A 72,089-nucleotide genomic window follows, 5' to 3' on the forward strand; every position below is an offset into this window, starting at 1 on the left:
TCCGCACCACTCGCTCACCCAGCAGCGGCTATGGTGGCAACAACGTCTGTTGGGGATGCCGCTGCATCCACTGCTTACTCTCCACTGGCCCAAAGCACACGCAAGGGCACGGAGATGGAGAGATGGATGAGGAGATCTCCACAGCGGAAGTTAGGGCGGCAATGCACAAACTCCGCACCTCCTCTGCCCCTGGGGCAGACAGACTTACAAATAAAACTCTAAAAAACCTTGACGATAGCTGAATTACGGCAATCACTAAGCTTTTCAATCACTGCTGAAAAAAAGGAGAACTCCCGACTGCTTCGAGACATGCCAAAGTGCCCTTTATTCCTAAGCCAGGTAAAAGCCTGGACATTCAAAATTTAAGACCTATCTCCCTCACTTCTTGTTTAGGGAAGCTTTTTGAGCATGTTATCCTTAACAAGGTTTAAACACACATGGAGAAACACCATCCCTTCCCAGACACTATGATAGGTTTCAGACCACACCTATCAACACAAGATATCATGCTCAGAATATCGGAAGAGGTGGTTAATCCATTACATAATAAACACACCCGTGCAATCCTCGCTTTGGATTTAACGAAAGCATTTGATAATATCGAGCATGAGGCGATTACGGCAGCATTGTCAGCCCTACAGGTCGGTGAGCGAACCAATAGCTACATCAAGGCTTTCCTGTCCAACAGGACAGCTGAGATACATTTCGGACAGCTCAAGCCCGACCCTTTCACCCTAGGCAGCAAGGGGACACCGCAGGGCTCAGTGCTCTCCCCCTTGCTATTCAACATCACACTCATACCCACGACCAAGCTGCTAGCGGCAGTACCTAATTTGTCCCACTACCTGTACGTTGACGATATTACGTTGTGGACAATGAAGGGCAGCGACGGAGAAATAGAGTACACGTTGCAAACCGTAGCTGACATAGTCTCGGAACAGGCTAGGGCTATAGGCTTGTCTTGCTCTCCTAAAAAGTCCGAGCTCCTGGTAATGCGTTACGCGCCTGGAAGACAAGCCAAGGATACACCAGTCCCAACAGAAATCCGTATAAATAACGCACTAGTACTCGAAGTCCAAACGATCAGAATACTAGGGATGTACTTACAAACAATTGCAAGAACACCGCCACGCTCAGTAAACTGACAGCTTGTGTGCATCAGACGAACCGTCTAATTCACCGCATAGCGAACAAACATGCGGGGATGAAAGAAATAGACCCTACGAGGCTAGTTCAAGCCTTTGTTCTGAGTCGCTTTGTCTACTCCCTTCCATACCTCAGTTTACACAAGGCGGAGGAGAAAGTAAACTGTTTGTTTAGGCAATCGTACAAAGCAGCTTTGCACTTACCGAGGTGTACTGCGACTGATAAACTCTTGAAAATGGGCCACACAACACCCTCGAAGAAATAATAGAGGCCTATAGAATCGCTCAATATGAAAGATTATCGAATACCCCGACAGGACAGTACATCTTAAAGGATGTAAGTATATCTTACGAAAGAACACACACAAGGGAGAACCCGGTCCCTCGAGATATATTTAAGCACCTCACTATTAACTCTATTCCTAAAAATATGCACCCTATTCATCACAAGGAAAGAAGAAACGCTAGAGCCAAAGCACTCGAAAAACTGTTTAAACACCACGAGGAGAGAGTCTACGTGGATGCAGCCGAATACAAAGTGCAGGATGCCTTTGCAGTTGCAGCCATCGACAAAAAACTCAAGCACATCACCGCAGCCACTGTTTATGGCAGGTGGCCAGGAGAAGCGGAAGAAGCTGCAATTTCTGTTGCAATTATTAGTACCAAAGCAAAATTTATCTCCAGCGACTCCAAAACGGCTGTGCGTAATTTTGTGAAAAACAAAATTCACGAAGCAGCATCTGAAATTCTATTACGAAATCATTTCGAACCTCGCCAGATGCAGATTATCTGGATTCCTGCGCACTGGTCCCATCCAGGGAACGAAGCGGCCCACAGTTTTGCCTGCGACCTCGTCAACCAGGCGGTGGACCAATCGTGCCTGCGAGGGTCTAAGGAGCGTATGGTTACTTTTCAAGAAATTACATCTCACTTCAGAACTGAAAGACTGGTTTACCCTGCGCCTCATTATTCCCTTACGAAAATCCAGCAAACGACATGGAGGCAACTCCAATCTCATACCTTTCTAACCCCTATAAATTGGCCCTAATGTACCCAGGTCTGTACACCCCAAAGTGCAGAATATGTGAGGCCAAAAAAGCCGACCTAGCCCACATCTTATATGAATGCCCTGAGCTCCAACCTAAAGCCGAATGGCATCTCTCTAAACAAATAGAGTGGGAGACTGCGGTGACCAGCTCCAAGCCTGAGACCCAAATTCAAACCGTGGACTGGGCTTTAGAAGTCGCCACGAAGCAAGGTCTTCTGGCCACTTCACGGTGTCAAGAAGAAGCCCATCATTAATCAAAGTCAATGATTATTGACTAAATAAAGTTGTTCATTTTCCTCCTCAACACTCGGGCTAGTTATCTCTCCTAAAGAACGTTTCGCGTGAAAGTTGGTAACGCACTTTTAAGGATTCATGTGCAAGAAAACGGCGTGCCGCAAGGTGGAGTTCTAAGCTGTACTCATTTTATAATTAAAATGAACTCTCTTGGTAAAGCATTGCCACCTACCATTTCCTACTCTATGTATGTAGACGACGTACAGATATCTTTTAAATCTTGTAATATGTCAGTCTGTTAACGTCAGGTCCAGCTTCGTGTTAAAAAACTTGCCAGCTGGGCAGACAAGAATGGTTTTAAACTCAATCCGGGAAAAAGTTCTTGTGTTGTGTTCTCCAAAAAGCGCGGGATCCATCCGGACCTAGATATTACTCTGAATGGCGTTTCAATTCGTGTTAAAAATGAGCACAAGTTTTTAGGCATAATATTCGATAACAAGCTAACATTTGTCCCACACTTGAAACATCTTAAGCAACAATGCCTAAACACTATGAATATTCTCAAAGTTCTCTCCCACCAGTCGTATGGTGCAGACAGGCAACTCCTTCTGCGGGTTTATAATGCCCTAGTGGGATCCCGCTTGGACTACGGCAGTGTTGTATAGGGGTGTGCAACAAAAACGGCACTAAAAATGCTGGACCCGGTGCTGCATTTAGGGCTACGCCCCGCATGCGGTGCTTTTCGCACTAGCCCTGTCCAATGTCTCTATGTAGAATGCAATAAATGGTCCTAGATCACCAGAGGGTGTACATGGATGTTTTATATGCCTCAAAAATCATGTCTATGACAAATCATCCTTTTACTCCGACCCTTAACGATGCATCATCACAGCAACTCTTTTTAAATCGTCCGTCAATCTTCAGGCCGTTTCCTCTAAGAATGTGAGAAGAAGCTTCTCAGCTATAAGTCTCGTTCTCAGGCATTCACAAGACTCCCATCATTGATTCAATTCCACCATGGCATCTTCGCCCTTTGTCATGTGACCTGTCTTTTACGCAGTTTAGCAAGAACAGGTTACCAAGGATTGCGATTCTGCAGCATTTCTTGTTTGTGCAGCATAAGTACCGCTGTGAAGAGTTTTACAGTGATGCATCCAAGACTGCAACTGTTGTGGCTTGTGCTGCGCATGGGCCAAACTTTCATGTCAGTAAAACAATGAACCTTTGTAGCAGTATATTCACAGCGGAAGCATACGGTATTTTAATGGTAATAAATCACATAGTCCAACATCAAGTACTAAAATCTATCGTGTACACGGACTCTCTCAGCGTTGTACAAGCACTTGCATCAGGAAATCATTCTAAAAACTTTGTTATCAATCATGTTTTTAAAGCTATCATGTCTGCATATGCACCAAACCTTCAAATAACTTTCTGTTGGGTTCCAGGGCACTCTGGAATTGCCGGGAGCGAAACCGCCGATCGAATGGCCACTGCAGCTACACTCTTGAATACAATGGACATAGCAACAGTGCCATACAGAGACATGAAGCCACACATCAGACACCAACTTCGCAACACATGGCAAACACACTGGAGTGAACAAACAGATAAAAAGTTACATGTTATAAAACCACGCTTGGGACCATGCACCACTGACTCACGCAACAGACACACAGAAGTCGCCTTCGGTAGGCTGCGAATGAGGCACACCCATGCAACGCCCTCGTATCTGCTGACGGGATCTTCTAGACCCCTGTGCAGCAGGTTCGGAGAGGCCCTATCCGTAGTGCACATACTAATCACATGAAAGGAGCTTCACACAACACGACACAAACACTTCAGAGAACTCTACAGAAAACATATTCTCCTACATCCATCGGTGTTTCTAGGTGACGATGCCATGTTTGCCGTGAAACGTGTGTTTGAGTACTTGTCAGACGTTAAGTTTTTAAACCTCATTTCCTATCACGCATAATCAAATCTGGCCCTATACACCAGCGATCACCATTGCCGTTAATTGATTTTATTGTTATTCTGGCTTTAGTAGCCACTATTTTCTCTTAGATACTTTTGTTCATCGCTCTTTGCCCCAGCTGGCCTTGCGCCAAAAAACTCCAACTATCATCATCATCAAAAAGCAATGTTAGTGATCTTGTAGGACAACAAATTCAAAGGAATGTAAACGCGGTCCAAGAGCGCCTGCAACTGCCCGTGCCAATGCGTATAGAGCGCTGTATTCCTTTCTGTTTCACGACAGCATCCTCCAAGATGCAGCTTTGTAGTGCGGATTTCGAAATTCAAGCCGATGGGTCTGCCTTGGCTCTCCTCCCTGACCAGTGCCCTGCCTTTAAAATGCGTTTGAAGTCAACCCCAAGAAACACATTTCTTGTGGCTGGTAGGAGAGAGGGGAGTACATCAAAAAACTCAGCCAGCCTGAGGAAACATGGGGGCGTTACTGCAGGGGAACCGGGTGCACTCCCTGCCAATGATCACATTGACCATGAAAAGCTGCCATCTCTCGCCAGTTTGCCGTCGACAATTTTGACGAGTTCTTGCTTCTTTATGAGAATGGCTCAAAGCCCACGCTCGGAGTCCCACCGAAATTCAAAAACACCATTTTGTTCCGAAGAACTGGACGAAGTTCTTTACATTGATTGGATTTGTGATTTTGCTTGCCTGAAGATGGTGATGTAGTTATTTTGGTCCTAAAGTAAATTGAGTGACCGACATATGTGCTTCGCAGAGATGTGGCTTACGACATTAACCATTGCCAGCTTAAGTGAATTCTAGAGAGCGGGCATCGTGGTATAAAGGAAATAACGGAGAGGGCTCAGCTTATCGTTTCACTGCGCATGCTTGGAAACGCTGCCGTATGCTTCTGGAGTTTTTTCGCGGGCGTTCGCTCTGCCGCTCTAGTGGCGTAAGACTGCCTGAAGTTTTTGTGGTTATGCCCGTGTGCACGACACGCACGACACCTAGGTGTATTTCAGCTTTTCAGTAGTGTCTAATGTGGTAGCACCGGCGGCACAGAGGTGCACGACAAGGAACTCCAAATAGGATGGGGTTACCATATATAGTGGCCTGGTGGAGGGCCTGTTCAAGGGATTTTGTAGTCGAACCGAACACGAGAAAATCCCTCATGATTCCGGTCATGTTTGCGAGTTCAGAATTTTTGGATCCTTCGTGAACCACCCTCTGGACCCGACACACGCGTTGGAACTGGCAGATCTGGAGCATATCAGGAACTTGTGGTAGCACCTACTGAACTTTACCCGCCATTTTCTGGTGGTTGGTGCTTCTCACTAGGCCCAGCCTCCTTTTCACCATGATTTCCCAGTGCGGTGCGAACTGTCGCATTGTTTCTTCGACATAAATGCCACCGTCCAAGGGCAATTAAATTGATAGGGTCTGAGGCATTCGATCTTCTGGAGGACTTCAATGTCGTCAAACTCTGAGGGAAAATTTCTTTCACTCTATACGGCAGCATGGATGGGTGACCATGGAGAAAAGGTGAATTTTAAGACATCTTTCCTGTGGGCAGCGGCGGAGGATGGTTTAGTATACAGCTCGACTTGCGGGCCGGGCCGGTGGTGGGAAAAGCGGTTCGACGTAACCGCGTTGCATGCATGTTCGGGCTCTCGCTTGACATGACTTGCCGACGAGTCATGGGGGCCCCCCACCACCGCAGCTGAAACACCATAACAAATGTGTCCACGTTTTTATGCAACTTGATACTTATTGCAGGCGTAGTAATTTTAAACAATTTTGGCAATGCATAAAAACTGGATCAAACACTTTCGAAACAGTGCAGATTATTTCATTTTTCCATCAGGTTTGATCAGAAGAAAGCTTTGTTGAAGAAGTGAGACTGAAATAACGAAAAGTTTACTCTTCATCATCAAGACTTTCTGGGAGAGGATTGTTCACATGCTCCTTATTTGTGACAAAGTAAAAAACGAAAAATAAACTGGTCAGTATCAGTTGAACTTTTTTCACAATCTCCAACATTATGCGTAATTTTCAAGGCAAGTCAAATTAAGCCGAAAAAAAATCCTAATAAAGTGCGTAAAGTAAATGGAAAGGGAGATTTCTATTGGAAGCACGGTGGAGGAATATGAGAGGTGTGTGAACAGCGGAGCCTCGCCGTACTGAGCGAGCGCCGACAATTTGCGTGCATTTCGCCCATCTCCCGAGAGGTGGCGCTGTGTGTTCAGGGGTCATCCTTCGCTCAGGTTTATGTGGTGAACACGTATACATGTGTGGCGTTTGCACGGTTTCTTGCGGTATGAATCGATTTGTGAACCTGTGATGGGGAAAAAGTGCTTCGTTCCACGTTGCACGACCGGCTACAAGTCATGTCAGGAGAAGTACTCGTTGTTTTCTGCCCCGAAAGACGACGATCGTCTCACGCTCTGGCGACATGCCATACCGAGAAAAGATCTCCCGCTACAAGCAACACACAGTGTTTGCGAGAGACATTTCGAGCTTCATATCGTGACAAAGACAAGGACTGCTCAGTACAACGGCAATGTACTGATGAGCGTGCCACGACGAGCATCGCTGGCGTGTGACGCTGTTCCTACGATGTGTCCAGACTGCCCGCCCTACCTCTCGAAGAGATCAACGACTCGGAAGCGGCCGCTGAAACGAACATTTTGGCGCCAGCGAAACGAAAAGCCGCCCCGTATAGTGTCAGCAACAACTTCGACCCGCTGAACTGTCACATGAGTTGCGATGAGACGTCTGCAGTTCAGGCAGGCATCGACACGGAATCTCTGAAAACGCATTCAGGACCAGAGGAAGCTCGTTGTTTGCCGTTCGAAAGCTTTTGTGGCGAAATACTACAGTCATTTCTGCCTTCTGATTCATGGGGGCACCATAAACGTGAGCTTGACGGTGTGAAGAGCTTTGTGTTTTCTCAAATGAAACGTGCGAAGAAACTTGATTGTTTCTCGTCAGAAAAACCTTCGAGAAGACGTGCAATTACGACGTTTCTCAATCCAAGGATCGTCGAAATTGATGAAGAAATGAAGGCGCATGTTATTCTGATGGGCCAGTCTATTCCCTTGACAATGCTGCACTACAGCAGTTCTCTGACCACTAAGGAAGCAGTCCGAGCTCTTCTCAAGCACCTGGATGAAGTCAAAATGTTTGTTCAAACACAACATGTTTGAAGTGTCGAGAGAACCTCGTGGAGGAAATTAGAGTGCACCAGCAAGTTGAAAGTGCCCTTGTAGACTGCAAATGCAAAGGCGGCTTATTGCACCCTAGACGGGCCACATTTAGGTTGTTGCGGGCAGCAGAGTCAGCATTTCAGGAGCACGCAACGAACAGAAATGCATACGAGCTTGAATTGGAAAGCGTACTGGAAACATACACATTCCTGTTTCCTTGTTCGGAGCACAAAGAGGATGTTATGCCTCCTGCACAATTACTTATCAATGCGCATGAGGCAGCTCTGCAAACAAAAGAAAAATAAAATGAAAAGCAGAACTCAGGAGCGCAGGAAGCTTGCAAAGCTTGTCTAACCGAGCATCGATGGAAGCGGCTGTTGTCATTGGGTTATTATATCATGCCTGTGTCTAATTTTGTTCAGATCTTTTCGTTTTGTTACTATTTCATGTCAGTGTGTGACTTTGTTCAAAGAAATTGTCAAGTGCAAGTTTTGTTGCTTGAGATTGTGAAGTGCCCCTTTCAATTTTGGCCATTTTCTTTGTTGTATGGCAGTTTGAGTTACCTAAAAATTATTAGCAGCTTTAATCATGGTGTGTAGGAAAAGACGCGCGGCTAGTTTATGGTGCGACAAACAGATTCACGCTTGCGCTTTACCATTATGCTACACAGTTCGATGAAACAGATCTGCTTTCGTTTATTTTGGGAGAGGGGGGGTTGGAAGGGCGAGCGACTAGTTTTGCTCGCTCGCAAAGAGTGCCTGTAGGCTGCCTATACGAACCTAGTGCAATTAGCCATTTATATCTGGCTCATTCCATAACTACGACGCAGCCATCGTAAACACACGTTCATCAAAAAGCGCCGCCCAAGAAGTGACAAACCGTAAAATTGCTCCTCGACAAGAAAACTCGTTCTACGAATTTCGTGCCTACATTGCTTTAGTGAGTGGTGGAATGCAGACGCGACCAATTGAAACTGTCATTAACTAGCAAATAGACGCCTGATTTGCTTTCCGCCGAAGTCAATCAGTGAAGAAGCAGGCTGTTTTCTATACGTGGAGAGAAGTAAACACTTGCGAGAGGTGCCGTAAACTAGTGTCGAGGTGTCGTTAATTAAGCTACAGGCTTTTTCATTAGCCACACAGGGTTCCCGCTATCAAATTTCAAAGTAATTAGACGAGGTAGACATCACTAGAATCGCGCCGGCCGACTGCTATAATAGTTGCGTAGGCTCCCGAAGTGATGATGATGATGGTTTTTTGTTTAATAGCGCAAGGCCGACGAGGGCAAAGAGCGCCAGAGAAGTTATTTAATGAAAAGAAGTGATTACCACAAAACGTAAGTATAAAACGTGTAAACTGGACATAGTAAGATCAATAAAGATGATGGTGATGGCTGGTGTATAGGGCCAGATTTCATGATGCGTGATAGGAAATGAGGTTTAAAAACTTGACGTCTGACAAATATTTAAAAACGCGTTTCACAGAAACCATGGCATCGTCACCTAGAAACAGGGATGGGTGTAGGGGAATATGTTGTCTGTACAGTTGTCTGAAGTGTTTGTGTCGTGTTGTGTCAAGTGCCTTGCATTGTATGAGTATGTGGAGTACGGATAGGCCCTCCCCACACCTGCTACACAGGGGTCTTGGAGATACCGTGAGCAGGCGCGAGTGCGTCACATGTGTATGGCCTATCCGTAATCTAGCTAAGGTAACTTCAATGTGCCTGTTGTGTGAGTCAGTTGTGTATTGTCCCAAGTGTGGTTTTATTACGTGTAGTTTGTTGTCTGTCTGTTCGCTCCAGTCTGCTTGCCAAGTTTTACGGAGTTGTTGTCTAATGTGTGGCTTGAGGTCTGTGTACGGTAGTGTTGCCATGTCTACTGTGTTTCAGAGTGCAGCATTGGCGGCCATTTCATCCGCCACTTCATTACCGCCAATGCCAGAATGGCCTGGCACCCAACACACAGTCACCCCAAGGTTTGAGGAATAAGCTACCATAATTGTTTTGAAGACAAGATGAATGACATGGTTTTTTGATGACTTTCCGGATGATAATGCACGGACGACGCTCAACGAATCTGTACAAATGACGGATGTAGGAATACGATGTTCAACTATGTGACTTACAACCAGAAATATGCCATATCCTTCTGCCGCAAAAATACTTGTATTAATATTCATTGTTCTACATGCTTCAAAATTGGGCCCATGCGCAGCACAAGACACCGCAGTGGACGTTTTAGATGCATCGCTGAAAAACTCTGCAGCCTTGTATTTATCCTGTATATACATGAAATGCTGCAAAATCCCACTTTTTGGTGTCCTGTTCTTATTGTATTTTAAGAAAGACAAGTCACATGCAACAGGACGAAGATGCCATGGTGCTACAAGATCGGTGATAGATGACTTGAATGTGTCTACAAAGGAGACCTCATGAATAGTGACCTCGTTCCTTACTCTGAGTGAGAAGGGAACAGGAATGGATGGGCGATTTAAAAAGAGCTTTGATGTGGATGTATCATTAAAACCGGTTTAAAACGATGGTTGTCCATTGATGAAATTTTAGAGGAATATAACAAGTCAACATAGGTTCGCTGGTGTGATAAGCACCATTTGTCACTCTCTGCATAAAGACTCTGTACAGGGCTCGTACGGAATGCGCCACAAGAGAGGCGAAGCCCCAAGTGAAGCACTGGGTCGAGCATTTTAAGTGCTGTTTTAGTGGCTGACCCATACACAACACTCCCATAGTCCAATCTAGACCCCACTAGGCTTCTGAAAATACGTAACAGGAGTTGCTTATCCGTTCCATACGACTGGTGGGACAAGATTTTAAGAATGTTGAGAGCCTTTAGACATTTATGTTTCAATTGTTTAATGTGAGGGATGAACGAAAGCCTTTCATCCAACACCACACCTAAAAACTTGTGTTCCTTCCTCACAGGAATCGATACGCCATTAAGGATAATGTCTGGGTCCAGATGGATCCCACGCCTCCTGGAGAAGACAACACAGGTGCTTTTTTCTGGGTTAACTTTAAAACCGTTCTTGTCTGCTCAGCTGGGAAGTTTTTTGACACCGAGCTGGACTTGACGCTCACAGATGGACATATTACATGATTTAAAAGATACCTGGATGTCGTCTACATACATTGAATAAGAAATTGTAGGTGGCAGTGCCTTCCCAAGGGAGTTCATCTTAACTATGAACAGAGCGCAGCTTAGAACTCCACCTTGCGGAACGCCGTTTTCTTGCACATGAACTCTTGAGAGTGTGCTACCTACTCTCACGCGAAACGTTCTTTCGGACAAATAACTAGCAAGGGTGTTGAGCATATGGCCCGAAAAACCGAAAAAAACCGAAAGAGCATATGGCCCGAAAAACCGAAAAAAACCGAAAGAAAAACCAACGTGTAGGTGTTTTATGGTTGTGTGGTGTAGTTTAGATGTTTCTGTGAATGTACTCCAGTTTGCTTTCGATTCATTAAACCTGTTATGGGAAGGTGGACTGCATGGGCCTTCACCTATGTATGTTAGGGATGTGGGGAAGTTGTCACTACCATATGGGTCCGTGCCCACTCCCCACTCAAGACATGGAAAGAGAATTGCAGAACCAATAGCCAAGTCAAGATGTGAGTACGTATTATGTCCTAAGTTATGGTATGTAGGCTGTTTTTGGTTGAAAAGGCATGCTCCTGAAGATGTAAGAAATTTCTCTATCAGGCGACCTCGGGCATCCGTTCTGGAGGAGCCCCAAAGAGAGTTGTGTGCATTAAGGTCGCCTGTTAGGATGTACGGTTCGGGCAGCTGGTCGACCAGCGCCTCGAAGTCAGAGCTCAAAAGTGTGACATCAGGAGGAATGTAAATGGAGCATACCGTTATCAACCCATTAAAAATTATTGTGCGTATTGCTACAGCCTCAAGAACGGTGTTGAGAGCGACAGGGTGGCATGCTAGGGATTTCCGGGCTATTATGGCTACACCGCCCGAAGAGTGTGTGCAGCCATCCCTGTCCTTTCTGAAGACCATGTACCTATTTAAGAAATTTGTGTGCTTGGAATTCAAATGCGTCTCCTTAAGACACATCACACTTGGCTGATTAGCATGCAGTATTTCGTATACATCGTGAAGATTTTTAAGAAGGCCTCTACAGTTTCATTGAATTATGTTTTCTCTTCCCATTATTTAGTGTGAGAGCTACTGCAGTGTGTGTGTTTGTTTATGTGTCGTCTTTCGGGGCTGTGACTCTCGCCTTTTTTGGCTTGTCGGGAGGCTTTGGCGTTGGGATGCGTTCCTTGCGCTGCGTTGCAGGCAGGAACGGCCCGGCATCCATCTCGCCGTCGGATGTCCGAGGGGTGCCCGACGGACCGGGCCCCCTGGACTTGGCCCCCCCTCGGGAGCCCTTCGTTTGAGCCGCCACCGCCGAGGGCGTCCGGGGCGCCAGAGGTGGCACAGGCGGTGGCACAGGCGGTGCGGTGGCGGTGGAAACCGGTGCGGGGCCCGTGGTGTCCATCACCTCTGTACCCTCCAACGCACTGGAGGGCGGGGAGACAGAGGCGGGAGCGGCACCGGTCCCGACGGAAGAGGTTGCCACCACAACCGCTGCTGCCTCAGCAAGCGGCGTGGTGGCGGGTTGGGCTGCCAGAGGCAACCCAGGGGGGGGCGGGCGAGGGACCAGGTCAGACTCGCTGAACTGGGTCCCTGTGGAAACGAGACGCCGCTCCGCCCCCCGGGCGAGCCGCGTCGGCGTACTTCCCCAGGGGGAAATAGGCGAACCTCTTTCGCGCCTCTGGGAAGGTGATGTTTTCAGTAACTTTGATGTTGATGATTTTCTTTTCTAGTTGAAATTTTTCGCACTTTCGGGAGTATGCCGCATGCGGCCCCCCGCAGTTTACACAAGTGAGAGTTTCGGCTGAGCAGTTCTCGCTCGGATGATCGTGCGCCGCGCACTTTGCACACGTCGTTCGGCCACGGCAAGAGTTCGTACCATGCCCGAACCGCTGGCACTCAAAACAGCGCCGCGGGTTCGGGATGTACGGACGGATGGAGCAACGGATAAAACCTGCATTTATGTATTGTGGAAGAATTGCGCGGTCAAAAGTCAAGATAATGTGTTTGGTGGGAATCTCCTTGTCGTCTCTGCGGATGGTGATGCGTCTCACGGCAGTGACGCCCTGATCCTACAAGCCGGCAAGGAGATCCGCATCCGTTTCGTTCAAGAGATCCGTCTCGGATATCACACCTTGCGAGCTGTTGAGGCTCCGATGGGGTGTGACCCTGATGTCTAGATCAGCCAGTCTAGTCTGAGCTAGAAGCTTCGTGGACTGCTGCTTGTCATTTACCTCGATTAGTAGTTCACCAGACCTTTGTTTTTTGCACTTATATGATTTCCCTATTATGGCTTCAAGATATTTTGCGATCAAGAAGACTGACTGAGATGCAAGAGGGTGGGTTGGATGGAGGGACTCCATGACAAGAAATCGAGAGTAATGATCTGGTTCAGGAAATGTCAAAGATGGCAATGAAGGAAAAGATACTTCGGTGCGGCCCCTTTTCAGGGACCGATCACGTTGGGGGGGGGGGGGGTTTGAAAATGCCATATAGCATATTATAAAAGCAGGGAGACGGGGGTACTTTCTTCTTTGACCTTACCCTGGTAGCCAAAGAGGTCCCGGAGCTCCCTGCCTGGTGAACAGACAGGGAGCCCATCCACCGGAGCTTGACCTGGGCTCCGACGGCCACCGTTCGTGGTTTCTAACCCTCCACCTATAAACACATCGCCACGGTTGGATCCAGCTTATGTTTGGGGGCTCGGGGTCCGCGGTATCGCCAGTACCGTCACCAAGATTGCTCAAGGTGCCTCGTGCGGGGAGGCTCCCGAAGTCACCAAAGCCACTCAAGACAAGTACACAAACACTGGCGCACAGAAAAACGTTACTAAAATTCATAAACGCCGTTAAATAGTGCACGGAAGATTATTTTATTAGCTTACATTGCTTAACAGAGCGAGTATTCACCGCGTTGGGCCCTATGTGTTGTGCTGAACCGATGGCCCTCATGCGCGAGCGCCATGCATCGGAAACTGCTCGAAGCGCAAGCTAAACCGGTATGCTTGGGCGGGCGCTGTTGAGCCATCTTTCATATTTCTCCACCTGGATTGGAAGTCTCCAAGGTAACTCCATAGCGAAAAAGCTATAGGCTTTAAAAATAGAGCACGAGCACGTAGCAATAATTTTTTGTGGACCGATCGGATCCCTCATCAAACACTTTGGGAATTGGGTCCTTCTGAAACCGATATCAGCTGTAAAGCTGCTATTATGCCTAATATGACTTCGTGGCAAAATTAAACGTATTGTTTTGGGTCAATAGTTCCCAGGGCGCAGTGACTGTATCCAGAGCAGCAGCAGTCGAAATCGCGCCGGTGTCATGAATAGTGAACACCGTCGCCCACCAGGTACTGGGATAAAAGATAGTGAGTTGAAGCATAATTTACGGTTGCACGCAGCCGTTTACTCAGTGAACATAACCCGACACAGATTTAGTGCCGCAATGGGTTATTCTTTACCCTTTAGTATTCCTACTTTATGAGCATACTGTGGGCAGTAAACAACTGCGGTTGAGGTGATGCGACGCTGCGTAGGGTACTGTGTACATCTGCAAAGCTTATTCATAGTGGTGGGCTGTTGTGGAAATGTGGAATCTCGGGTTTGGAATGCAACAACCATTGTGGAAACCAACCTTAGTAGTTGTGCAGGTCTACCTATCCCTCAATTTCCCGTTACAAGTTCGTGTAGTAAGGCCCTAGTATTTAGTTTTTTGTTGGTTATATTCAATGTGGTTCGAATTTTTAACCTGCCTGGTAACCTAGGCGCAAATGTGTTGTGCTACTGAACAGAAAGATGCGGTTTGATCCTGACAGCGGCAGCCACATTGAAAAAAAGAGGAAAAAAAACAACAATGCCCGAGTGTCGAGGCTCCTATTCGCATTCAATGTTTCATCACGCTATCACTTTATAGCCTTTTTTCTAGCGAGAATTACATGACCAGATTTAGCTTTATGCGTTAAATCAACAAAATTTTGTTTTTGTGCCCGTTCACAGCCAAAATCATGTTGTCGCAAAGCACATCATAAAATTAGAAAAAAGTAGGTGATACATGTACATACCCGCTCACATCATCCACATGAGTTTTGTATTGATCATAAAAACAGTCCATGTGCATTCCAAACTCCTGTGCTTATAATATCTACCATGAAAAAAACACATTTCGCTTCGTTTTTTGTACTTGCTACCTCATTTTCTGGCAGCGTAAAAGGCAGCTGCACAAAGATCCCGAAAAGAAGATTTGTGCGCACGTTCACTCGTATTTTCAGGTGTGTTCTAGGGTTCGAGTTGTCATGTTGTATGAAGTAAAATGTGTGAATAAAAGCATGCTTTGGCTTTTTTGTGTGTGGCACTGTTTGATGAGAGTTGCATGTGTACTGCGTACTGCTTCGGATGGCTGGTTCCTTTTTTTCTTTTGATCAATGAAATGACTCATCAACTTCTCCACTCGCTGGGGGTGCCCAGAGAATCAGTAATATATTTCAGGCGGCCACCTCATATATAGTATATAGAGAATCATTTATTATTCAGCAAGGGATTTAGTGGTCACAAAAGCCCGGGTTATATCTTGTTACACTTTGAAAGTCACTGGTGTGCACTTTAGCCGGCTCATATAAACATTACCTTTGATTTCTGTATAAAACAGTATAAAAGTTTTTATAACAACACAGGTTCTTCTGTACCCATGCTTAGACTTAAGAACTGGTTGGCAAGGGAGGTATTAGTGCAGCAGTCCGTACAAGGAGCCTGCTCAATATACTCTTGATGGACAACTATGCAGAAGTTCTCCTGGTTTGGAAAAAAGGGAAGAACGCTTGCTCCTAGCCGGGAGTTGCATCTCGCATGGTGCTTAACTAGATAACTTTATGTTACAGTCATGAAATGTTTCACCACACAATGTATAGTGCCCTGATTTCTACTGTCCCCCACATCCTGTACAAATAGCAGGCTTGTCGACAACCGGCAGCTTCTTAGTTTTTGATTCCTGAAAAAGGTAATAAATTTGTTTCAGCCTTTGGAGCACGCAATTTTTATTCAATTTTGAAGCGCTCCTGTCTGGAACAAATTTGGCACTTTCTGGCACCGCTAAAGAATGCAAACTGCGCAAGTAGTGTAACTTTGCATTGTATTCCTAACCACCATTTAATATATCTGTGTTTCTAAAGTTTTTTTCATTTTCTTTGGTTTCATTGTTGCCCGGAAATTCACTTGGTGTAAATTATTTTATCATGTAAATTTTTAGGGTTCTTGTAGACACTGCACAGTCATTTCTGTATATACACCCTTTTTTCTAGTGTTGATAACCATTTCCTTAGATGTGAGTTTATTTAAAGTAGGTTATATTTGTACGGAACTCGCGACCGCCACTGTGACACTTATGTGTTCACAAGCTGCTTTTGTTTTATTGTTCCTCAATCTTTTCACAATGTGTGCACTATTTAAAGTTACGTAAATTCGCCTTGCTCTTGTAACCACCATTCGATCATTCCTGTGTTTCCAAACTTTTTTTGCCTTGTTCATCATCATCATCACCAGCCTATCTACGCCACTGCAGGGCAAGGGCGTCTCCCATTGTTCTGTGCTAACTGCGACCAATGTGCTAACTGCGACCCCGCAAACTTCCCGATCTTGCATGCCCATCTAACTTTCTGCCGCCGTCTGCCACGCTTGACTGCTCTATAGATTTCGCTTAGGGCGCCTAACGGCCTTGTTATTGTAACCCAAGTGTATATGTTCATGTTTCCTATTTTTTGCCAATCTGTCTCCTGCGTGGGACTTATTTATGTCATGCAAATTTGTACTATTAATATAGTTCTAGAATATGTGTCCGTCAAGCCAAGGCAGATAGGCCTCAAAACTAAAGTGTTCTGTTAGGGTGAGGTATTTCAAGTTGCATAACTGTCTTATTCTTCTAACCCGGGTGTACATGTTCATCTTTCCTTTTTTGCCAATCTTTCGGCCACGTGGGACTTATTTTTCATGCAACTTTGTACTATTCATATAATTATACAATCTGTGTTCATCAAGCCAAGGCAGATAAGCATCAAAACTGAAAAGTTCTGTTCAGAAAGCATATTAAATAATTTTGAAAGTCAATATAAACTGTTTAACCCAAACTCTGTGTTTTCTGTGTACATGAAATATTTCTTTCTATCCAGCTGCACTTATTTACTGCTTGCATTGCATTGCTGTCATTTTAACTAGGTTACGCTGAATTGTTTCGCTGAAAGTTTATTTGCAGAAGGCCTCTGTGCGGTGCTGTGTGGTCTAAACGTAGAATTAAATGACACTGGGGTGGTTGCATTAGTGTCACCGGCACTTATGCTTATCAGCACTGGTTTGCTGTTACTTACTGCCACTTCTTTTCGATGCGACATTTCTTGTTTGTGGCTGTGCTTTGTATGCTTCTGCAAGAGTCTGGGACCAGCTTGGCTGTTCCGATATACTTCAGCCAGTATGCAGCACTTCAAAAATGGGAACACATTACTCTACCAATCAGACGTCAAGTAACAGCAAACTTAGCTGAATAGCTATTAAGGCATGTATTTAAAGTATAATTGCCCAATGACAGTAGGCAATGTTACAAAAGGGGCTGGCCAAGCTACGAAATAATTAATGTTTAAAGCGCAGACAGATGATACACAAGAACAGGACAACACGATGGCTTATCGCTCGTGTTGTCCTCTTTTTGTGTATCTTCTGTCTGCGCTTAAGGCATCAATCAGACCCAACTAGCACATCTTTCCGTTCTCCCAAATAACCTGTAAAAATGCACCTATGATGCATACGGGTTCGCAAATAATGTTGACTAGGCGTGCCTATACGTCTTGCATGCGTACAAGAACAGTATTCATAAGCTGTGCAACTAAGGTAACACCCTGTAAAAAGCATAGAAACGTACTTAGACAGGTGAATTCTATTATCCTGTAGGTGAGCTGGACGGGTTTTTGTAGATGTACCAACATTGAATATTCGTAATTTTGACAAAAGAACTACGTCTCCAGGACATCTGCAATGTCGATTGTCGACATTTCCCGGATATCTGCAGCCCGCGACGTGGTTTGCTGGGAATATGTGATTTCGTCCTTTCTTTCCCATATTTCCTACAGATTTGTCATAAAAATGTTTTCGATATCAACACCCCTAAATCAATCAAAAGCGTTGGTCAGAGTTAGTATCTCTACATCAAAATATTGAAAAAATAACAAATTTTTTTTAATCCAAAGCTCTAGTTTCTCAGAAATGAAGCGTTCTCTTCAAGAAAGAGCCTGGGTTCAAGGCCTTGTTGGCATCTTGGGAGGACATGCAGCGACAAATTTTTTGTCAAAGCGAGCAGGGTGATAACAGTATTTGAAGGCACAAAAATTACACTAATAATGCAAAACAAACACCGGAAGAACATGCCCAGAAAACATGCTTTATGTTTCTTTAGCTGCAATACGTGGGCAAAAAGGACGCTCTTGATAGCAACTTGGATCGCTCCCGGGACCTCTAACGTCACACCCTATATTCCGAAGACATTGAAGAAATTCTGCCATGCAGCTCAGGTGCCTACTTCGGTCCGGATCTTCTCCTACTTCCTTCTTTAGTCGCAAAGCGCACTTGCCTTTTCGAGTATTTTCTGAAATAAAGAGAAAAAGACTACAACTATTGGATGTTCTTGTTTCTGATGTTTTGGAACCTAGATACATGAATTGTCCTAAAGAAAAACAAGTCTCTGTTCGTGGTGACTATAGATAGAAGTTGGTTTTTTACGTGACTAAATGGACTTACACGTCTAGAAGTATTTTTCAGCCTCTTCTAAATGAAAATACACCGACTTCTGGAAATCAATCATTGTTATGAAGAGAAAGCTTGCTAAAATTACAATACAATATAAAGGAGGTTAATTGGAAATTTTGCTTGCAACTGAGCGCAAGCAACTGTTATTCAGTAGTTCTGTGAGTTGGCTCATTACACCAAATTTTTTCTCTTTAACATGTGCAGATCACACCGCAATAAAACATATTTTAGTGGTTTATTTACTACACATCCGTGGTTAGGCGCAGCTGCGTGGCTGTGTACCAGTGGGGAATTCAAGATAAACTGCGCACAGGCTTCACAGCACACGAGCGGATTTATCGGGGTAAGCACTTAGGGTACACTATTAGCAGGAACAGCGAAATGTCTGCATGAGGCATGAGTAAGAGATTGATATATATAATTATTTTTCGACATATGAACATTTTGACACACGCAAAAATTGGTCCACCGCGTAATAAATGGGATGCGGCTTTTTCGATCAGGGAACAATCTGGGGTAGGTAATACAATGGTTCTAATACATAAAGGGAGTGAACTTGTGCAATTCTTGCAGTGAAAACAAATGACAATGGGCGAATTACAAGGGTAGAGGGTGGATACCAAGAGACGGGTCCAGAAGAAGGTTAGACCAAAGCCGGGATGTTGGGAAGAAACAAGGAAATTGAGGGGAAGCGTATACGAATGCACTCGGAGCATAGGAGGCAGATGGGTGGGGCCTTTGTCTTCCAGTTATCTAAATAGTCTGTTGATGAAGAATGAATATGATGGAGACGAGTCATTGGGAATGAAACAGTGCGCTGTATCTTAAGGTAGGTAGACGTATTGTGTTCGAGCCTGTCGGTGCATGCGCACAGAGAAAATTAGAGAAGGAAAGTTGTTAGACATAAGACGCTTGACTCCTTGTTCTATGAATGTTCGGACTTATTTTAAAGTGTTTAAAATATGCCTATCATATAAAAGGCGTGTAATTGTGGCACGCGTATGGGTGCAGCATTGGAACACTAATTGTTTTGCAACTGAGAATTCTGTATTCTCTGTAAACTCTGTAAATATTTGCAAAAATAAACCTGCGTGCATTATAATAGAAGTAACTTATTTAAACTCGTTTAGTTGTTTTGCCCAAAACAAACTCTCTATAAGTGGGCTGTACATAATTTAGGAAGTGTAAATAAATGCTTTATTTTTCAGTTATATATTGTTACAGGGAAGGTATTGTATTCACCAAAGGTATTTACAGGGGGAAAAGCGAGAGTAGAATGTCTGGATTCACGCAGCAACCTATTCGAGACCGATCGTCGTCGACTTCCTCTTCTAGCTGCTCAGCTCTCATCAGTCCCTCTCTCCAGCACAGACACCGAGGCATACCCGTCGGCTCAGTACATAGCCCAACATCCTCGTCCCATATTCCCCCGGCCGGGAAAGCACCGACTCGGTGCTGACTAAGGTGTTGCGTCAAAGCTGGGAGAATTGTAGGGCTTCAGCCGCAGCACATGCACGATGTCGGTCTTCGGCGTGGAAGACGATATGGACGGTGCAACAGGACTGATCTCATACGTCACATCGGTGACCTGCAGCAGGACCTTGTAAGGGCCGTGATAAGGCGAAAGAAGCTTTTCAGGGAGGCCCACACGGCGAGGAGACCATACCAATACGAGCATTCCAGGAGGATAATGGACGATGTGGTGCTTAAGGTTATAACATGTTTTCTGCGAAACCTGCGAGGCCAAAAGGCGGGCGCGGGCGCCTTCACGGGCTAGAGTTGCTCTAGAAATAGCTCCAAAGGCATATTCAGTCGGTGGAGTGATCGATGAGGGTTTCAAGGTGTCAAGCGGCAAAGTGGGCTCACGTCCCTAGAGGAGATAAAAGGGTGAAAAACCAGCCGTATCGTGGCGCGAGGAGTTGTACGCAAACGTCACGTACGGCAACGTTAAGTCCCAATCTTTGTGATCCGCAGAGACATACATAGACAGAATATCCGTAAGGGTGCGGTTAAAACGTTCCGTAAGTTCATTGGTTTGGGGATGGTAAGAAGCAGGGTGTCGAACCGGAATTTTTAAATGCATAGCATTTTAGTAACTCACAATGTCACGCGGCGTTGGCGTGCGCTGTCGTAATCCGCATGCGCGCCTTGTCGTAGTCCGCATGCGCGCCCTGTCGTAGTCCGCAGGCGCGCCTTGTCGTAGTCCGCAGCCAGGAAGAAATAACAGTTTCCGGCGCCCGGTTTCGAACCCATGACGCCGCGGGCGGAACGCAAGGTGCCCGGCGCACAACCGACCGAGCCACGAAACCGACACAGATTTCAATGCACCGAACGCGCCTTATATCCTTCACTCATTTCTCGTTTGTTTCGAAAGCGCCACAAGTTGTCCCGCGCTTCCAAAAGATGGCGACACGGGTCCCGCGATCAAGAGATACGACTTGCCGGCGCACCCCCTTGGAAATGCTGTGCATTTGATCGTGCCCCTCGCGAGGGGGATGTCTTTTTCGGGTTCGGTTTGGGTTCGGGTTCAAGCCTTTCGCGTTCGGTTAGGGTTCGGTTCCGGAGCACCATTCCGTTCCGGTTCGAACTGGTTCGAACCGGTTTAAACGGGTTCGAACAGGTTCGGAGGAAAAAAAAGAAGGCGTGTTTTTTTCTGTTAATTTTTTTGTGTGTATGTTCGGTTTTCCTTTCCTTGTCAGGTGTCCTTGTCAAAAACGAAGCCGTAATGTAGGTTTTTTTTTTTGTGCAAATGTCTTGTTTTGGCCAAAAATAAGCAACCCTGCAACACTTTTTTCAACTTTGTTCGAAATCTTTAATGCCTGCAGAAAGTAGTAAACCAACACATCCAGTACTTAGATCAGGAAGTCGGAAGGTCCCTCAGGCAAAAAGTACTGCTCTGTCCCCATCAGATAACTTACGAACTTGCTTGAAATATTGTCCTCTCTTCCCCAGTCTTGGCGTTCTTCTACCGCATGGAATGACGTCATTGCAGCGATGTAGAGGCTATTTGCCGGCTTTTCTTAAGTTGTGACATTCAAATGAAATCCACAAAAGCGAAGAAGAAACGGAAGGCGTATCTGCTGGGACGAGCAAATCACGATCTGCTTCTCTGTGCTGGCAGTAGCTATAATTTCGCATTGCTTCCAGATGCGAAGATAAAAGTGAAAGCGTTGATCTAAAGTGTTGAAGAGTTCCTTTAACTGTCAAATGTACTGCAAAATGTTTTCTATAGTAGGTCCATGATTACAACATTAAATGAAGCGAAATGAAAAATTCGCTCGAACACATAAGACTGCGTATTTTACGAATTTGAAAGCCCTGCTCTTCATGGCCGCAAGTTTATTTTCATGGATTTAGTTTGTTTGATTTTTATAATTTAATTTAATGTATTCTTGGGTCATAACACCGCAGTTTTATACCCCGCAGTTGTATTCTTTAGGAAAAAAATGGCGGACGATTACTACACTTGCTAATGCGAAATTTGAGTGCAGCGCGAACTGTAGTCTTCTTGGCGACGGCGCATAGATGCTGTGTCTCAGGAAGTGATCGCGTGATCAGCTAATGCACGACGGCGCGTGGTATACTCTGTCGTTTTCTCGTAAGGCGTCGCCACTCTGAAGCACATCTCCCACGGTGACGGAATTACGCCCTCCCCCTTACACTTTCGTCATACTTGCAACCTCCGTTTTCCTGCTGGCTCTATCTTCGGTGGCGTCTTCGTTCTCTCGGTTACAATGAGTCCGACACTGAGGGACTACGCGAAACCACAGGAGCGGGTGCTTAAGGGCTGCGCTCTAACGCATGGCTCTACGTAGCTGCTGTGCAGCCATGTGATTCACTCCCTTCGCCGACAAGTGACGGGCCGCACATCGTCGCCAAATAATGCGTTCTCGCTTCAGTCTTCTGGGAGGTAAACAGGTAGCCTCCTGATCAGTAGCAGCACACGGGTGCCTCCGACGCCTTCGTCCATCTCCAGAATCTTCTGATAATAGGCAGCCTCCCCGCAGACTGCCTATTGCCGCGTCCTACTAAGCAGACGATTCATCCGTCCACAATCGTTTTAATGCGTACCATTCTTTGCCCACAGCCAGGACCATTTAACACCCTTCATTTTCACAAAAATGCAGATATAGCGGAAGTTTCACCTGTAATCGCTGTAATAGCGTAAATGGAGATAACTGGTTGCACGAAATTGCTGGAAAACTAAAAAATAAAAAAAGTGATGACTGAAACTGGCAAACCGAGTGACACCCTGCATTTCCACAATAATGAGGATTTCGAATAATTTCCACCTGTAATCGTTATAATAGGCTAAATGAAGATAATTAGTCGAACAAAATTTAGAAATGTAAAAAATAAGAAAAATTGATAATAATAACCGTGTAACACCCTCCATTTCCACAATAAGGCAGATTTCGCGAGCTACAAAGGTAATCGTTATAATGGCGCAAATGGAAATAATTGGTCGAACGAAATTTTGAAAAACTAAAAATTAGGAAAAATATTAAGCAAATAAGGAAAATTGCAAACCGTATAACTGCCTGCATTTCCACAATAATGGAGATTTCGCGAATATTCCATTTGTAATTATAGCAGCGTCAGTTGAGATAATTGGTAGGACAGGATTTATAAATATAAAAAAATTGAACTGTTGAAACTCACACTGAGGACAAGAAGCATAAGAATGCATTAGCAGACAATTCTTTGAATTTCCGCGGACATTTTTTAGTACCCTGGAGTGTCACCATGGTAGAGTATTTTGCGTCTGCGCGCCCTCCCCCCTCAACCCTGGCTTCTTGTGGCGGGCCGCCCCTCGTCCCGAAATCACGCATCCTCACAGGAATCGTATGCCTGGCAGGCAGCCAGGCAGGCAGGTAGTTTACTGGCAAGCTGGCAGTCTTTTTGGCGGGCAGGAGAGCCTGAGCGCCCAACATCTTTTTGGTTCCATCTAATATCTACGCACGCACGCGCGCATGCACCCCTTTTTTCGCACAATGAGGACAATAATTTTGCATTTAAATAAATTGGATGATTGAGAACGTTTTTCATGTACCCCTTGTTTAAACGGCGCTTTAGCTTTAACACGAAATCATTAGCACTGCTAGAAGTCGAAAACAGTCAGGCGTCGGCGTCAACCTCCGACTGCCAAGCGTGGCTGGTGGCATTGAAAGCGATTTCCTTCTGCTCATCTTTCATTAGCTAACGTACCAGTTAGAAAGAAAGAACGGCTTTAATGACTCATGGGACGGCGTGTAGAGGACGGCATTGGATAGGGAACCACCGAAGATAGGAACTTGCTAAATGGAACTTCAGCGACAGGTGAGAGCGGTTGGGCTTTAGGAAGGATAATAGCTGAGTGAAGTCACAACCAGCAGTAATTATTCCCTCGTACAGAGAGGGAAAATGAACTTTAAATTAACCGGGGAAAAGTTTCAGAGAGGCGTCCTCATTCCAGGGGTCCAGTCGACAGTCGTTTCCATCAAGAGAAACTGATCTTCCAGGCTGGAGCTGGCCAAGGCTCTCTACCAAATCTCTATGGAAACGTGGAGGTTGGGTGGGTCTAGGGTGGACTTGTCGCAGCCGCCTACTGTGTGTATGAGGTTCCCAGGCTCCCCATAGCAGCGACGAAATGGAGAGAATTGTGTCCGGTCAAAGAGGTGAAGACTGGTGATGTGTGGGAAGGTGTTAATTCGCAGGGCACGGAATAATCTTTCCTGGTTATTTGCTAGTGATTTTTGCGGGAAGGAATACGTTCTACGGGAGAGCCTATAGTGCTAATTAATTTCCTGTTTTGTATACAGGATGCATACGCTCGAGCTCGGCTTCATCAGCGCTGGCTAAGCGGGTCAAATGTTCATCCACGAGGTTGGTGATCTTGTTTGCCGGCGATGCCAGTATGACCTGGTGCCCATACAATATTGGCTGGTCTCGTTGGTGGTCTCTGCTTGTTCATTTGAAGTGTTGTAACATGCAATAGACTGTTGGCAAAGTTGCGCCACGCCTCATAACAGTCCGTTATGAGACTTTTCGTGGCCCTTTGGCTAAGCGCGCGTGCTATCGCCGCTTCCTCAGCTTGGAAGGGGCTGTGTTCGGGGGTTTTTATGCTACCCCTGTTGAAGGCTGCAGAATGGTAGCACGAAGAGAAGGTATCGGAGAATGCTATCGGGTGTCTTTCGCATCAAACCAGTTGATCGCTTATCTTTTTTTTTTCTTTGTGTTGAGGTGTTTCCAAGTCTTACCTCATATATATACACATTTTAAGAACCTTTTGGTGAGTATAAGACGTGCATTAGGCAATTAGTTTTTAACTTCAGTGCCAGATGTAAATCTTACGCGAGAAATAACATAAGAGCGTAATACGTACATAAAAAAGGCCTTTTATAGCATTCAGGTGGTCGGCACATAAATTTCCGGCTATTTTGTGCGTAACTAAATTTTCTAATTGGTCGAGAAAGAGAACGATGCCAAATTTACAAATGAAAAGGGCACCAAAGCTATCATGTTTGGTCCGACCCTCTAAACCGCTTTAACCTACCCGCTAAACCCTCTAACCCATATTAATCAACACCGCAGCCCCACTAATTCACATTAGTTCATTCACTCATATCCCTAAACCACCCCAGTCTACCCGCTAATCCGCGTTAATCGACCTAAATCCATGCATCGAAATGCTAACGCATTTACTTAAAACGTGAAAAAGAAGGCCCCAATTTTTTCAATTGTCATGTTCTCTTAGGAGGTAACCAAAGGACACAGCGGCACTGTACAAGAAAAAGTGATGGTGACGTAGAGAACTGTGAGTGTTTGTGTCTCAGTGCTGTTTTTATATAAGTGCCCACTCAAACTAAAACAAGTGGAAGATATGAATTTATTGTTTATGGTGTCCCTCAAGGCCTTCACAAGCGGACACGGATGCATTCGAATTAACAACATGAAAACTTCACACGATTTTAAACACACTGAAGATAGAAATCATAAAGAATACCCCTCGATATGTTGCCACGGAATATGCGTTTTACCTTAATGTATTATAAATGTAAAAAGATAATGTGGGGAATTGGGCAATACCTAAAGCAAAGTAATCGTATACACGGACTTTACATTAATTTTAGGGTAATAATAAGATGAGAATCTTATGGGCCTTGGGAACTGCATACTATGCAAAATATTTCGTGGTGTCGTCTGGCGAATGGTAAAAATATCTTCGGATGCAAGGTAGGGTACCGGAATGGAAAGCTAGAAATCACAGTTTTGAGGCCCCGGAACCGGTTCGGAACGGTTCCTTCAATTCGTTCCGGTTGGGAATCAGCTCCAAAATGGCGGAAAAAAATACGGTTCCGGTTCAGTTGCGGTTCCTGGCAAAAATTCGGGTTCGGTTCTGGTTTTCGGTTTGGTTCCGGTTCCGGTTCGACACCCTGGTAAGAAGTAGTGAGCTTGTGTGTCGTGGAACTCAGACGAAGGAGATCAGCGACCACTTTGGACAAAAAGCATCGTCCCCGGTCGGTGAGAAATTGACGTGGAGCACCGTGGTGTAAAATGACGTCCTGAAGGAGGAAGTCAGTGACATCAGTTCCACAACTTGTAGGTAGCGCCCTGGTAATAGCAAAACGGGTAGCATAGTTCGTTGCTACGGCAATCCACTTGCTCCCGGAGGTTGAGAAAGGGAAGGGACCAAGGAGATCCATCCCTACTTGGTAGAATGGTTCAATCGGCACGTCGAGTGACTGTAAGGGACCAGCCGGTGCCGTTGTTAACCTTTTACGTCGTTGGCAGGCGTCACAAGCACTGACGTAGCGTCGAACCGACCTATATGGTCCAGGCCAGAAAAAGCACCGCCTGACGCGGTCATAGGGGCGTGTCAGACCTAGGTGCCCTGCAGTAGGTGCGTCCTGCAGTTGATGGAGCACGGACCGTCGGAGGTGTTGCAGAACAACCAGGAGCAAAGCAGGGCCGTCAGGGCGAAAGTTGCGGCGGTAAAGCACCCCATCTTGTACTAGGTACGCCTGCAGCGGAGGATCATGTGCCGATGAGCGCAGAGTGTCTATGATCGCTCGTAAGGTGCTGTCACGACGCTGTTCATCCTCAATATGAATCAAATAAGAAATAGCCAGGACACAGGCGTTAGAGTCGTTGGCTGAGGAACCAGATGGATGGACGGGATGGCAGGACAAGCAGTCCGCATCTTGGTGTGCACGACCAGATTTGTAGGAGACAGTGAAGCAGTACTTTTCTAAGGTCAAAGCCCAACGCCCTAAGCGGCCCGTGGGGTCCTTTAAGGGCGTGGTGATCGGTGACAACTGTGAACGGCCTCCCGTAGAGGTAGGGACGAAATTTTTTTACGGCCCATACAAGAGCGAGACATTCGCCTCCGTGATGGTGTAGTTCCGCTCTGATGACGAGAGAAGACGGCTGGCGTAAGCAATGACTCCATCGCCGTTTCCCTGTCGTTGAGAAAAAACAGCTCCAATGCCGTGTCCACTCGCATCTGCACGTCCTTCAGTGGGTGCCGCCGGGTCGAAATGTCCCAGAATTGGAGAAGCAGCGAGAAGGTCTGTCAGCGTTTTGAAAGCTGCCGTTTGTTCTGATCCCCAAGAAAAGGTAGCATTCTTGCGAAGGACATCAGTGAGTGGCTGGGCGATAGTCGAGAAATTTCTAATGAAGCGGCGAAAGTACGAACACAGGCCGATGAAGCTTCAGTTGTCTTTGGGAGAGCGAGGCTGAGGGATCTCTTTGACAGCCCGAACCTTGCCAGGGTCGGGGCGGACTCCCGTGGTGTCAACTAGATGGCCGAGTACTGTGATCTCGCGATGCCCGAAGCGGCACTTCTTGCAATCAAGCTGTAGTCCTGCTCGTCGGAAAACGTCAAGGATCACCGCAAGGCGTTCGAGATGTCTTTCAATCGTGGGCAAAAAAACAATAACGTCGTGAAGGTAACAGAGACAATTAGACCATTTAAAGCCATGTAGCAGGGAGTCCATCATCCGCTCGAACGTGGCTGGCGCGTTACATAAGCCGAAGGACATTACTTTGAATTGATAACGACCATCCGGCGTTACGAAAGCTGTTTTTTAACGATCGAGCTCATCAACGGCAATCTGCCAATATCCAGTTCGGAGATCAGTGGAAGAAAAGTACTTGGCCCGGTGGAGGCAATCCAACGCGTCCTAAATGCGAGGGAGGGGGTACACGTCTTTCGTAGTAACTTTGTTCAGATGACGATCGTCTACGCAAAAGCGCCATGTACCATTTCTTGACCAGGATAACGGGGGATGCCCATGGAATAGTGGAAGGCTCAATATTGTCCTTTCGAAGCATCTTGTCCACTTCCGCTTGAATGGCTTGGCGTTCCGTCATTGACACGCGGTAAGGCCGTCTGCGTACGAGATATGCATCCCCTGTGGGAATGCGATGGTGAACAGTAGTGGCTTGTCCCAGAGGGCGATCTGCAAGGCCAAAAATGTCTCTAAACGATGACGATTAATCACGATGTTGCCTTGCGTGTACAGTTGGCAAATCAGAGGCTATCATGGGTTCGAGATCGAGCGGCAGAGGTGCAATGGGCTTGGGCTCGCGCTGACAGTCTTGGCCGGTGACGTCGGCTAATGCATTCACCTCGCACTGTGAAATGGGAAATAGTGTAGCTAGCAACATTCCTTTTGGGGTAACCTGCGGTGTATAGCCAAAATTGGTGAGCGGCAGTCAGACGCGACCATCCAAAACCGTTACGAACGCGTGCGGCGTCATCACATTACGCTCGAAGAGTACGTCAGCAAGAGGTGAAGCGAGTTAATCACCATCAGGGGCAACCGGAGACAGTTGCAAGGACACGAGCGTAGTGGCTAGAGGCGGTAAACGAACGTCGGCTGAAAAACAGAAGTGCTGCCTCCGGACATCGTCGTGGCCGTGATAAGAAGGCAGCTCCAAGTGGAGGACACCAGCCGAACAATCGATGAGTGCTGAATGGTTCGCGAGAAAAATGAGGCCAAGAATAACACCGTGAAAGCATTGGTCTAGCACAGTAAACAACACGACGGTTTGTCGGCCAGCAATAGTAACACGCGCTGCACACATCCCGGTGACAGTGGGCGTACCTCCATCAGCGACTCGTACAACACTTGAAGTGGGGGACGTGAGCACCCTGCGAAGGCGATGGCGAAGCTCCGAGTTCATATTAGACATATGTGCCCCCTTGTCAATCAAGGCGGCAACGGCAGCATCGTCAACTTGAATCTCCAGTAAACTTTTTCCTTGTACAAAGCGTCAACAGAGGATTTCGGTGGTCGTCGGACATGCAGCATCACCTCTCATAGCTGCATCATTTACTTTTCCGGAAGGGAGTTGTTATACGGCGTCGGCGAGAGGGGACGCCGGGGCTGTGGCGAACGGGACTGACGGCGCTGGGGTGGCGGCGATCGGCTGTATCGGCGGAACGGAGTGTTGACGTCTACTGGTTGCGGCGGAGGCGGTGGAGTGAAGCGACGAGGCATCTCAGGGTACCTGTAGCTGGAAAAGACTTGCCGGACTGGGAATGGTGAACGCCTCTGGCAGTACCGTGCAACATGCCCGACTCGGTGGCAGTAGATGCAAATGGGCTTGTCGTTGGGTGTCCCCCATTCCGAAAGGTAGCAGCTACGATAGGTGGACGGTTGGTGTTCATTGCGGCGCCGTAGCTCGAGGACAGGTGAGGCGCGTGAACGCCTGGGCCTCTCGCAGCGCAAACAGGCTGAAAGGCAATCTTGGCTACTCCTTCCCGAACGATCGTTTGGATCAGGGGGATGGACGGCACGCACGTTTCCGACTGGGGAAGCGTCGTGGGGGCCATAGCCTCGAGCTCTCGTCTTATAGGCCTGGTCAGACTTCCCGTCGTAGCTGGGCTCGTTTCAGTCTCCGGGGGTCGATGTTTGGAAAGACAACGATCCTCGCACGACGACGTTGGAACGGTGTTCGGAAGTCGGGTAAACTTTGTAGTCAGGCGACATCTTTTCGCCTGCTCAAAGCGACGGCATTTCTTAATGACTGATTGCACGGTTGTGCAGTCCTTGCACATGAGTAAATTGAAAGCGTCGTCCGCTATTCCCTTGAAGTTATGCCCGACCTGGTCCGCTTCCGCCATTTGGTCGTCAGCTTTCTGGCACAAGGATAGCACGTCCAGAATGTACGCCAGATAAGGCTCGGTAGGGGTCTGTACACGGGAAGCCAGTCCCTTCTTCGCGGCAGTTTGGCGGTCTACACGATTCCCGAAGAGCTCGTGCAGCTTGGATTTACAATCGTCCCAACTTGTTACCGTCTCTTCGTTAGTTCGAAACCAAGTCCTGACCGCTCGCCTCAAAGAGTTGTCCATGTTCACAAGCATGATTGTGAGCACGAGGTCGCGGTTTCGATTCCCGGCCGCGGCGGCGGCTTTTCTGATGGAGGCGAAAAGTAAAAACGCCCGTGTGTACGAGATTTCGGCGCACGTTAAAGATCCCCAGGTGGTCAAAATTAATCCGGAGCCCTCCACTACGGCGCGCCTCATCGCCTGCGTTGCTTCGGCGCGTTAAACCCTGCAATCAGTCAATCAATCAAGCATGATGGTGGGATCCCACCTGTTCTGAGCGCTAACGCGCTCATACGTCTTCAGCCAGTCTTCAAGGTCAACATCATCTGTGCCGCAGAACGTGCCCGGGTCACGCTGCTGAGAGATAACGATGAATGGGGATGCAGTCACGGTAGCTCCCTCGGGTGCCATCTTCGATCGGGGAACTTGCCGTCCGCTGTGGAGCTCGGTGCAGCGTGTGTCGTACCCCGCACCTCACACGAAAATGTTACGGGGAAGGTATTCTATTCACCAAAGGTATTTACAGGGGGAAAAGCGAGAGTAGAATGTCCGGATTCACGCACCAACCTAGTCGAGACCGATCGCCGTCCACTTCCTCTTCTAGTTGCTCAGCTCTCATCAGTTCCTCTCTCCAGCACAGACACCGACGTATACCCGTCGGCTTAGTACATAGCCCAACATCATTGTCACAATATGACTGCTTTTTTATATTTTTCCAAGTTATTCTGCAAATTTTTCACAAATTTTGCAAAAAGAGAATTTCACAAGTTAAGGTACTAGAAAAGTGCACTCCTAGCAATTTTCTACTCTCAACTGTAGCGGCCTCTTATGTGCAAAGCATTAGTTTAGGAGGAGGCGCAACATTAATTTATGATCTAAAGAGTACAGCTTTGGTTTTGCCAGCCTTGTTGCACAGGCATTCATTATTTGTCCTCTTTACAAAATCGCGTAACACTTCATCATAAATCTTTTCAATATCCGTTGTACTTTAACCAGAAATTTGAAGAGTGGTGTCTTAAGCAAAGTCTAAAATATAGTTTAGAGCATGTAATAATAACAAGAAGCGTGTAATAATATTAGGAAAAATAGCAGGGGACGTTATATGTTTCCCTGCGGTACTCTCGTTTTTGCGCATCTAAGTTCTGATGAATATGTACTAGAGGATACATACTGTCGTCGGACATTAGGGTAAGATGTAATAAGGTCTTGAGCGGTACCGCGAATTCTATTGGTGTGTAACTTTTTTGCAGAACGTATATTACTCAAGAAATCAAGAGTTTTGGATAAATCAATGTAGCTTCCCAGTGTTAATTGACTAGTAGCAAACGTTTGTAGTAGTGTGTATTTTTTGGTTGAGTAAAGCAGTTTCCGTAGAAAAACGCCAGCAGAAACCATGTTGAAAAGAGTGAAGGAAGCTATTTTTAAAGAGATATTTCGGCCACCAACAGTAAATAGTCTTTGCAATAGGCTTCGAAAAGTGATAATTTTGAAATCGGTGGATACTATTTGGAGACATAACTATCACCAGCTTTAAACACCAGCATAACTTTTACAAGTTGCCTGCAATTGCCAAATTCGTCGTTTGGAAAATTAGGTCAAATACATGACGTAATCTCGGTGCTAAAATTTCTGCAACGTGCATCGGAAGTAAAACTTTCATATTTGTTGCACTGAAACCCTTTGAATTATTTGAATTAAGAATTGAAGCAATGACTGCGTTTTTATCTTTCGGATCCCGAATTATAAAAATTGAACAGGAAGGTTCTTCGACGACACGCAAGTATTTTGCAAACATATTGAGCAGGCGAAGTGATTCACAAACTAGTCATTGAGTGGAGCTAACCGATGCCCCGATATAGGCTGATGGTCAAGGTGTACCAGTTCGGCTATCTTGTTTTATTGCGAGCGGACTAGAACAGACTTCACCATTTTTTACGTGAGCCTAAATTGGTTGGTATCGGTGAAAAACCAGTTACGGTAATTTGATTTTTGTTCTTCTTATATTAACTAGTGTGTTACAAACTTGATTAGCCTTTGTACGAATAAATGTTTTCAACAAGCGATCATTGAAAGTTACTTTGTTGCCTAGGTCTTTTCGGTTGCAGGGTTTACGATAGCGATTTGTTTTTCGCATGGTTTTAATGAGGAAGGTACATTTATTCGCCTCAGTTAATTCAGATAGTAATGTTTCATATTTATGATCAAAATTGTTTTGTTTACATAGGCAATCTCATATAAGATTTTCTGTAGCTTCTTAAATTTTATTTGTTTTGGCTAGAGATATCTTGAAAAACGTGCTGTGTTTTCTTTTCCCGAAGTGCGTTCACTTTAACGGTGATAAAACGGGCAGGTAATTGCTAACGCGGGCATATATTTCATCTGTTATATTCATCAATCACGACTGATTAGTCAGCAAAAAATCAAAACGTGTACCAGGTGACACACTAATCCGGGTTTCACTAGAATGTATGATATCAAAACCACACTGTATGACTAGGCATGTCCAGTATTCTTGCCTTGAATTGCTATCAAGCAACTTGACGTTACACCAGCGCCCATGACGCGTTATAGTTTGTTTTTCTCGAAAAATTTCAGATGCATTCCACAAAAATAAAAAAAATCTCTCAAAGTATCCAGTGGGAGTTGTATATATAGCACAAAACATATGTGCTTTCAAGTTTCAAGTATCAAGTATATTTCCAACAATACAGTGTTTGGGGCCAGCGAGACGAAAAAGTGGTCAGTGACCACTTGAAAGGTGCCTGGCAGCCGTAAACACAGCAGCTGTTTGGGAACGGTAAAAAGCATACACATGCTAATATAGACGTGAAATTACAGATATATACAGATGTAAAAAGACACCTATTTACGAACAACAATGCATAAGTGTACACACTCTGAGATAATATTAATATTAATCATGACATACATTAGGAACAATAGAAAAAATACATAGACACAATAAACAGAATACTGAAATATAACAGAACTAGCTATACCTTATCCAAGACATGTGACATTTTACTTTGTGAAACAATACAGTAAAAGTCAATACAAGTGCACAAAAGTAAGAGAAATAGCTATCTGGCTACAAAATGGTTTCGCAGATTCGTCTTCATACATTTTCTGTAGTCGATACCATCTTTTTGAAATTTGTAAAGAATAGAGGGCGATGAATATTGCAAGGACTCTAGAAAATACCGGTGCGCCGAAGGGTAACGAGCCACCTTTCACCGCTGCGTGTGCTAGAGTCGCTTTTTCGAAGAGTAATACTTAAAATTACTGTAATAAAGTTTCTGAACGTGTCATTGAAACAAGGTACGAAATAAGCAGACGGAAATCATTGAAATTGTTCGCGCTATTTCATGTCGGAAAAACATTGGTTCACTAGGCTCTCTGAAAGAGACCTTTCAAATGAAGCGAAGTGCTCTCTTCGGGAGGCGTAATAATAGGTGTAGATTATGCATCGTAGTTGTTCCCCACACTAGGTGGCAGTAGATAATAAGGGTAGCAAATAGAGCGTGGTAAATTTTAGCCTAATATGTTCTGGGAGAAAATGGTGACATCGCGATATCAGACCAGCGGCGGATGACAGGGATCTAGCTAGCATTTCAACATGAGACGTCCATGTCAGGTCTGCCGAAAGGATATACCTAGTATTTTATGTGTGTCAACCATTTTAACAGGCGTGTCCCCTAATGTAATATACTTCCCACCTATGGTGCTTTGCTCTTGGATTTAAATAAGACTGCCTTGGTTTACCCGCGTTTATTTTAAGTCCATTGGTGCTTGAAAATTCCAAATGTTCCGTAAGTTCTTTTTGAGCTTTAAACTTATTTCTTCTATATTACTGCCCGAAACAGAAAGACTGGTGTGGTCTGCATGCAACAGCAAGGTAGCATCACAAGGAATATTAACGATGTCATTGACATATGCATTGGAAAGTAAGTGCCTTGAATAATTCGTTTGGGTACACCACAAGAGACTGTGTTGAAAGAACAATAAAAATCGCCTATTGCCACGCGTTGCTGTCGATCAGAAAGATAGGACGAAAAAAGGGAACTTGAAACGCCGCGTATTCAGTAGCCATACAACTTTTTTGGCAATATTTTATGATTTAGATCGTCGAAGGCTTTGCTATAATCGACAAATATGCCTAACATCATTTCGTCTTTTTCTATGTTGGTGATTGTGAGCTCCTTCTGGGTTACTAGCGCCGTCTGTGTAGATTTGCCTTTTTGAAAGCCGTGCTGGCGCTCCGAGGGTATGTTATATGTACACGAAAAGCTGTTTACGCGAGAGTAAATTATTTTTTCTAATGCTTTGGAGAAAACCGGGAGTATGGATACTGGTCTGTAGTTATTAGGTTCATTAGCATTGCCACTTTTGAAAAAAAGAGACACTTTCGCCTTCTTCATAGCACGTGGGAAACAACCGGAACACAGAACGAGATTAAATATGTGTACAAGGCACGGCACGAGAATATCCATTACATGCTTCACGGGTTTTATTTCAATATCGTTAACATCTTTAGCCGTGCTGTTTTTTAAGCGCATAAATGTATGGCAATCCTGAAGTTCATTAGTTGGACTGAGAAATATATTGTCATTGCTCTGTAAATGGGTTAGGCAGAAGGGAAGGTTTTTTGCTGGTTGAACCATGTTTACAATATGCTCAATAAAATAATCCCACAAGGAAACGCCTTCTTAATTGCAGCCCTCTACAACTATGTTAGAAAGAATGTGTCATTCACTTTTACGTCCTACAGCTTCATTAATGATTTTTTATACTTTATAAGGTCGTTGCTCTGAAACGTTACCAAAACGATTTTGGTGGTTTACTGCTTTCGCCTTCTTTATCTGAGAGGTTACTTCGTTCCGATATTTTTTGAACGTCGAAAAGTCAGAAGACTTTTTTGTGCTTAGGAACGTTTTGAAAAGTTGGCGCTTGCGTTTGATCCTTTTTATGTGTTGTGGTCTTACCCAAGGCTTCCTTATCTTTGTTTTAAATTTTGCGCTGATGTATGGAAAACAGGCATTGTAATGTTTACAAAAGATGGACAAGAATTTACTGCAACTAGCATCTACATCGGTCTCAGCGTAAACGAAGGACCAGTATTCGTTTACCATGCATGGCCGAAATACATTAGGGTTGTGGTTTGAGAACGATGTGAACTTTACGTTAGCTTTAAGCTGGCAAGGTTCTTCTGCTAGTACACTACTGGAATAACGAATAAAAATAGGACAGTGATCACTAAGGCCGCAGCTTATCGTACCAGCCAAATGAACCTCGGTGTCTGCACTAACAATAGAAAGATCAAGAATTGATTGACCAGATTCTGTTACACGTGTCGGCGTTGACAAAACGTTCTGGAATCCGCCCGATGAAATATGATCACAAAATTCCCGGGAACTAGTGGTATCATCCACCAAATTGATATTAAAATCACCACCAAGCAGCATTTGGTACAGATAAAAGGAAGAAAATTCAAGCAGTTCTGCTAAGAATTCCAGAAATACAGTTACATTACCAGAAGGGAGGCGGTATGAGACAGCGTAAATGTTTCTTCCATTTGTCAGGCACAATACCTCGTAGTCCGAAGTCACACAGGTGTACTGTTGTAGCACTACGCACTGCGAACGCTTTCTAACGTGCATCGCAACCCCACCAGTGCACATTCCAGTTCTGTTGATAAGGTAATGATTGTATTCATCTCAAAAAATATGACACTATGTATTTCGTACCAGGTTTCAGATAGAATTATGATGTGGAAGAGAAATTGCAATCCAATGAAAAACATGTTCAGTTCATCTTGTTTAGCTGAGGCAGAACGTGCGTAATGTGAAGAGCAGAAACAGTGCTATGAGCTTTGGATGCAACTGCAATTTGAAATGGCACGACATATTCATAATAAAACATGCGACAAAGAAGACAAAAAGAAGGAGAATGAGAGCTACTCGCTAAATCAGCAGATTTTGCTCAGGTCACGGTCTGTCTCGATACGAAATAAGCCGCTTCCCTCTGACTGGTGTGCAAATATTTTCCCGTTGCGTGCCCAGACAACAAGCTAGTGACACTGCCTCTTCCTTCCTATAACCAGTGACAAAAGACGCTTGGAAGCGGGTCAGAGATGCTGATTCAAAAAAATTTGGGCTTTACTTGATAGACCAAGTTCGCTGTTCTTAGCGCGATGGGTGCGTGCCTTTTAAAGTACAATGTCTCGCTTCTGCCTGCTCTTAAACTGAACAACTACGTTTGTCTTTACCAGTTCCCGAGTTGGCACTCGGTGGCACACTTCGATGTAAGCAGGCAGAATAGATTCTTCGATCGCTCCACCGACCTTGCCGAGGAGTTCCATGATATTTTAGTCTTGAGTTTCTACAAGCCCTTGGATTTCCGAATTCGACCTACGTGAATACTGCTGACGGTGTACAACTCTCCTACAAAGTTCCTGAATCACGGGGTCTTGACTGGCGCACTGCGCACGCACCTCGTCATTTTCCTTTTTCAAAGCCTCTCGTTCGGTGCGCTCAACAACAAGTAACGCCTTCAATTCGTTCATTGCTTCTTTCACTGCCTCTGACTAATTGCGCATCTCACGCAGGTAAATTCGAATTTCCCTATCTGTTGGCGAAGCGTTCTTTGTCATTTCCACATAAAAACTGATTGCTATACAATACTGAACCGCCAAGATAAAAACTAAAAACTAAAAAAGAACAACATAAAATAACTACAAATAAAAATACAAGCAGCGACACAAAACGTCACAATTTGGCAGCAGAACAGCAAGGATCTAGTCTTGTGAGGAAAAAAAGAAATGCCCCCAACCAACCTGCAATGCGACAGAAATTTGATTAGACAGTGCGTCCACTGGCTGTTGCCGCTGACAAATGCGTCGTCCTGTGTCAGTCCTCCTTTTATAGGCCCTTGGGGCGGGCGCAGAGCATCAGCGATGCACTTCCGGTGCTCCGTCAGTTCCTTGGCAAAAGGGAGATTTTTATGCTGGAACTCGGCCACGTGCGCGGTCTGGTCAGCTGGGCTGATGACGATCTTCTCCGGCTGCAATGCGCCCAAAACGTGATTAGACAGTGCGTCCACTGGCTGTTGCCGCTGCTAGTATGGATGACCGCTACAGACTCCTAATAATTTGTAATATTTTTTACCACATCTTCAATGGTAGATTGAAGGCATTTATTTGCGAGCAGAAAAACGCCAACCCCATCCTTACCATTGTGCATCAGGAAACATTCGCAATAACCCGGCGGTGTACACGTTTACACATTCTTCAGTAAGCCATGTTTATTTAAGCATAATGTAGGAAAATCTACAGGGCAGTTCACTGATATTTACCCGTTGATTTTCATTTGTGGTGACCGGTATACCATGGCGCTCAAGGTTCATGTACAACTTCCTGCATTTGTTTTTGTGCGTCATTGGGCTAGCTGCTTTTAATGATATCGACGCATTTCTTTAGTGCTTTGATGTCGTTGACTTGGTGGTGAAGCCGCTAAATTTATTTAGCGGCTTTACATGTGCTTAACCGAGCCACCCAAATCCACTACACTGGCCCGTAGTGGCACCAATTTCTCCAGCTTTTTTATTAGTGGCGGCATTTCTTTGTCCTATGTTAGAGGTTTGTTCATTTTTTTCGCACGTCTGATCAGGGAAGTTCGCTTTCAAGCAGTTTCTGAGCTTCCAGTTTTTCCGGAAGTATTCGTTTTTTCACTTGATTGATGTTTCAGTGACGTCCGAGCCACACCTAGCATGGAAGGCATTACCGCAAGTTGAGCAACGTAAAGTTACTTCGCTTTGCGAGCAATTATTCTCACATGCAATACGCAGTATATCATTCATGATTCACAAAAAAGCCTATCTGCCACGGCTTCAAAGCAGGATAAAATATGAGGACGTGTTAGTTCATACAATCAACCTGCGTGGTGAAACTCGGCTATTATCGGCCGGTACTCGATGCCGCCGCCACTGCCAATCTAGCGTTAACTCCAGGTTCCTTAATTTTATAGAGCATGAGCAGCGCCAACTATCGCTGCAATCGGCATGCTGTAGCACGTCTGATCCTGCGGAGGGGGTGATGATCATTTGCCTTTATCGGGTGCTTTGCACTCAGCGCAAGGCGAATCTACGTGGTACAAAGGCAACGGTTTTCGGCCTGTGCTCGGTACCGCCACTGCTGAAGATAGAGCGTCCGCTGCTGGTGCTTTGTTTCATATGGCTTGAGTAGCACCAAAGATGGCTGCAGTCGACATGCTGTAGCACTTGTGATCCTGGGGACAATGGGAGTGGCGACGCGCTTGCCGTTATCCGGTTCTTTGCATTCAGCGCAGGGAAAATCTGCGTTCTACAAAGCTACCATTATCGGTCTGCGTTCGGTGCCGCCGCTGCTACCAATACCAACAAATTTTACTAACCGACAATGCAAAGAAATCGACAACGCGTTACACTTTTGGCTTGGCGGCACTATGCTGCTCTGAACCCAACTGAAAGTGTGCATACGATAGCAGGAAATTCTGTAGGCCACAATTAAGGGAACGCAAAAAGGCTGCTGATGACTATCAGAAGAGCATTTCCCGCTCACACATTAGCTCTCAAGTGGGTCGTTTTGCGGAGCCACCGCGGTCCCTGCAGCAGCCACGGCCGCCGCTCGCATGTTGCATGTGCGATTGAGTGGGATAATACGTGAACAAAAGCGGTTTTGACTGTACCAACTGAAGAACATGACTCAAAATTATCTTTCTCCTGCGTCGTTGTATGTTTCCAAAATTTCCAATTAATTTTTAAAGTTTACTTTGGGCTGTCATTTCCTGTAAACAACGATTTCGCGCTGTCTTCGCATTCTCATTGTTTTTGAACGCAGTCAATGAAAACGAGGTAACTGAAAACCTTTATATATAGTTAACCCCTTCGGAATGCACAGCCGCCTACTTAACAATATACAAATGGATCATTTCTTTCTTACCTAAATTGTCTCCAAGCGGTAATAGAAAAAACACTCCACAGAAGGGGGGGTCAGATACGGCGAGCAGGAATTCGTGGACAGCAACTTTCTCACTGTCCTCTGTAAAAAAGCATTCCTAGTTTTTTAGCGCTAAAGGTAGACTTTCAAAACTACATCTTTGCAGCTTCTACGACAATTACTTTCTACCACAACAATTCCTTTGTGTGCCTCTGTCATTGTCTTGTTTCGGACTGCGTAACTGAAACGTTTGCAATTCTGGCTTTCTTGTAAAACATTATACTCATCACCACTAATAAGTCATAGATGGTGAAATATAACAAATGATCAATATATCAAACGACAATGCCTGAGATACTAGCAAAAATTAGGTTACCAGCTAAGCATAAAAAATGGATTTTTACGTTTGCCAGAGGCTTTGTTGTTATCCGTTTATGGCAATTTGTGATTCTTTAATTAGGATAATATATATTAAAAATCTTTATTCGCCGTAGTGTTGCGATAGGCTTTGTATTTCGAATTTTTATTGTGTGTGTGCTAGGTACACAAGGTGATGTGAGCCCCATGTGCCTAAATAAATAACATTTTCGAAGCGACAGCAAAACACTTTGGTCAAAAAAGGCGGAAATGTCTGTCTGGTAAAAAAAATGTGAAAGGTTTTAGCTAAGAAAATAGCTACTGCTTCAGTTTTATATAGTTAGACCTATGAGAAAGTTCTCACTACATACGTTTTCACAGGGACCTGAATTGGACACCTTTTATTCGAGTGGGAATGCTGAGTTTTTCGTAACTCTATAGCGGTGTAATTTTACTTGCGTTTCACGTGCACTTTGCCCACTTCTATACAAATTGTGCTTGTGTATACTGTTAGTGGGGAGTGCCTTGATCAAATGTTTCTATCTCTGCACGTTCATCAAGATCTTCATACTCGAGCATCTAGGAGGTTCGCCAGATATTCCTCTCGGTTACTGCTTATAACGTTGTTAGTTTTGAGGAGACCAACATATCTGTCTTTTCTCGCAACTGTTTTAGCAGTTAATTACAATCAACTTCGAGATAACCACAGATGCTTACACTGCCTGCAAGATACACACAAAATTTTTATTCCCGGAATTTGCAATTTGTACCACATTGTGTGGTCGCGAACAGAATTTTTACACTTTTTCTATCTCTAATAAGGACAACTACACAAATTGTAACATCTACACACAAAACTGTGCACATTCGTTAGTCATTCGCAACTGAGGGTGCTTGCTCAGTACTTACACAGACCGACAATAAACTATATTGCCCTAAGTAATTAGCTGAATATAAATAGCAAGAATTCGAGTTTAATTCAAGCGCATAAACATCAGGCTGTATTTTCGTTTTTTTGAAGCCAGGTCTTGTACAAAAAGGATAACTACCCTACGTTAAACTTTAAAAAACTACCATACGTTAAACTACCATACGTTAAACCATACTTAAAATTTCGCATAGGCTTAGAGTAATCTTTCTACCAAATCGTAGGGTTTTTTATATTGTTTCGAAACAAAAAGTGTTACAGCTATTTCTACTGTGTGTTGCTTTCTTTGCTTAGTGGTTTGCGGCAAACTGATAAAAGATATGGAATAGATGTAGTGAAGTGAATTGAGAAATCAATTTTTTATCTAGTTCACGGGGGTATTATATATCGCCCAGTACAAAATGAGGCACTGAAGTTACCTTGGTTACACAATACAGTTTGCTTGCTACGGAATTACACAGACGCCTTTGAAAAATGTCGAATACAGCAACGTAATTCAAGAATAAAGGCAAAAAATTGTGCATGTGCGTCCGCAAATATAAAAAGTCAACATTTTTATAAAGAACCAACATTATATGTTCAAAAGGTACCACAGAAACAATATTTCCGCATAAATTGCGACTCAAAAAAATGCTACCTTGAGCACCTAACCTTGAAAATACTAAACCAGACAAAACTTGTCCACTACGACCGCAGTACAACTGTCATGGCATTTTACGATAAGACGGAAACCGTTCTCGCAAACACCATGGTGTACCCAAGAGCAGGATTTAGTTAACAGCTGCTCAACTGAGGTTCAATATTGCAATTCTGCCTTTATTTCAAATAGCGTGTGAGACGGTTTCAACTATTTATTGCTATTTTCTTTCAGCGACTCTTCAAAACACGGCTGTTGATAGCAGTTTGTGTAAAATTCTGTAAATGTTTTAAAATATATACAACGTTTGTTGGCATTGCTCTTTGGCAAACTGTTTAGCAAGCCTACCAAACGATCGATATTAATTGCTGTCGCCAACCAACAGCTACTAAAGCAGTTCCTTACATAGCAGATCTCACGCAACTGTTTTCGTTCGTACAGGTGCAAAATTCTTTTTTGAAGGAAGTGGTTAGGATCCAATGATGTCCTTCCTCCGGTAAACATTTCCGTTATTGGATGAAAAAAAATTATTTACTGAAATTTACTGATTTCCTGTAAGATTTCGCGAAATAAATTGATATGACAAATAATTTTTTAAAGAATATTTTCTGATTTGATATATAAAAAAACATTGAAGGGAACACTGAAAGCTTTCAATCTTAGGGGCAGCGTTATGTTGAAGATTGCGGGCTCCCGCGTCAATACTTCGTCAGTAACCCGCTACACTGCAATACCGAAACTTATTCCGCAGGCTCGCAACTGCCAGAAGTCCTCTGTATTAACCGTCTGTACTTTCAGATCTCAAGGCCGGTCGTATTACGCATGCGGCAGCGGCGTAACCTCCTGTGGGAATACCATTTTCGTAGCTACGTGTGCGCAGGGTTTGGTTTTAAAAAACACTGACGGACCATTTTCAGGCCTGCTGTTTTCCTCTTTCTGTTTCCCTCTGGGTCTCGCGTTACTTTACAGAGAGGCTGTATATGGCTAGGGTCACAGGGCCTTTTTCCTAAACCAGACATTTATTTGGAGATGCTCGTACATTGGATGAAACAAATGATTATCTACGGTCAATTTTAGCCGACCGAACTGCAACAATCCGACTCGGATCACTGATCTCCCCAACGTTATCCACACCGCTCAAGAGAACCCCACAAGGTTCGGTTGTCTCCCCCTTCTTGTTCAATATCGACATTTTAGATATGCCTAAGAAGCTTTCGGGGATCAATAACGTCCATCATTCTCTACACGCAGATGATCTTACTTTCTCGATCCCCAAGCGTTCATCCGGCGCCCCACAATCCACTTTACAACAAACGGTGGACACTTTCCTCAACTGTTCCTTTCTGTTTCTTCAGTGGGCGTTAGTGCCCGCGAATATGAAACGTTCTTGAGCGAGGCGTTGGGAAGCAATTGTGACGGTATGTTCTGTTAGATCGCTTACGTTCTAGAGCTAGGCAGTGGAAAACAAGTGCCCCGGTGCTTTATAACCATGACTACATGGCACGACGAACACAGGAAATGCTTTCAGCTCCAGCCGGTCGCGGGTTCGATTCCCGGCCGCGGCGGCCGCTTTTCTGATGGAGGCGAAAAGCAAAAACGCCCGTGTGTACGAGATTTCGGCGCACGATAAAGATCCCCAGGTGGTCAAAATTAATCCGGAGCCCTACACTACGGCGCGCCTCATCGCCTGCGTTGCGTTGGCGCGTTAAACCCCAGAATCAATCAATCAAATTTCAGCTCCAGCCCCTAATGGCCTTCTGCCCTAAAACATCTCAGGGCTTCCATATTTTTAAGCGAGAACGCTTACATTTTTGCGAGGATTATTGAATTGCCTTCCTAGCAATGTCATTGTTTTAAGTGTTTAATACGAATCTATGCGGATGAGGGCTAGCCTGCTATTTGTAATCTTCTTTTCCAAGTTTAAGTTCCACAATGAATCATAGCAATGTACTTGGTGAGTGTGGTTGCGCCCCGTTTTGTGTTACAGAGTCTAGTACACTCTTCATCACGTGGGACGTCTGTCTTCCCCTGACATTCCGCAATGCAGTTTTCGCACGCTATTCGGTGGCTACCTGAATTGTGCTGTGATTGGAACACAGTCCTATAGAAGAACCTATTGTCTACCCAGCTATCACTAATCGTGTGAGTCCTTAGCGTGAGGTGTGCAGATTGGCTCACAGAATTATCAAATGGATGTAACTAGTTTATGGAATAGCAGCATGTCAACAAAGTACAAGGAAACAGAATACCTGCGTCGGTTTTCTTCCCTCGCGAGCAGGTAGAAGACTTCTTTTGCGTTAATAGCGGAGCTGTTGTAGCCGGGCGTATTGTGTGGCGCGGAACGTGTAACGCTATAAATTACGAAGAATAGGCCGAGGGCTCATGCATGCGTGCCCCGTGGTGACGGCCGAGCGTTCGTGGATCGCCCAGTGACTTTGGCAAAGCAAACATTACTGGTGAGAACGCTCAAGATCGCGTCGCTTTGCGTAGCAATACACACGGCGAAAGCTAGCGCCTTACCTGCTCCACGGAACCTCGAAGCGACTCCCGGAACGCCGCGCTTCCGTTGCGCACATACGCACCGCGGTTCGCCCCAGCACTAGTCAAGCGCTGCCCCGCATGTTGTGCTTGGAATAAGAAACCCGACAATATCAATGCATGTGACAATCACTACTACTATAACAATGCAAAGCGACTAAGGAACATGTTATTAAACAATTTTAAACCTGTTCAAACGCGTGTTTTCGAGGCTCACGGGAAAAAAAAATGCTGCAGCTTTGGCAATGGTTCTAGCCTTTAGCGATTTAGTGCAAGCTTCGCAGGTTTTTTCCATCGAAACCGCAATTATTTTTTTGCCACCCAAAACGTTCTAAGAAGTAAAGATTTAAGAGTTCCATTAAAACATTAGCGCGAGCACATGCCAATCTCCACATTAAAGCCCAGCAAGGAATGCTGTTAGTGGTCTTTGTAGCAGTGACTTGCACCGTGCCTTGGAAATTTATGTACGCCGGCGGTGGTTGTACAGCCAGTTTCTGTTATTGAGCCATGCAAGTCCACTACCTCAAACCCCCACAATGAATGCGGATGCAATAGTGCTTGCCCCTTCAAGCCAAGCAGGAAGACGTACTTGTCGAAACATTTTCTATGGTGAATAAGTGTCCATGGTAGCGAAAATGTATAAACCAACTCAAGTGCAGGTTATGTGTGTTTTGGAAGCCCACGTTGTGCTTTCAATTCTTTCACCTTATTTATATTCAACTTAGGTTTGCTTTAAATAAAATACAACATTAATAAACCTCGGAAATTTTTCGTAGTAAGCTGCGACTGTTTTACTCACCGGCTGGTACGTTTTCCTTTACTTCGTTCTGCCTTTCATTTGGCGTTTTATAATCTTGATGGGAGAAAAAGAATGAAACAAGCCTAATGGTTTAAAGGTTTTTTATGTAATAGAAATTGGGAAACCATTCAACTGCAACTGTTTTTTGCCAAAAATGCTATGTGACAATATATTATCTAAAATTAGGAAATGGCGTAATTTATCTATGCTTGCGAAATCATTGCACTGCTAATAAAGCATATTTAAACTTGACATTGTTTTTTTTATTTGAAAGATATTTTAGTCTAGTCTTGTACAATTCCGTACAATAGCTACTGGTAGGAAAAAGTAGAAAACAAGGTGCGTTACGGCATTGTTACAGAATCCAACCCTCCACAAAAAACAAAGAACGATTGCAAAGACGACAAACATATACACATTGATCCCGTTCGGCTGTACGCGTCAACGAGAACAAATTGCTAATTTTCCTGTGCAACGCACCGAATTCAAATAATGTGGATGGAAATACCAGTAAAATTATTTTTATTTTCATAAAAAACAGCTTGCAGCACAATATATAACTTAACCGACACAGGCACGTACACGAACGTCACAAAAGGTTAACGTTAGTAAATATACAGCGCAAATATTATAAAGACGAGAATTTTAATCTTTATTCTGCAATCCTAAAAGTGTTAGCTGTGCAAGGAAGACTCTCCTGAAGCATTTCTAAGCCATAATATGTATGCTTGGTTGGACAAACACGAACGTTATGAAACAAAGCGTCTGGTTACAATAATTTTTCTTCCACTTCGAAATAAAGGTAACGTTTGTTCAACGCATTTTATAAACCAATTCACCCCACAGCAGCAGTTGATAATGGTAGAGGGGATTCACCGTTTACTATTATATTTTTAAGAAAATGAAAGTATCAGCTTTAGAGCCCTGGTTTTAGACTGCGGATAGAGCCTGTTTTTGGAGAGTTGCTAAGCTTTGCAAGGAAAGTTGGCAGCTTTTTACCCTTAGAACGTGACGGTGACTTAAATGGAAAATAAAATAGTCGTTTTAAACAAAAAATATTTGGGTTATTCTTAACAGTTTTCGGCTTTTGTTCAGTGGACACATGATCATACTGAACGTTTTCACACGCTGCTTGAGTGGAAGTGCCATTGCCGGGGTTCGTGAAAATGAACAACAAATGCTCCTGTGGTTGCTAACAGTTTGATCTCAGTGTTGTTTGTACAAGTGTTATGTACAAATGGCACGCCACACCATACCGGCGAACCAAACAGGAGTGGCCTGTAACAGTTCATAACACAAGAATGTTACAGCGACCATTTGAATGATTTAGTTATACAATATTTGCATTTGGTTTCAAGGCTGCCGGTACCTTTTTCTACAAAAATAAATTTGTGCATTGTGCATAAATCATGCACCTTGCGTTTTGATCTATTTCGGCCAGATTATTTATGTATACAGAAATAAATGCGAACCCAGTATACTCCCTTGTGACAAGTCGATATTTATATATAGGAAATACCTCATCCATTGTCAATGAATACACAGTGCATTGTACTCAAAATAAGCTTTAATTACGAACTAATGCAACGCCGCATATGGTGTAAAATGGTATTGTTTCCGCTACGTAGTATGAATGTGTTTTCGTCGTAAAAGGGTGTCGTAAACCTCGTCGTAAAAAGGTGTCAGCTTTGTTTGCTCCTCCATGAAGTGAACTTGTACGACTGCCGTCAACAGTTTTGTAACTTTCTTATGGTCCTGCCTACATGTAGTTCTCGAAGATTTTGATAAACGTTTTGCCACTTACTTGAATAAAGTGATATCGGCAGGAAAAAGCAGACACTTGGCCAGCTACACAGAGACTCACCACACGCATTCCATGTTTCCGTAGCTCAAAAAATATTATCGTCTTTACATAAAGTACGCAGCAAAACGATGCTAAATATTCACACTGCCGTCCGTTTGAAGCCATTGTTTTTGTAGCAGGAATACTAGAATCCACGAATACAGTAATATGTGAACGGTAGTTGTGACGTGAGCAGTCTGACGGAGAAGATATATTCAAAATGGCGAGTTGAAGATAGAATGAAACTTCCAGCATTACATTTCCGAAAATAAAGATAGTTCTTTAGCTCTAAAATAAAAATAAAATTACTGTAAAAACTTATCTAGGCGATTGATTCTGTCAAAAAAGGTGCAAGTTAGTTACAATGCCTGCCGCGAAAAGTCGGTTGATACCAAATGAACCGGCCACTGACTGCCACAATGTCCGAAACAAGGCTATCAGACAACACGTCTTTTGGTGGGCCATAAACAGTGAAGAGCCCCAAACGGGAGGCAATCATCGAAACAAAAACTGTGCGCCATTTATTTCTTTTCTCGCATTGAAGGCTTTCGATTTCATATCTCACCTATTCACATCGGTGACACCTACAATGCTATATTTTCCAGCGGACAACGACTAAAATATAAAGAAAAGGGCCCTTCTGGTATTCTCAAACTGGTTTTCATAAATCTGAACACGCTTGAATATACCAGCTGCTAAAACAAGAAACTGAGTGTCTGCCGTGTAAATCGAGTTTTATTTTAAAAAAAAATCCGGCTTCGCACTTGACACTGCATTCGGTGGTCTGTTCTTTTTTTTTTAGTTTTGGTCATGGATATTTGTGACTGGAAAGGCTTCCGAATACACTGGATCAGCCGAAAATTGTATCGTCTCCTAAATATTCCTCTGAAAAGTTGGCGTTTTTTCCACGATGAGGTTGGTAGGTTCTTCTTTGTAATCGAGAGTTGGTATGCTTTATTGCTAAGGGAAGTTCAGTGCATATTTAGTGAAGACGACACTCCTCCTGGAAAGTTAATTACCGGTGATGTACGGGGCATAACTGTCCCCTTCTGACACAGGTCTGATTCTGGCCACCACGGTGTGTAAGGTTACTCTAAGCCCCTCAAGTGTTTGCGGTAATATCGGGTTCATTATATATAGTGGTGAGAAAAGAGATTTTATCATTTATTCGGATATGCGCGAGTCTCCTCTATTTTTGTTCGTATGAACGCTTGTTCTCCTCCAATCATCTTTCAGTGTCGTAGTGGTTACTAGCCAATAAAACGAAGGTGAAGAATATACCTCTTAAATGGAAGAGAAAATATCGAAGTGAATTAGTTTGATAATCTGGCACAGCTTCAAGATTTTAAAATAGCTGTTAAAGCCATCGCTGTTAGCCTTTTTGTACAGAACATAGGAATTCCGCTGTCCTTTCTCCTTCACATTGTTGGCGGAGCTTCCCGAGCGTTCTCCTGTATGGCCATCTCACATTGAAACACCTGCTTCCTCCCCAACGTATCTGCTGAGTGGATGTCAGATCGAGGCTGCAACTTTGACTATAGACTGATATTCACGACTAGATTCAGCAGTTCTGACCGTCTCCCATACCAACCACGCCAGCATCTCCTGCGGCATGCGTAGCACTAAGTCGACTAGATAATACTCTACAAGCGCGACAGCTCTCATAACAGATAGGACCCAACCTTGATGATGGCCATCGTAACGTGTTAACCCAACGCCAGAGCCCTAGTACAGTTTCGCATATACGAAGCTGACCTGAGATCTTGGAGCACCTTTAAAATGAAGCTTCACGAGCTGTGCTTACAGCCTGGTGGCCATTGCACTAGCCGTAATGAAGGATTTTGCTTCCTGGGCACAAGTTTTGATGTAATATATGTCGGCTTTTTTCAGAATGTTTCAGCTCTATGCCAAAAGTGAGACGCCGGTATTCAGAAACCGACAAAATAAGCCATGTCCTGCAAGTAATCGCCGACACGCTTTTAACCTGCTTCTGTACGAGAAATACACCGCCATTGACCGGAATATTAGAGTACTGAAGGTTACTAAAACCGCATGCTCGCACTAGTGTCCGTCAGTACCTCACCTGCCTAACACAGGTGCCCTTTCCTCTTTGAGAATAACAGACCACTGGAACGCGCCCTTTTTTTCTCCTACAATTCGACTAAAATTGTACGCCGTGTATTCGTCCTAAGGCTCCAAATCATCTATATGCCCTGACCCTTGAATGCACCTAACCTTCAGTACCCTTTATCCAAGCGGTAGGGCGGCAAGAGCTAGCAAGTGATAGCATTCCAACCACTTGATTAGTGGTTGACTCGAACGCTTTCATCGTTCCTCGTGTCTTCACTAGTCCATACCAATATGCACCAATACGTTTTCACACATGAGATCCTGAGAAGTGTGTGCTCGTTATGGCATGCCAGTAGGCTTTTCTTCCTTCGAGTTTGACGGGTGATTCGATAATGCTTCAGCTGCAGGGCGCCTCCTTCCCCCGAAGCCTTCCCCACGTAATCCCCACTCAACTTGGCCGCATGCTACACCACGCCGTCACCATTCTGTCAATAATTATGCCCAGTAGTCGCGTTTAAAACGTTGATCCCTGCCATCATAGTGAAACCAATACGGTTCGAAACTCCCCACCTGTCCAACATTGCAGACCTATGTCTCCTTCATGCCAGAAATTCAATCATTGCAGCGAAAGAGGTGAAGCTCCATCTGTGGGCTGGACAAAATAATTCTCTGTTCTATAAGAGTTCGTTGGAAGCGCCTCTTTTTGGACGTTAGTTTTGATTACATGGCTGTCTCGTCGACACAGGTGCTCGCTTCTTAGTAATGAACTCAAGACTTCGCTGTTTTTCTTGCAAGGTCCTTGCGCTGTCTATGCAATATTTTGTTCCAATTGAGAGGGGAGAATACCTTCAGTTGTTGGATTCTGTAATGCCCGACTGGTACTCAGTCAATCTCTCCACCGCCCTTGCCAAAAGCCCTCAATAAATAATTCACGGCTTTGATTCCTTCTCAAAACATGGTGCTCTCATGAACTGTGTTCTAGGAATACTCCATCTTGTGATTTCGTCTTCCGGTCAAGCTCAAAAGTAGTGTTTGTGCTCCATTGATGATATAGGTTGCCCTCGAATGTGGTTATATATCTGTTCCAGTTATGAACCCCAAATATTGCATAGGGTAAGCTTATCATCGGCGTTAGTATGACAGGGCTGCTTCGCGAAACCTCACTCTTCCTTAAAACGCCTATAGCTTGATAGCGGAGCTGACCTGCCTTCCGGTTCTCAAACCGGCAAACCGCATTACGTGATGCAGATACGCTGCAAATGTAAGAAATCGAAGACGCGGATGTCTAGTAGACGTACCGCTGTGGTGAAGATACGTGTATTTGTTCTTGGTACAACTCTAAAAGCCTTTTTTAATCCCGTAAAAGTATTGTAGAGCGCACCTTTCCTGGACCTTTTACAATCTGCTTACGGGATGTTACTTTATGGGTGCATTTTAAAAATTGTGCACTGGTACGTATACAATACCCATGTGTATGTCTATCCTACATCTTTTTATGGTGAAGCAGTACAGTGAAATATTGATACGTTTTTATGGGAACCAGAAAATGAAACATAACATGCAAAAATGGTATTATCCAAGGAGGTTAAAAAAGAAAAAAAACAATGTCTACTCAATCAGCAACTCACTTTTTTGAGCAACATAGAAGTAGCTGGTCAATTTACGCAGCACTTTTATTTCAACGTCCACGAGTAAATTTTTCTCAAATATAAAGTGGAAGCGACGGGTGTTTTTGTTGCGCCGGAAACTGTTTTCTGCGACTATCCGTGTCGTTCCTTAAATTGGCGAAACGAGCCTCCGGACGCTTATAACTCTTCCTCGTCCAAAGGGGGGCTAGGTAAACTATTTTTGCATTGGGCTGACCATTGACGCTCACTTCATAACTTCTTGGAACCGTATAAGCAGAATATCTTTCATTTGCTGATGCTTCGCACATCGACTTTGTTTTACAGTGGGGCCAAAACTTGCCGCTTCTTTCGAAGTTCCTCTTTCTGACCGACAATAGCGTTTAGGTTGACACTGGCAAACCGAGCTCCCGTGCTATTTCCACACGCTTCCACTTTGGGTTTTATGAGTTGGTGTAGACTTTCCCCTTTTTCTTTTAAACTTAGCGACTTGCGAATTCTCGACATCGTCAAAAGCTTGGAAAGTAGAAAAGGGCGCAAAACGGACGTAACAAAAAGGACACGAAAAGCATAAGAAGCGCCTAGTATAAGTCTTCGTATCTTTTACGTCCGTTTAGTAACTTTTTTTCCAGTGAAATAATGGACCAACTAGCTCAACAAACTTTGTTATGTCACAAGCTTGGCAGCACCATCCCGATCAGCAACAAGACAGCCAGAGGAGAACACAAAATAGCTCAAGAACTTTATTTTACTTTTACTTCACCTTATCTTCAAACTCCCGTATGTTATCTAGACATTTGGTGAGTGAATGTTGGAGTTTTCTTAACCGTGAATATGTACGGCTTTTTGAAAATATTTGTGTACAGGCCATAATAAATAAATTAGCCTCAAATTTTGCCTCAAGAAAATGTGAAGCTCATCGAAGTGTTTCTTAAGTAAAGCTACCAGTTTACATGGTCCTTGTGCCAGCGTAGTTAATTACGAATGCTGGCCTGACAAATCACCGGCGAAACTGTGAAGCCAAATAGGGGAAAAAGATTACCCCATCTTCCCGACGGGAACGCTGAGTAGGATGCGGAGCATCGCGGGGTTCGCCTACAATTCCCCCAAACCCAACTACTAACACAACAAAACGCAACGGGACCCCCGAAGGGAATGTAGACGTTGTTGACGTTTTCGAACGGATTCCCGTTCTCGAAGGTTTGGTTCCGCCGCTCGCTTTGTACGTCTGCGTTCCACTTCACGTTGTCGAAGAACCGGTACTGCTGCTCGATGTCCTCGAACCGACACTGCTTGACGTTGCCGAAGCTGAGCATCCGCTGCTCGACGTTGACGCTTCAAAGCTGCTTCGGGCTGACGAAATTCAGGGTCCGCCGCTCGCTTCAAGTGTTTGCGTTCATCGTCGCGTGCCCTTCGCTTCGCAGCTTTGTGTTGGGTGAATGCAACGTTGCTATTAGTGTTTGGGCTGATGCTGACACGTGCTTGCGTCGGCCCACTCACTGGCGGGACTGTTGCGTCCATCACACTTCATCGGAAGCATCAACGGAGTCAACCGAAGCAAGCACTGCACTGAACGGACGCACCGCTCTACCCGCTTTATATTCACAATTGAAAAAGAGGAGACTAGTGGAGGAGAATAGCGCATGCGCCGTGAGAGCAGAAGCGAGAACGCAGGAGAAGCGCAAGCAGGTGATAGGAGAGAAGTGGAGAGAGTAACGCGCAGCTGTTGGAGAGCGGGAAGGAGGAGAGTTGCGAATGCGTAGTGTGAGTGTGGACGCCGACGCCGCGGGACATACCCCCGAAAAAGATATGCTCCGCATCTAAAAATTGTTGCTGCTTGTCCTAGTGGTGCAAGGCTGGAGGAACAGGAGAGCTGGCTGCCCCTCTACCTTCGTCGGAGTCCCGGCTGTTGCACCCTACATAGATTTGCCAACTTCCTGCTGAATGATCTTCATGAGTTGCGGAATAAGATCTTTTATCTTTTCGTCCACTGGCTTTAACAACTTTCACATAGCCGGCCATGTTAGCGCGTGCTTGAACCCGCGGCAACCGGCGTCGCGAACTCAGCGTCTACAGTGCGAGCTCTTCGGTGCTCCCCACTTCCGGCGCGAGTATACATCAACTGGCGAGTAGAAGAGCATGCGAGAGATCACGTCCCGAGCGATGGGCAGAAGGTTCTCGAAGGGTGTTCTCGTTGGGTGATGGCGGGCGCTCGTCACGTGGCACATGCTCACGTCTCCTTGGTATTTTTTTGGCGAGTTCCTCAAGTAGCAGAAGCCCACAAGCAAGGTTAGGTGACGCCGGCCGCTCATCACGATACGCATACTCACGTGCACTCGGTATTTCCTCGTTTCTTTTTGCATATTCGTCACGTGGCGCAAGACCACGCGCGAGCCAGGAAGACGCCGGGCGCTCTCCACGAAATGCACGGACGCGTGCGCATGCATTTTCTTAGCATTTTTTTCGGTTTGTGACAGTGAACCAGGAAGTTAACCAACTCTGCTGTTAAAAGTCTGAAAATGATTCGTGGAAAATATCCACGGGCGCTTGTAAATCCCAAATCCCACTCGACCTATAGCACTTAGGTGAGGAACCAATGTTTTCTGTTGAACGTGTTCTTATATATTTACAGAAGTTATATTTCTGAATTTCATATCGTATCATGCATAACCACAACCTGGCCGTCTACACCAGCCATTTCTATTCTCTTTTTTTTACCTATGTTGCTGATCAGTTTTATTATTCACTTCATTCTATGCTAGCTAACCATCTGTTTTTGGCGCTCTTTCCACTAGTTGATCTTGCGCCACTAAATTGCAAGCTTCCTCGTTGTACTGACATTTTTTATGTAAATACACACGATGAACGCACAAAAATAACGGCAGGAAAAGCACTGGGCGAGTGCTGTGTACATGTCCCTTTTTTGCGTCTTGTTCCTGTGTTCTCGGAGTAAAGAATTGCCGAAAAGGACATGCAACGTTATAAGTGAAGCGCCGACAAGACGGGTAAGCAGTACAAACACACACGAAGTTTTCATTAGGCAGGGAAGATCGGTGGAATAGTAAAAATGAGCTCGCTAGAGTCACGAGGTTACATTTTACTTTTGTGAAAGGTCTCTTAAAACAGCAATTTCTTTTGGAAAAGTGTATCAGAATCTCGATGGATGGAGCAACGTGGAAGAAGGTGGAAGCGAAGGTACCTCTGCTTTTTATCCTAGGTTTACGACAATAGAATCGTTTTGTTCCACTAATTTATACAGTCCTTACAGGCAGCGGCCGCCTGTTGCATTTTTACTCACATGTGACTATTTTAAATGGATTATTCCTCTCTGCCCGCAGCTGCTTCCCAAACATTGGCTTTACCTTTTCCTGCGCCAAGTAGGGTTGCTACTTCTGCTTCCCAAGTTCTCTGGATGACCCTGTTATCCTTAGTGCGACAGCTGTTTATAGGTGTGTATTACGCATCATTTACTTTCTCAAAGTTGGCTCTGGGCATTCAGTTCAGTTTCAGTTTATTAACTTAACCAAATATACAGTCTGTTAAAAAATATCACGGGAGAAAATTTGTGGTAGTTATTAACAGGCTCGTTGGGGTGTCTAAAACCTTTCAATACTGGAGGACGTATTCAAGAACTTGCTCCATCATTTCGGTTCGGATACTTTGTTCCCTTTTGACTTTTTTCGGAGTGCCTTTCTCAAGTAATTAACGATGTGCTTTCAGCACACTCTAGTGCACCGATATGGACCTTTTTCTATTTTATTACACTTGAGAGTGGCTAGCACCCCAGCTTGCACCCAGCGATAACAAACGTTGCTATGTATTTTTAATCATGTGACACTTAGTGCAGAGGAAAAAATTCTTAACTATTTTGCCCATACATAAAAGATTTCGTTCAACCACTTTCAAAACCCTACAAAACATTTGAATATTCGTTAAGTTTAGGTCAGAAAGTAGCCTTTTAAAAAAATCTTACTCTTTATGGCAAACACTTGCTATGAGAGCATTTTTACCTGCTTCTCCTTTTTGAGCAAAGTACAAAAAATGATAACAAAACTGCGCATTATGAGCCGTGCTAATCCATAATCTCAAGTACTCAAAGTCAAGTCAATGTAAACTTTGCATAGAGCGAAGATAAATGGAGACACATTTCCGGCGTGAGTCACCAAGGAATTCTCATGTGTTAGGAAAAGCAGGAATGAGCGAAGCGAAAGTATCAAGAGGTCAGAAATTGTAAAAGAAAACCTGAAGAATGAAAACTTAGAAGACTGGGTGCCACACACCATTGGAAAGAAAGGACTGCTTAAAAATTCAAATCACGCCAGGTGGCAAATTGTACCAGCATCAAACCAAGAAAAAAGGAAGCTTTCAAATTGTATTTGGCAGATACGACATATTGTAGGGACTTATACCTCCTCTAAGGGACTTACATGTGCTTGTACCTCTGTATTTATGTTTCGCTTGAAAGCCCTGGAGACTAGGGCCTCGCCTTCACAGTCGTTTTTTTTATAAACTTCCGTTCATAGAATTACCCAGATGTGCCATTTAAACCTGTAGAACCCATTATGCCTTGCCTTACGAACGTAAGGATAGATATATGGTCAAATGTCTTGGTGAGTCACTTGAGAAGACTTACACGTTATGGGACATGCAGCTTTTGTATCTGCAATACTCTATAGTCGTTCGTTATGATTAGTTATATTTTTTGCAAGGATCAAAATTTTGCCTCTTGAGCTTAGTGGCTTAAGTGCCATTCTGCTAAACCAAGGATGCGGTTTAAACTTGAGAGCGGTAGTCGCATTTGAAGTTGAAGCGACAAATATACCCAAGTGTCCATGTTTCGAATCACTTTAAAGGTTTCGATACGTTATCTATTTTTTATGGCCCTTTTCACTAGGGAGAATACATGACTAGGTTCAATTTCAGTGCAAAAAATCTACAGTTTTTGTACCTAATAACTATAGGTCAATTTATGTTGTCGTTAAGGCACATAATTAGAGCGAAAAAAATAGATGGAATGGGCTCACGTACCTACCCACTGGCATCATCGAAATGAGTTTTTCAGTGATCATAAATACAGTGCATGTGCAAATTCTCTACATAACTCTACAAATTGTAATCTGCACCCAGAAGGGAAACCATTACAGAAAGGTTTCAGACCTTTTAGAACGCCTATTAAGGGCGAATGCACTTTATAAGCGACCCCAAACCATCCACCGCCGGCGGCGCCGGCGGCGGCGGCGGCGTCCGCAGTGCTCCTCTATATTTAAAAAAGAAACAGCATCCGGCGCCAGGTTTCGATCCGAGGACTTTGCAGGCCGCAGCCCGACGCTCTACCGAATAAGCCACGGACGCGACGCTGATATCGGTGTCAGTAACGCGCCTTATATCTTTAAAGCATTCAAACTACGTCGTCAGCGGCGTGCGTTGGCGACTCAGCGGCGTTATACCGGCTTGATAACTGCGTGGTGTACACGTGATACTACAAACCCGATGGAAGAGATGGAAGAGAAGGCGGCGAGGCGGTGGGCTGCGGGGGCCGAGCGCAAGCGCCGCAAGCGGGCCGACAACCGTGCATTCGCACTTTCACATTCTCCCCCTCGGGAAAATGCGGGGGAATTTTTTTGTTGCCCACACCAACATCACTCCACAATACTGGCGTTGCTGACCTACTGAAGCTTTCTCTTTTGTGGTTTACATCAAGATTTGTGCACATTCAAAATTGAGGTTTGCAGCAACAAAACAAAAGTGGCACGTGAAAAATGCCATGTAGGATGACCGATTGCTTATATGTGTTCCAACGGCACTACCCTTACGAGTGGGCCCCCTAACAGAACTTCATTTTCTCGTGTTCCCGATTTTATGGTGGCTTTGTTGCATCACTCTTAGCAACTCTTCAGTTTCAGGTTCTGGACAAAGTTGGGACAAGCTCGCCAAAACCAAAATGCGTGCAAACGTTTGACAACGGGAAGCGAGTGAAATAAAACACCCTCCTTGTTCTTTCCGTTTATTCCAACTTTTAAGGCGTCTCAAATTACAGGGAGAATAGTTTGACCCCGATATTGGTTTGAAATATAAATTTGCCCCTGAGTTTTTTTTCAAACTATGGACGTTTCATTGGCTTTTACACATAAAAGCGAAACACGGGGCGTACACTAGGTGACCCGGCTACACAGCTTGAATGGAAGAGCTTTGGAACACTTCTGCCAGAAGCACGCGGGTATCAATAAAATGTTCCTGGCGAATTACCTCCTTACCCACTTTCTACATGCATGATGGGTTCTTAGTGAGGGAAATACTTCCAAATGTTTGTGCCGCACAGCTGAAAATTTAATCCTGCACCACGTCATGATAGTGAGACCAGTTTTTCATGTAAACCTGTTTTCTCCTTTCTGCAACTGGTGTTGATGGCAGCTATGCAGCAGCGGATCGGTAATGGGAGGGATGCTGCTTGGGGCACGGTTGTTGTAGTGGCCCTTAGAACTGCTTTTTAAAGAAGACCCACATGGTCATCAAAAAATCTTTTTACACTTATTTTACGGATGAGCCCCATCAAGAAGCACAACGAAGGAGGCACCAAAACTTTGAAAGAAGCGCTGATGTCAACATGCCTTTGAGCTGGCTGCAAATCAGCAACTTTCTAGTAATAACTGATTTTATCTATATTGACACTACTATATTATAATATAAACCCTTCTATTATTGTTGAATTAGCGTCGGAAACACTTCACTTGGCTTGAAGTCATTTGGCCATTAAGGTGCCATTGTGTTGAGATCACCTGTGTACATTTGCGTAATAATTGTGCATAATTCGCTCCAAATGCTATATAGGCAGAATACCCATGAAAATGTTGATGCAGTTGGTGGCGGCAATTAAATTTTTACCTCATAAATATTGTTTACATGTTGTTTTATTTCAAGGCAATTATGAATGGTCTCGTGATACAGATCTTTTCTAGTCAGTTTTAGTACTGCCTTTTTACCCCATGTAATAATGTCTTTTTTGAGCGGCTCGAATATGTTGTTTTATGGCCATTATCATTCTGCTTTCTTGGCATTTTAAATAAGTAGTGAAATTTTTCTTATGCCAAGTTGTATTTCACATTTGAAATTTGTGGAGAACATTCATGTCGCCGAGATTCCATAATTTTATTCGTAAAATGTATTGCCAGTAAAGCCTGTTTTAGGAAAAGCTGTGTGTTATGTTTTCTTTAAACCTATTGATGTCCTCACTTAAAACTAGTGCCAGTTCAATTCGATAATATTTCTCTCACACATACTTGATATTTAGTTTTCACAAGGGCCTGTGCCACTGTGTTTAATGAACCAATCTCGTGGGGAGCAAACACGGTTGGAGAGGCAGCCGTTGTGTTAACGGCACTAAAGCTGGTAAGTGCAGGCTTGCTGATACTTGTTGGCACCAGTTTCTGCCGTGGCGTTTTTATGTGGGGACATGCTTCTGTTCATCTCTGAGTTTGTGTTTTGTCTCCTTGGCTTTTCTGTTGCAACTATAGCGGTAACCGCTATAGTGGTTACCGCTATAGTTTCGCCTCCATACCACATCCTCGTACATCTCACACATATACACCCAGGCGATGTAGCGTGTAGGTGGGTGAGAGACAGAACCAATGCAGTGGAGCTTGATCGTGTGCCGCGCTGCGCTTGAAAGGTCTGCTCGCTCAAATTCGCTGAACTTCGTAAATAGCGTGCTTCTTACAATGCTGAACAGAGTAATTTATTACTTATCCTACCCATTTTATGTCGTAACAGAGCTTTGCACTGGAATTTGGCAGCACCGACATATCAGGCACACGGCAAAAAGAGCTGTGTCTGCCTCCTGCTGACAAAAGTTTATTACGGCCCTATAATTATTTTTGAATAGCCTCTGTTTAAGGTCTGATTTAGGAAAGTGCATAATCCCACTGCCGCAGCCCTTTCGGGACTACACATATCCTACACATGTAAGCAATCTAACTGGCGGATGCCCGGAAGACGTACCACTGGGGTAAAATGTACGTCTGTGCGTTGTTGCTACAACTTTAAAAGTTCGCCTAAATTACGTGTAAATATGGTTGAATGCACTCGTCATGGTACTTTTAAAAGCTCATACAAGATGTTGATATAGTTGTACATTTTATGGATATTTTAGTGCTACGTATGCAAGGCATATACCTATGTCCTTCGTACATCCTTTTTATGTACTTAGCACAAACATAACTTTGTGGAATCTACACTACTAATCAACTGTGGAATCTGTGGAGTCTACACTACTATGATGTTGGTTGAGAGACGCGTATGCATTAAATAGACGCTCTTTAGAGATCGCTTGAACCTCAGCCAGTTATGTTGAGAAGGCTGTCATTGTGTTGCGGGTGCTATAGTTTGAAATATTGCATCATCGATTTATTTTCATTGCTTTCGGTAACTTGGCGCCTAATTTTTACAGTAAGAAGCTTTATTCCTCAATGGTGTGCTGCTCTGCTAAGCGGTAAGCAGCCACGCGTGTTCGCTCGATTCCACGCACTCGTTAACCATGTGCCACATCGAACAACCAGATACAAGGCATGTGCTAAAGCATATGCTTGAAGCTATGAAAATGCCGGATATTTGTTTGGTCATTGGAAGGTGTTTACTCGCCGGGACCAATACCAGCCGCTTCCCTACACCGTTTCGTTTCATCGCTAATGCTGCCACTGTTGGGGTAGCCCCAGAGCTTGCAACAAGTAGCCCCAACAAGCAACAATGCTGCTGTAAAGTTTGCTCTTCATCACGATTTCCCAGTGTTGTTTCACTGTACGCCGAAAGGTCTTCAAGGAATCTGCATTTTCTGAAATGAGCGCTTCAACAGACACTATCGAATAATAAAAGTATGGCCGTAACCAAATTTTTCACCGAGTGGCAAAAACAATTTCTATTGTGGTGTGCGTAATGATATGTCGATGCTTCCTCATTTCAGTACGAAGCTACTATTAATGTTTATGTTGCTCTCTTATCATATGAAGTGGATACTATAGTATTACATTAGAGCACTGAGCACTGAAGATAGCTGGCTATTTATGAAGTTGGGCCATTTCGACTTGGCAGACCTATCATGGGAGGCGTAGCACACGCTCAGGCGCCTCCGCATGGGTGCTTGACATCTCCCTTCGTCTGAAATTTGGAACGTGTGGGTTGCTAAGTATGGAGTGCACAAGGATGTGGTATCAAAGCGCAAGCTCGTGCTTGTGGTTACTACTTTAATTGGCTAAGAAAAGACAAGCCCACAAAAGCACGCGCTTGCAGATGAACAGAAGCATGTCTCCAAACACATACGTCACGTCAGAAATAGGCTCTCATAAGTAATAGCGTGAAAGCACTCACCAGCTTTCGCACCCTTGACGCAATCTTTAGCTTCCCCAGGAAACACGGTTGCACAGGCCCATCTGAAAACCAAGGACCAAGTATAATATTATAGGTGAAATTATAGAACACAACTGGCGCTTTTATATTTAGGACATCAATACATTTCAAAAAAAAAACATAACACACAAGTTCAAGCAAAATAGTTTATACTGGCATATAATGTACAAATAAAATTTTGGGACTTTGCGAATATTTCAATACATATCAAGTCCAAAATGCGACTTGGCATCAGAAAACATGTTACTACTTATCCGAATTGCCAAGAAAGCACAATGATATTGGTCATAAAATACCACTTTGAAGCATAAAAAATACATTAAAACGTGCCGGACAAAAGGCCGCAATAAAAATATGACTACAAACGATCTCTATTGCGAGATAATTTCAAAATACCTGCCCAGCAAAACAACATATATGAAGTTTTTCCGCGGTCAAAATGTTATTTCTATTAGCAACTACATCAACATTTTCTATCTTATTCTGCCCATTCTGAAGATCGCAGAGATTATGTCCAATTATTACACAGAGGCACAAATGAAATTTGAAATTATATATACTATTGAAAAAGTAACTGTAGGGCCACTGAACTGTTTTGGAAGCTAATTCAGCAATAATATAGGAGTTTATTTGATAAGATAGTCGCACAGATATAGAGAAAATCAATAATTTCTAGGACGAGGCATAAATACACCATCTCAATGGCACGTTGACGTCAGTTATTCTCACAGACATGGGATGTCTCCTTCAATTTGCTTCTTCATGGGGCCGATTCCAGACAAGAGTGCAAGAAAAAACAGATCTGTTTGTGAATACGTGGCTCTTTCCTTAGAAGCAGTTCTAAGGCCACTGCAACAGTGCCCCAAACAGCCCCCCCCCAACCCCCATCTCCTGTTACATAGGTGCCATGAGCGATAGTTGCAGGAAGGAAAAATAGGGTGAGAAGGAATGCCGGTACCACTGTCATGATGTGGTGCATGATGAAATAGTGAGCTGTGCTGCAAGCTCAATTGGGAGTTTTCCCCTCACTGTGAAATTCCCCACACCTTCAGGCTCGTGAAAGAAGTGATGCCATATTCTGTCATGCCAGATGTGTAGCATTGTATCCAGGTGTACGCCTTGATTTATTGGCTTTTATAAAAAAAACAATAAAAAGCCCATTCTTTGAAACAATGAGGAGCAGCAGTGTGATGCATCGCAATATCGGATTTAAACTCTTCTGGCGGTGGTTTGGTTTGCCTTAAAAGTGATTATAAAGGGCAGGGTAAAACCCAAAAGGGCGTTTTATTTCACGTGATTCCCATTGTGAACCTTTTCCACGCTTGTTATTGTTCACATAGCTTGGCCTATGTTTGTCCATACTAAAAGTTTCAGGGTTTCTAAAAGGGATGCGAAACCACCATAATAATGAGAACCTGAGAGATTGAAGTTCTCGGTTGGGGCACACATGTTACGACACAGACATCACACCACACATAAGCAATCTCTCAATCTCCATGGCATTTCGCAACTGCTGCTCTTGCCTCAATTGTGAATTCCTCACGTTCGAATGCGGTGGAACCTTGACGGAAATGCAAAAAAGAAAAAAAAGCTTCTGTAGGTCAACAACACCAGTTTTACAATTGAACTCAGTGTGGGCAACAAGAACAGACGCTCTTATAGCGCTAAAGCACACGAACCAGTAATTTCTCTCCTGGTTTGCCTTCTTTGGGCAGATTATAATTTCTGGTATTTGAAATGCACGTGTACTGTAGAGATAATCATTGAAAAACTCATGTGGATTATGTGAACAGTTATGTACATAAGCGCGTTCCAACTGCTTGTTTGTCCGCTTTTATTGTGTGCTTAACAACATATTTCGATGGTTAGTGAATGAACAAACAAATTAAACTTTTCTGGATTTATTACACTGAAGCTGCTTCTAGACATGTCTGCTCCCTGGTGAAACAGGCTATGATTTATTTCATAGCATGTTGAAACCCTAATTGTGAATGGGAATCTCGACACTTGGGTACTTTTTTCGCCACTTCTTTAAATAGGGGTGCCGTTTTCAGGATCGAACCGCATACTTTGGTTCAGCAGAATGACACCTTGGCCTCTAAGTTGGCACTTTTAACGCTACACAAGCAACTAACTACAAAGTGTATGCCATTTCATAGATATACCTCCAAAAATATCAAAGTATACCGTTTATTTCGTAATGTTTGTCAGACGTACAATACACACAAGACAGAGGGGACGACCGTCGGTGAAAACTGCCGGCTCGCTGTCTACTGTCTTAACTCTTGCAGATAATTGAGCTCACGATACAAGTCACAGGGCTGCAAAGTCAACTTTCATTCACCGTTTTATCAGTAGGTATTTCAATGAAATGCAAGGCAGTCCCCAAGTCACTTGTTTAAACTATGCTTCTTGAAACGCGCATTCGAACTCCATGATAAGTGAATTGAATTGGATCTAATGGTGAGGATTTATTGTATTTTAGTTATTTTGCTCAGTCAAAACGACATATCAAACAACAAAATTTGCAATTGCTTTAACCAAAGCGTCAGTAGAGACTGTATGTACTTTATATAGTTTTTACCTTAACATCGGGAGGCATTCATCCCCCACCTTGGGTATTCTAGGAATAACGAAGCTGAAATGGCTCATTGCAGACACAGAAAACGAACAATATAGGAGCCAATCTCAAATAAACTCGTTTATAATAAAGCCTTATACTTACTTAAAAGATGCTTCATTTGCTTCAAGCTTTTTTTGCACATCGGACTGTCCAAACATTCACGAATGGCGAGAAAGTCAAACAATGAAATAAAAATCGCCAACGTAATATGTGTGATATCCCAAGAAAATATGTGCGTATATGTTTGAATGGGAAATGACACATAAAACGAACGTCTTACTTCATCAAAGCCTAGTAGGATCGTGCACTCCTGCTCCTAGCAGCTGAATAGACATCGCGAACAATCGAGACCGCAGCACACAGCTTTTTTTTTTCAAGGAAGTGCGCTTCCATGATTACCACCAGGTTTGCTCCACAATTGGTGAAATACGCGTATATATTGCTTACGAATGTCGTTTTTCCTGTACTGATATTTAGGGCAAAGAAAGAAAAAACAAGGGTCACGTTCTGGTAAAACATTAATTAACACTCCTATTCTTTAGCTGCCGGTAGCATTTTATAGCCCCTGCAAAATAACTGAGCCAATGCACGGAGTGCATGCCGTCTTGACGTCCCTTCCAATAAACTTTTTTCGTCCCGTCTCCAATAACCAAGCACTCCAGATGGCGTTGCAAAATATTTTAGTAATATAAGACCTAGCCGAACAGAGGTTACATTAAGAAAGCTTCACAACTAACATAGTACAATTTCAAGCACAATGAGCTTTACAAAGTTGTGCAATGAATTCTGATGCTCCAGCATAGTAACATTGAAATGCTGAGCACTGAAACTAACTTTAACATATTATTATACTCTAAAGTTGTGAGATAATAAAGTAAATATCAACCTTAAAGGGCAGCTAATTTTGAAATTTATTATTTTTTTAGCATAGTATTTTTGATGCCTTCGAGCCTGTAGGGTCGGCTTGGTGTTGCTAAAATCTTTTTCAAAGCATAGAATTAGGTTTTTTTACAGAAAAACACTTCCTAGACAACCACCAACACCTCTGCGACGTCCCGTAAAGATTTGAATGTCTACGTCCCAGCAGTATCTCAAATAGATATCCGTACAACATGCAATATTTTTACGAAAAATTTTGGATGTAAAGTTAATGTTGCTGGTACCTTACATACCGATAGTATTCCGACTATGTAAAAGACGTACACTCGATATTGCTGCTTCTTCATTTGTGGACGCTGTTTAGACATATTTTGCTGACATAGTTCTTATGTTGCTGTTATTTCAGTTTGTTTCTTTCATGCATGTCTATCGCAGTTACATTTATTGCAGCTATACACGCTATGCTTTATTCTCGAACTCCTTACATGCGTACTTTTTTAGGTTACCTAGGGGTTTGGTATGTGAATGGGCGAGTTTCGTAATCCACAAATACAGCTTTGTTTGAAATATAAATGCGGAGGACGTAAATATAATCTAGACTCTACATCTGCCCGAAGAAAATTTGATGTTCGTAGAAGTTCTTCTTCAGTGAAACCACTGTATTTTTTGGTCGTTCTACCTGCGCAATGAAATCAAAATACAAATTTTATCCTGACAAATTACTGGAATATTGTTCAGCCATATATGTTAACACATAAATTTCCTTAGCTTGTACGAATGTTGCAAGGCTGGAGTAGTAGGAGAGCTGGCGGCCTCTCCTGCGGTCACCTCCCTCACCGTACAAACATCTTACCCCGCAAAGGCGGAAGAGGCGTCAATAGCCCTGGCACTTCATCACCAGGCCGCAACCACACATTATAATCGCTGATTGGAAGACCGCCATTCAAAAGTTCATTCGCGGTAGCACTTCGGCTACGGCAATCAGGATTCCCCCTAATACCCCCACTCAAGCAGTCGACATCGTCTGGACTCCGCCCCTCACATGGGTGCGAGGTAAGGAGGCGGCCCACAAAGAAGCAGGAGAACTCAACAGCCGTGCTGGGCTCGCTCCTTCTCTCTACCAGGGTGCTCGGTCGGCGCGCGATCGTCTTCTCTCGTACCAAGAAGTCCCAATAATTCAAGGAGCATAATTGCCTCTCCCGCCGCCGCAATTCCTCGGTCCACACATTCCTCACCAACGCTCAGGAGCGCCTATGGCGACATCTTCAGGCCAACTACCTCGTCAGTAGATCCCTCCTCCACGAGATCTATCCCTTTAGGTTCCCTTTACCCAACTGTCACCTTTTTGACTCTATGGACGCACTAAGCTACGCCATGTAGGCCTATCCCCTCAAGCCATTATACCCCGTCTCCAGCGTCGAGTAGTGGGAGGACGTGCTGGGCTGCTAGCAACCGGGCGTGCAGCTAGTGTTGGTTGACCGAGCCGCCACCATCGCCGCCATCTTTCGGCCGGCATCCACCACGTGTTCCTACCCAACTTGCTGGGAAAATCAAGTGATTTCTCTCTCTGTCTCTCTCCCTTAATAGGAGTCCCGGCTGTTGCACCTGACATGAATTTCCGAACTTGCTCTTCAAAGCTCTCCATGAGTGGCCGGCCCCGATCGTATCGTCCGCTGGCTTTAACATATTTAACAAGGTGGACCGTGTTAGCACGTGCTCGAACCAGCAGGTACCAGGGTCGCGAACTCGGCGTCTGCAGTGCGAGTTCTTAGGCGCTTGCCACTTCCAGCGCGATCGTATGTTTACTGGCGAGTAGTACAGCACGCGAGAAATCATGGCATAAACGTTGGGCAGAATGTTCTCGAATATTAAGTTGGATGATGCCGGGTGCTCGTCCCAAGGTGCATACTCACGTGCACTCGGTAATTCCTTTTTTCTGTTAGCCCCTCACGTGTCGTAAGCCCACTTGCAAGCCTGGATGATGCCGGGCGCTCCTCACGTGACGCACGCTCACATGCGCTTGTATTTTCTGCATTCAGTCTTTTTTTTCGTTAGCCCCTCACGTGGCGCAGGCCCACAAAAGCCTGTATCATGCCGTGCACCCTTCAAGAAATCCACGCCCACGTGCGCGCGCCATTTTCGTGGTATTTTGTCTCTCATTGGGCGCCGCCACAAAAAGCATATAAACAGCCAGGCAGGGAGCAGGTCTGAAATTTTAGTAAAAACATCCAAAGTCTTTTTAAAGTGCACCAGTGCTTTTCTGTAAAAAAACGCTTTAGCCCTGTTTTGAAAGGAATTGTAGCAACACCCAGCCGAACGTACGGGCTCGAAAGCAGGTGAAATACTCTGTAGGAAAAACACATGGTTGAATTTAAAAAATAGCACCCCTTTAGAGTTGGCGGGTACTTTATAGGATTTTGTAGCTTGCGAGCATTTATCATTTGTTGAACCTAATATCTGTGCTCAGCGTTACTATCCCACTGCTGGGGCATCAGAATTATTACCACAACTTTGGAAACCTTATTGTGCTTGAATTTGTTCTATGTTAGCAATAAAGTTTTATGACTGTGCACCACTATTCAGCTTGGTCCCAATAATAAAATATTTTGCAACACCAAATGGAGCGTTCGCTTATTTAGAAGGTGAAGCAAACATATATTGGTGAGTGATGTGAAGACGGCATGCACTCTGTGCGTTGGGTGTAGCAATTTCACATGGCTTAGTAAAAGCCCATGTTTCCACAAAAAACAGAGGAGTGTTCATGTGCGTTTCGCCGAAATCTGACACCAGTTTTTTCTTTTGTGCCTTAATTGTCAGTAAAAAACTTTGCATTTCTAAGAGTCATAACGTGTCTTTCACAAATCATAAAAAGCGAATGGAGCTGATAATGACGAAAGTGCACTTCCCTGAAAAAAAAAAACCATGTGCTGCTGTCGGGATCGTTCCTAGGCATAATAAACTGCTGGGCAGGAAATCCACATGCCTAGTACTGGTTTTTTAAAAAGGACGTTAGTTTTATGTGTTATCTTTTCTATTTTAACTTACAATCTCATAATATTTTGAGATATTAACCATACAACCTGCGAGCTTTTGATTCGGTTGTTTGAATTTCTCGCCATTTGTGTATATTTGGCTACTGGAATTTGCATTGCAAGATTGAGAAAAATAAAGCATATTCTTTATTCTATTTTAGTGAGAGAAACCTTTTATAAAGAATGGATTTTATTTAGGGCTCAAAATTCGCGGCCAACGATGTTCTCTTATTTGTATGAGTCAAGTGCGCCATCTGCTTCATTATTCCCGTAACACAAAGTGGAGAATTAATGCACCCGTTGTTAAGATAAAAACGTTATAAAGTATACAAAATGTGTACTAGGGCTATACTTTGACAAGGTGAAAAGTTCATTGTTTGGTATGTTCTTTTAACACCGCAAAAACAACAGTTCTATAAAACCCGATCGTATGAGCCAATACAAACCACTGGTAAGGACCTTCGGAATCGGAGACTGCAACAAGTGCAACCGTCAGGCGTGTTTTGGGCAGTTCAGCCTCTGTGGTTCAGCTTAAATGTGTAGCAGGATGAAAGCCTTCAATTTTACTCAAATTCCTACTGTTACAACTGTGAATGAATGAAGACTGTGTGCTGCCGCGTGAATTGTCTTGTGAGCTTTAAACGTCTGCAGGAGTTCATCGAGTCGACAGCGCGCCGAAAGTTGTCACCGGATGCAACACTATTTATTTGCACTGTTGCCGTCACCACCTCAATCAATCTGTGAAAAGACATATGCGTTGTACTTTGCTGCTGGCGTTGTGTGAAACGTGCCTTTGAACGAAAGCGGTAGCCTTACAGACGGGATGGAGCAATAAGTAGAAAAATACTTGCGCTTTGTTTCTGCAGTTTCCACCCCGTGCGCTCCGTTGGCTGCCGCATTCTCTCAAAGAGACATACCAACCAGCCGAAGTTCAAACTCTTGTAAAGCGCGCCTCAACGCAAACGGTTGTTGGCGACGCGATCGTCAAGGGATTAACGGCGCACGTAGACGAGGACATAACACGAAGAGAAGTAATGACAAAGCACTGATCTATAACTGAGTTGTATTCAGACAAGAAAGACATAAGCCCGGTAACGTTCAATAGGAATGGCAACACCACCTAATGTAAACATCATCTCGTCCACTGCCAGCTATACCCATTGCTCCTACTGGTGACGTGATACTGATTTGACGTAGTGGCCTAGTTGTGTAGAAATTTCGTCCATATTCTTTAGCGCAGCCTGGTTTCCCACTCGTGCGTAATGACACAACGCCTTAGATGTGTCATTGGGATTGTGTGTGTTCGCCGCATGGAAGGCATCTTTTGTAAAGTCAGGAAAAAAAGGCAGAACAAGCAAATGTTCACCAGAACGGGGAAACCCCGATGCGCGGCAGGGATGTAATGAACACGAGTGGCATGCACTTTCATTTTTACATCCTGTGTATATATATTTCAGCGAATTGGACAAAGAAACCATAAAACGAAAAATTTCTGCGATTCTACTCACTATCATTCCTTTAGCATTTTAGCACAGGCAGCTTGAAAAAATGGAATTGTAACATTCGTATTTTTAGCACACCGTTCAGCCATATAGCAACCTTGTTTTTGCATAAATTGGTGTCTTTTTTACTTCTAGCACTGAATTCAAAGCGTAACACCAAGCTCGCAACTAGACTGACTGCCAACTTTTAATTGGGGAAGACCTATCCCAAATACCATGTAATACAGTCAAGTTACCCCACCTATGCAGCAAGCAAAGCCTGCTGGATGCCGTAAAATTGAGCCCGTATCAAATTCAGATGGCGCGTATCATATTTTTCTTCACGTGCATCTTGATTTCTTCCTGATTATAACGTCTGCCAGCCATGTTTGTTGCATGAATGCCCCCCAAGGACACACGTCCTTATATTTTGCATGTGCTGCATTACTGAGACATATCTGTGAACTTGTTTTCCCAGTGTAGCTCCTGCTGAAAGCCCATGCAATCTTCTGCCCCACCCTGCACTGCATTGTAGAAATTCTGCTGTAGCGGTTCTTAAGTGGCCTCATTAACTGTGCATCGATGCAAATATAATTGTAAAATATTCAACTTGCTCGAGATCAGGGTAGAGTAGGTGCAGTAGTAACCAAAGATCTACTATTTTGGTTTCATTCCACCAGGTTTTTTTACACTGCCTCGGCCACCACCGTTAGATGGCCGTTGTTTGCTTGAAAACGTAAAGCCCACAGAAAGAGCATAAGCAAAATGCTAATAATTTAATCAAAGCCTGCGCAAACAACGCACTACAATCGAATCCAAGCCTCAACAATTAGAATACAGTGGCCAGTGAAAATTTGACATCAACAGAGTTTAAATTAGGACAAGACTATGTTTGATTGTGATTGTTCAGTAAAACGTTCTTGCACTATTTTGATGCTTATTCATGTACAACGTATACTTCACCTAAACACGTTGGCCTAAAAGGACAAGATGATGAGTTTATCAGTGATGTGCTTTATGAAGGTTTATTTATGCATATATACAAACTAGCCCAGCTCGCCATTCTGCGGCAGGATGTTGTCTACCATGGCAATGACCCTGTCCTGGTTCGTGCATGTTTCCTTTTGCCACAGTTTGTGGACATGGTTTTATATATGTATATATTGTAACTGCAATCAACCAAGCGGTTAGTATACACACATGAAAATACTTTGCATGTTCAGATGGGACTTGTACGCTGGGCTTAAGGATCCACAGAGTCAACGTTCATGAATTATAGTTCTTAAACATGGTTAAACCTCAAATTGGCAGTCATAGTTAGTTTTAGGGTTTTGTTAGTAGTACCAATGCGGACGTTTATTATATGGTTAAATCTTTGTTGAAGCGAGCGCAGCCGTCGCCGCCAGAAGCCAGCGGCCATATAGCCTCTTGCGCGTTCTAGAGCGGCCGTGAGTTGAAGGCCCAAGTGTCTTTGCCTCGTAGACCAGCGGGCTTTCCTTCCAAAGTGTGAAGCTCACGGAGCATTGCCGGGGTGTCTCAATCTAAGATCGCAGCCTGAGGTGCCGTTAGGTCCTGGCAAGGGCTCGAGGAAGCTCGGGTTTATTCCAGGAGCGAAACCTTCTCTTTATTTTCTTCTTTTTTCAATTCTTTTTCACATGAGCTCTCACATTTCTATTCCTTCAGATTGGCCCTGAGTGTTTCTGGTGCGTTTTGTGTTACTCTTCGGTTGCTTTGATGACTGCGCTTCATCTTCGGGCGCTTTGTTATGACGTATATATTCAAACCTAAGATTTAAATTCACAATTGAAGCATAAAATGGAAACCTACAGGGCTGTGCGCTTCAAGCGGGGGACACGTAGGCGGAGAGGGACGCGTCTGTGCACGCGATTCCCCCTTCCGGTAGCCGGAAAGGCCCCCGCCTGGCACCCAAATCCAGCTCTCCGCATGCGTCAAACCTGTTGATATTTTCCGCCGCTGCCACGCGCCAAACGTGTGGGCAATTAACTGGCCGGGGGCGGCAGCCAATAACAGCGCGAGGCGTGGAAGCGTCATTCATGACGTTTCGCGGGGGTTTTAAAGTGAGCCTGTATTTGGTGTGTCAGCTGTCCTGGATTTCGCGAGATGGCTTTCTCCTGCGCCGCAGCCAGGAGCAGCTCAAGGGCGGGCCGCATAGCCGAAAACGATCTGCTGATATCTTTGGTACGAGCAGAAGCAAATATATAGGAACAAAAAACAACTGCGTATCGCTTTCGCCTGCCTTGTAACTGCAAAAAACCAGGCTGCATACAGTAAAATTAAGAGCAACGTCTCTGAGAAGTGTCGGCATTGCAGTGTTTTTTTTTCTCCGTGTAGTCAGTGCAGGCTACCTTTATCGTGGTTGATTCAGTGGTTTTATTAAAGTCCACGTTAAATGAACAACCACCTAAACCATATTCTTGCCACGTTGAATGAGAAAACCATTTGTAGAAATCCAGATAATTGTCAATAATGCCTAGCATTCTTACGCCGATTGTATTCATTGAGTTTTTGAGAGCGAGATTTGGCTATGAGTAGCCTAATACGTCGGGTCATTTTATTTGGATTTTTTTATTTTGTTTCTTTTCGACAATGCTCTAAACTGCACCATTATATTGACTAAGCGCATTCACTTGACCAATAATGTGTTCTTCCGCAGATGACAGGCGTAGGGCTGGTTTCGTCCGTTTGCGCGATTATTTATTCGTGTTGCCGTCGTTCTTTTCAGAGATTTTTTAGTTGAGTCTTCGTGTTTTGGAACATATTTAACTGTGCTTTTTTTTAAATTTCGTTCACATTTTTGCGAAATGGTAATGCTGTGTATATGGGGGGATATTCCATTTGACCATTTCCTTCATTACGGTATTACAACGATGAAATGTGTTACCTCCGCCAGTTTTGCATTTTTGTGGAACTGCAGGGCGTTACATGACTGGCTCGTCTCCTCAATTTTTTTTTGTAATTCCAATGTTCTTTTGTTGGCTTTTTTAATTACGTCTTCGTTTTCGAGCACATGTAGGACACATGTTTAGTATGTTCACTGTTGTGATTATTTTTTTTCTATTTTTGTAGTATAAATTGCACTAGAAAAACTAAAATGTTTTTCAAAACTCCGCTTGACCAATCATATCCACTTAAGCTATTAATGCATGTAATTGACCCCAATTACTTAAAGCAACAATCACCTACGAGAGGAAATCACGAGCATCGCGGGGCACCCAGAAAAACTCCGCCAAGCGTCAATGTGGGCTGCCAAATGCTGCAAGCACGCACGACGGAACGGGGCGGAGCTAAGCGGCCCGTTGCGTCGAAGGGGTCCGCGCACCATGTGTCTCCAATTCCACCAAACGGCGGCGGGGAGCAGTTTCCGGAACGTTTACCGGTTTCGAAAACCGGCTGCAAAGACAGACATGTGTCCACCCCTTCAGGCTTCAAATGTGATCCGACATGAGTGTTGGGTTAGAGTAGTAATATGCCTATTTGGAACCTAAGTGATTAGTCACGCGTGCCCGTGTTCGATTGCTGTGTTGTGACGCAGCAAACGTTGCTTAGTGCTTGCAAGCTAGCTCCAATGGAAAATAACTGCACTCAGGGAGGGTAAAGAAGAATTAATTTTTATGCTGCCATCAAAATTTTCACTGATGAGTGCCAAAGGGTCCTAAAATGTGGCAAGTACAGGGTAGCACGTAGCACAGGAGCTGGCATACGATGGCTGGGTTTCTTAGTTAAAGGCGGCACCGTGTTAGTTTTTCTTCCGCTGATAGGATGTTTAGTGGGGCGGTATTTTGGAATTGCTGGTGTATTTGGGCTCCTTTGAATTACGGTGCATTCTTGCGAATTATTATGCACGTAATGTTAGCATGATTAAAGAGTCAGTTTGAATATACGGAAAGTTCTAATTAACCACATCTGCATCAAATCTCAACACCCATCCTACTTTCCTATTCAAGATGTATGATGTTTAAAGCGCAGAGCAAATGATCCAGTACAGACTGTGTACAACCATTTCTTATAGTTATCTGTTTAGGGGTGGAGGGCTCCACTTGTGATATAGTAGCAGCCAAACAAAAAAGAAACTGGTGTTCAAAAATACAAAAATGCATAAGGATACATAATGTATACAGGATACAGTATACATAATGTATGAGCATACATAACGATTTTTAACGTATTGGCTGCAATTTTCTATAATACTGGATAGACTTCCTGCCTTGTTACAACACATAATAAACAAGACTTGACTTGCGGTATGTTGCAGTGAGAGAAACAGTCGCACATGCTGCTTTTGAGGCTTCTGTACTGAGAATGTGGCACAAATTGTCACTATATTTGCCCTATGTGTACACTGTTTCTAAATCAAAAATTCTCAAAACGAATGCCACGCAGCTTGAAAGTCCCCGTAATCGGTTCTCCCATGACCACCTTCAAATTTATTGGGACTGCAAAAGTACACATTACTAATAGGCTGTAGTTGACTCGTTCACGAAGTTTATGTGCATGTAAGAGAGCGAGAGGGGAACCGTTGAGTATCTTGTGGTTTCTTATAGTACAACTGTTAATGGGAGGGCCTCTTTGAGACTTTATGCTGCAGGATGTTGCAGACTGGTAACTTCTCCACATGGTACTACTGAGAAATGCAGAAAAGCAGGAAAACCTGCCCTGTATATTTTCTAGCTAACTCTTATTTATTGTAAGCTACTAAGTAGCAGTACGCTATAGTAAGTTTGAATGTACATGACAAATTATATAATTAGAAAATTATTTTTAATGCGAAGCATCTCTTGCTCGGGGGAATGTTCGCATCCGTGCCCGGTCCGCAGCGGCTCTGATGATGATTGTGGCAGGATGCGCCTAGTGGTTGGCCAACCAGAGTATCCATCACGAGTTTTCTACGCGTTCAACCACCGTCATCATCTTCCCGTAGGGGAACCGCTAAAGAAGAAGAAGGAGAAGAAGACAAAGCTGCGAAGAGGAGGGCGTATACGCTGCTCTCAGCCGACGCACCAACGTCAACAACCTTTACCTCTCCAACGCTAACGGAGACTACAGATTCTACCACAGAGACGACAACATTGCCAAAAACGTGATGTACG

Source organism: Haemaphysalis longicornis, unplaced genomic scaffold (genome assembly GCF_048455015.1).
Source record: "Haemaphysalis longicornis isolate Haplotype H1 unplaced genomic scaffold, Haemaphysalis longicornis Haplotype H1 scaffold_6, whole genome shotgun sequence".
Classification (NCBI taxonomy): domain Eukaryota; kingdom Metazoa; phylum Arthropoda; class Arachnida; order Ixodida; family Ixodidae; genus Haemaphysalis; species Haemaphysalis longicornis.